Genomic DNA, 72,089 nt, shown 5'->3' with positions numbered 1-72,089 from the left:
CCAAAGTTGTCTCCAGCGTTGTCAGAGAAGCCACTATTTGAGAGCAGAGCTGTTTGATACGTCATGATTTGATTTCTCAGAGTATGGCAAGTTTCAAAGAGAAATACTAAGACAGAAAAGAATGTTGGCAGCCTGGAGCAGAGAAATGTGAAACCTCCTGCTTAATGGGAGAGGAAAGATCGACAGTTACTGTGTCACCACTTGTCAGAAAGAGGAGTGGAGGTATACTGTGGAGCTTGGGTTGTTCTCAAAGTAGTTTTACATGGTACCTTCTGCTAGCTGTCGGAGGAATGCTTGGGGAAAGCCGGAGTTCAATAAAAGATGTAGACTGTTGGCCCAAGCAGCTGATAAAGTGAGGAAACTGAGTTGTGGAGGGGTGTCAGACCAATATTAATTATTTCGGAGCAGCAGTTTTTTACTTTTACAGTAAGTAGAATGGACTCGGCTGAGATTCCATAAGTTTTTTGGGGTTTTAAACTATTTTATCTCATTTATTTGTGATTTCTGGTCAGGAGACTGACCAGCTGAAGGTGAGTGCAAAATGAAGTCAAATAAATAAATCAGACTTCCTCTGAACAGGCAACAGACTCAAAATTAGAATCTTTTAGACAATAAGGACGTTAATTTCAAATGTTTGAAATCGATACCACACAAACTTGATTTAGTACAGTCAGATGGGTGAGAGCACTACTCTATATTTTGGAATAGTCTTTTATGCTTTTGAGCTATAGAAAGTTATCGTGTATGGAGGTTTTTACAAGAAAAAGTTTTGTATAATGGCAACAAAATGCTGTATAATGGTTCAACCAGACTGAGAAGTGAAAGGGCTGATAGAGGTTAGTTAGTTTGTTTGTTCAGCATTAAAAATCTGCAGATTCAATAGGAACGGTTTCAGTGTCAAGTTCACAATAATACCTACTGTAGAACACACTGGAAAGAACGGGTGCGTTTCAGTTCAACAGTGTTCTCCTCTGTCAGGCAACTAACTGGATGTTTCAAATATTTGTTATCTTTTGTGGCCAAAACTTGAAATGTAAATGATCTATTTGGTGTTTGAATGATAGTTTTTATCTACGTTAAAATAATTGAAAGAAAGAAGAAAACACATCAATATAACAGGTGATTTCAAACTTTTTAAAGGCATTGTAGTTATAATTGATAATATTATATTCACAACACGACCACTTAGGTGTGGAATGGATAACAAGTAGCAACAAATCCACGTAATCATTGTTCAACTCTGCAGTTCCTCTCAGTTCTGTGGAGCTTTATAATGTTTTCCAGCTCATTGCGTTGGTTTTGCTTTCCACAACTCAACTGTTTTGGCTCACTCTCACTGCTCTTATTAGTGCCAAACCCACTGTATGCTACCTACCCAGCACCAAATGGCAAGCCAAGCTAGTAGCTCACTGGTCAGTATTGTGAAACATTTAGCAGCTGGAGAACAAAAACAGAGCGAAAGGTGAATGTTGGACTTAAATATGGCCAGAGAGAGGACTGTAAAACCAATGATAATATTGCTGCTCTTCACAAACACATCAGTGTTGTGTTTATAGCTTGCTTCTGCTGGCCCCAAGTGGCCAAAAAAAAAGCTACTGCAGGTTTAAGATAGCGTAGCCTCCCACCAATATTTCAAAGATATGGCTGTTGACAACTGAGGTGATCCTCAGGTATAAAAGTCACAATGGCGCCGGTACAGTTGGCTGATGCCACCATCACCAGAAACCACTCGATCTGCATTTATGTTCACTTTAAACAGCTGTAAAATCACATGCAAGCCATCGTTAATCAACACTTCTTGCGCCAAGCCAATTTTCTACTAGACATGGATGACGGCAGCAAATGTGGTTGCTGGGGCCTGTGTGCTTGTGCGTGAAAAGCCTCCATACAATGGTGAACAATTTCACAGCATGAAGATCTGTTTCAAATTCTAACATTACCTTTGGATCTACTGCTGGGCTTTTGCATCATGTCTAAATGCCCAAAAGTGTCTAAAAGTGTTACTGCCTGCATACCTGCTGAATGACGCCGCTTCTCTTCTGCCTGAATACCAAAGGACATGGCCGAATAAAAGATGGCTTTGCTCTCATTCAGTTCTAGAAGTTTAAAGGTGTCCTGTTCTTGTTAGTGTTAAGACATGGTCATTATATCCAATTTCACAACATGTCAAAAATGGTTAAAAGTAAAGTACTTTGTATTCAGTGATGTGTAATTAAAACAACACTGCCTTGCTCTTCAGAGTGCATGCATCTTCCAGCACTGTGGCATACTGTATTCACTTTTAAGCATGTGGTGATGATGTGACTTGTCTATTGAATGATCCGTTTTCTAATAGCGCGTGTCCTGGCAGAGGGCAAGGTAGTCAAGCAAGAAAAATTTTCGAGTGGTTGGATTTAAGGTTATCCTCATTGAAATGCCTTGAGCTGTTACTCAACTTGTGGCCTTAAGTAATGTTGGGTTGTCAAGCATCGTTCTTTGGTTAAAATGCGTGTGTCCTTCAGGAGAGATGTGTGCAATGAGCTTTTATTTTGTAAATTATTCATAGATGTGAGTAAGGCAAAATATAAAATCGACAATTTGCACAGTCCGAATAGGTTTTCTGCCTATGTACAGTACATGCCATGAATTGTTAAAAGCGACAAAAAGGAATCTGTGTGTCAACATTTCAGTGGCAATTTGACTGCACAGAATTGTTTTTTCCTTGAAAGCCAGGTGGTGAAATAGGATATGCTATTGCTTCTTTTAACAACATGCATTTCTTTGTTTTCTACAAAATACCACAGGAATAAGGCCCCACAATCCATAATCATTTCCTTTCATGTCCTGTAACCTCTCCAAATTACGCCATGGCAACACTGTTTCCATGAAATCCCCAAGGGAGGAAAAAAAAAAAAAAAAAAAAAAAAAAAGGAGCAGAAAAAAGAATAAAAACAGGTTGGATGGAGTGTCAGACTCATGGTTCTTGTCATAATATCATTTTGGATGTATAGTAACTGAATGCATTAGCCACTCATATCACCATGTGCATGTGGTGATTGTTGGTTAATCAGCACACTGGTTGTGGAGAATTAGAGAATTAATTGGAAAATTAATAACCTGGAGAGGGAGGAATGTCTGCTGTATGTCCGTGTCAAAACCCAGGTCTGTCACTTACCCTCAGACTCTTGCAGGAGAACTGAAGGAAGGGCAAACAAAGGCGAACATCGACATCAAACCAAGAGAGTGAAGCACACCAACTTCTGTAAAACAAATAAGTGTTTGCTGGAAAAAACAAAGATGAATGGTTTTATTTTTAATAGCCTCCCACCACATATTCTGCATGCAGCTTGTCCATGTGTACAGTACAGTTTCCCACAAAAAGAAGTTACGTAACGTAAAATCCACTAGATGAATAATAACAACAAAAAAAGGATATGTGGGTCACCCAACACAGAAAGGAAAGAAAGGGGGAGAACTCAAGTGTCCTCCATATTACGTATTCATACACGGACAAGCTAAGGCACAAACACACATGGGTCTCTTGTTGGAAGTTGGATAAGGATAACCACTGGTTTGCATCATTAGTTCAGCCTTGAGCAATAGAGACAGAAGTGTTTTGTGGATTTAGTTAAAGAAAGATGGGCTGAATTAATCTCTGTGAGCCTGCTGAACTTAACAGCTTTGTTTATCCATACTGTGCATATGTTGACATTTAAGGTTCAACCTTGGCCTGGAGAAAAAAATCCTAAATCATCTGTGGTAAGAATACACATTTTATTCAGAACACATTTCACAGTCATTGACTGCAACTCCAGATTGACAACATCTCCCTTGGGTGTTTTCCAAGAAGAGCAGGCTATCGCTCACTTGTATGGACGATGCAAATTCCAACATTTGGACACAACAGTTGTTAAATATCATAGTAAAGTCAGTTGTTATTTTTTTTTGTGTTTATTCTTAATATTACCTCATGGTGTCATCTTTATCAAGACAACCTGAAAATAGAAAAAGGACGGAGGAAGACGAGAAACCTGCTCTGATTAGTGTTATGGGTTAAAGTCTTTCAACCCAGTATTGATTCTTCAAACCCCCACATGACACTATGTATAGAATCTGGATTCTTAGAGTATGGGTGCCTGAGGTTAGGCAAAGGTTATGGCTGATAAACTGTGGTGAAGGTCTGGTTAAACGATCAGTTAAAGTTCGAGAAAGAATGTTTTGAAGGTTAACTGGACACTAGGGCTGGGCGATATGGCTGAAAACTCTATCACGATATAAGTGTTTTATATCAGTCGATATCGATAATTATTGATATTTTTATGACCTATTTAAAATAAGGACCAGGAAAAAAATACATTCAATTGAAACATTTTTATTTTAAATTTAATCTTTCTCTGATTATAATCCCCTCAGCTTTCAAGGCAGAAAGGAAAGGAAATGGCAACACAACCATGGAAAACACTCAAATAATAAATGTAAAAAAAGTGTAAACAGAGAGAAACTTGAGAACTTTTTTTCTGCAGGTTTAGTGCAGAAAGTTCACAAGCTGATTCACCTTCTGGTGAATAAAATGTTTTCAGATATGTGCAGTGTGACAGTACAGTAAGACTGACTGAACTATAAAACCAGCCTAGACATATGAATAACTTTAGTCGCTCTTCTTACTCTAAACATACATGAACTATTCAATTATATTCTTATTGCGAGTGTCTAAAAAAAAAAAAAAAAAGCACATGTAAGAGATGTTTATAACCTGGCTTCTCCTCAGTGCTCAGTGAAGCATGTCTTTAGCTATATGATATGCCGCTGCCTCCGTTATGTCTTCGTGCCTTTTAGATGATTTGTCATCAGGCACTGAAGCAGATACCTCTGCATGGTGGTCAGCTGCTTGTGCGGTGGTGCTGCGGTTGGCGGATGTTGTTGGACATTGGTGAATACGGCTGCGCTCCAAAGCGTGAGCGCGGCTAAGGTGGTTAAATAAGTTTGTGGTGCTACCGGTCTTGGTGGGGACGACAGTCTTGCATAAGTTAAGACCACATTGGTCTGACTACGGTCCGACTTATAAAATCCAAAAAACTGTCATACTGGCAGCAACGTTTTATCAAACGCATTTTTTATTGATATTGATGACGTGTCTATCGCGAGACATATCGCTATCGTTTTATCGCCCAGCCCTGCGGGACACTAACTCTGGTCCAATCTGTTACATGCCAATCAACCACCCTCTAAAACTTTATCTCAGATGTGATATATTATGTCACAATATGCCTGTTGGGAAGCATATGATGTTAAATATTTGGTGAAATCTGCCAGAGGACCATTGATCCCGTCCATCCAACCGCTTTCCAGCACTTACCGAGGACTGTGCTTCTCCCCAGCTACATCCTGTAGGCCCTCCTGGATACCCTGCTGTATTCCTGGGCTGGATGGGATATACAATAAAATCCGTCCAGTCTGTTGTGGGCTTTTTACAGCCTCTCATCCCATTTGGACACTTTGGCACACTCAATCCCTTCAAAGAGAAGGGGGCTGTGATTTCACTCTGAGCCCCTTCATTGTTCAACATTGAAAGAGGAATAATAACACGTCAAATTGTTCAACCGGTTCTTACAAATTTCATGAAGTGACATTTAAACATCTTTTTAAACTTATGCTACTACTCGTAGTTGAACTACTTGATATGCAATATATTAGATACACCTTTCAGTAAAAAAGTACTGGATGTAACAGGCTTCATGGTGGTTTTATTTGAAGTAGTTTTGCAGAGAAATTGTGCTGGATTGCATTACATTATACAGGCTCTAATGGGTTCAAACCACTTTGTAAAATTGTGAAACATGCATGAAATTCTCTTGACATGGTTGGATTGGAAAAAAAATAAAGTTTTTTGACAGTCTGAATTATAGAAAGTGCTAAACATTAGATGTGATAAGGAAAAGTGACAACTGCCTGAACTGGCGGTGGCATTTTCAACAACATAAGTTCGCATAAAACAGTTAACTTTAGGGTATTAAAAAAAAAACTTGGATCAAGACTGGAGCCTTTAAAGTGGTATATTTGGTAAAATCAGATTCAAGGAAATCTGTGGGACTCATGGAAGACACTCACTGATCCACAGTTATGGTTCTAATGCTGATCCTGATGGAAAACAAAAAGGAAAATTGATATTTACTGGTGTGTTAGTGCGCTCCCTCACTGAAATTGATGTGCAGTAAACAAGACTATATGAATGCAGGACTATCTCTACATCATGTTGAAGTTTACTGCATACTGTTCAATGAGAACGCTGGGAGGAGGGCAGCCATGGTGAGACTTCCAGGAACATAAAGGTGTCAGTTTGTGACTGAAATGCACCACGTTCAGACGCTCAGATAACTCTCTCCTCTCCACCAACAACTGATTGGTGATAAAAACCTTTAGGGGCACTTGGGGCTCTCCGCTGGGATAGTTGCAGCTGTATTTCTTTCTGAGTTGACCCCTCAGGCCCACATGTTCAATAATGATTTACTACTTGTACGTTATTTGGATGCCTGTCTTTTTGGTATTTGAGCCTAGAACTGACAATGTTATAATCTGACAGTGATGCTGGAAAAGAATAGAATAATATTGGTTTTTGAAGTTGTGCTTCTATCGTTTGTTTCTATCACTTTCCAGTTATGAAAAACAGCCTCAAACTCTGGCTCAGTTGAGATAGTCATATTTACAAGCTTAATAATACGCTAACACACAAATATGGGTTGAACGGCATAAGATTTGCTCATATGATGTGAGAAAACTGTTGCACTCTCTGGCTCCATGTGCATTTCCCTTTCACAGGGTGATGTTTCACCCCTCAGGCCTTCTTCAGGGTCAACATTCATTGATCATAAGATCAAGGCACCCGTATGTTATATCAGCAAGACGTTAGTAGCACATCTGATGGTGATTAGGTAATCATGTTTCCACCATTAGGGTAAGAAAAAGCATCGACAGACCATCAGCGAATCAACACTTTTAAAGCAGTGGCAGGAGTTACAGCCAATCAAATTGCTTCAAAGTGACAAGAACCACTATGAGACATAAATCTGCATGAACATCATAAAAAACCTTTATCTAAATATCCAATAAGCAGAGCTAGATTGCAGAAATCTATGAAGTGACTGGGGTTTTTTTTGTTTGTTTGTTTGTTTGTTTTTTTTCCAGCAGTGAATCCAATAATGTTCCCTCTTAGAAAGTAAAACATCCAAATTACGTCTTGAGGGGAGCGACACCTTTCCACTTCCGATTTATCTTAGACAGGAAATAGGATGATTAAATTCAACAAAATGTGCTGCTACTGGATAATTCATGTTTTTGCATCTAATAGTACTCCTGTGTTCAGCAGTATGAGTTTTTAGTCTTTCCAACATAAGATTTAGCACAAGGGCGAGTGATGAGATAAATGACTGACCTACATGAGGACATTTGTTTTCCAGGCAGCTATTCACCTGTGTGAGGAGACGACAGCATATGACTGGACTTGTCCTTTATCATGTCAAACTCTGGATGTCATTATGTTCTGATCACCAAAGAAAACCTGTATCTGTGCAGACTTCAGTTGCAAGAGGTGAACAAACAACAGGTCAGTGAAAAGTAATTATCAAAATGGAGACAATTTTAGTTGCAGTCTTAATGGAGCTCTTTAAGCTTCATTTTCAAGGATCAGTGGTGCACAGCTCGCAGCTCAGAGTGCGGTCAAGAGGTGTGTGGTATAACAGCAGCGCAGTTGGAAACAGTGCGGAGGAATACATTATTAGTAGGCGTTGTGGAGGCTAGTATCAGTCATGGCCAATCAAATCTCCTTTTCCCTTCTCTTTAAAAGCAATACTTGTAGCTGCAACAATCTGAGTCCATTTTGGTGGAGAGAATGGTCGAGAGTGGATTCGCCATGAAGACATCTCCCAAGACGAAAACAACAATGGAAGGTGTAAAATCACAATAATTGGTACAAAGAGCACTGCATTTGATTTTGTTGGAAAAGGATAACACAAACAGATGTCTATCATTGGTCCCAAGAGAGTCACTGCCCAATAGGTTGGTTGATCAATCCTATTTTCATATCATTCAACTGTGGTTGCTCAAGATCGCCAACGCACAATCTGATTGACGGGCCGACAGGAGTGGGAGAAGGAAGTGGAAAATATGCCAGGATGGAAGACCTGGGGTCAGGAAATGACAGCATCTCACTTATGGTAAAATCTAAAAACCAGCATACGAATTTGGCCTGTAAGACAGCTGAGATGTGAGCATGGACAGCTGCATACATTCAAATGAGATACACTTGCAGTCTAGACACAGGTTTTGTAAAACATAACAGAATAAAACAGAACATCTATTTGGAGATATTATGGTTTTTACCCCGATGAGCCAAGGGCAAGCCTGAGGATATTACACAGCCTACCTGCGAGCTATGTAAAACTCTGTGTCTGTACTGAGTGTGACCACACCACAGTATCAAAATTCCATTTAATATTTTTGTCTTAAGTATCACGATCCAAATTATATCCATAATATTAACCACTCATAAGGAGCGCAGGGCAAAGTGTTGCTAAGCAGGCACAATGAGAACAGAAATGTAGGCAAAACTGGCTTGTAATTGAGGAATTAAAATTCATTCTTCACTTGTAACGATTAACAGGACTCAACGGGCCAACATGCCACAACACCAGAAACATCTGGAAATGTGCAGGACATTGCAAATTCTAGAGATTATTTTTGTAACATCTTAGATGTGCAACACCATACTGAATCCTGCACACACTCAGGCCATCAATCAGGTACCCTCAAGGTGGAGATGATTAGCTCATGAAATGTGACGTGTACACAGACACCTGGAACAACCTAGCAGCCACAATCAAGGACTGGAATCATTGTGTATGTGGGAAAATACTGCACACCGAACTGACTACACACATGAAGTCACAAGGACGACCGCTCTGCCTGTGAAAACAGCTGCGTAATGTTTTTTTTCTGGCTCTCAAAGGAGTTTGGAAACATAAAAAGAGCCGAAGTGAAAGCTGGGTTCTGTTCCAGTAAGAAAACCTCATGCAAAATGCCATTTACATTTAGAATTACACTAAAATACAGCCTCATTTCATATGTTTGTATAAGGAGGTTTAACTAATGTTGTTTACTCGGTTTTTATGTTTATAGCGGGCTTTAATGAACACCATTCCCCATAAGCCCTTGATGTTCATGGGCCAAAAGGCCACAGCTCAACAGAAGAGACCATGAACGAGTCGTGGTGTTGTGACAAAATAGCACTAAAGATGTTTTCAGATAGCCAAGATTACTTACGTACTGCAAGCGAATGTTGGTGATTTTTACGTATCCAGACGAGTTACAATGACATAAATGTAGTTTTTCTTCATGATCATAACAAAGGTTTGAATATTTTCCAGAATATCTCGATTTTGAAACTTCAAACCTTTATTCGGTTTAACTAAATTATAAACCAAAGGTGTGGGGTTCAAAGGATTTGGGCATTTAGCATGCAGAAAGAGGTCTAATGGAGGACATTACCATGTTGCATTGTGGGAAATGTCACAGTCAGTGGTTTTGAAGCTTGTACCATACAAGGCACAAAATGTCAGGACATCCCAGTCTTTGCTGCTTTGAGTTCTGCCATTCTATTAATATTTCTCTTGTAAGTGCTCCAATTTAATGGAAGTGCATTATCAAATCACTGGAATATGTTTTTCACAGACACCACTTCATGTCCAGGTTTTTGGTTTCTTTCTTTTGGGCTTTGAAAAGTCACATTGGTATACTGTGTGAATACTTGAATTTGAAGATTTGCTGCATCACATGGTGAAGCCATAAATGCTACACTGACTTCACCTTACATCACCAACATCTGACCAAGCAGATGACGCGGGTGCAAATTCCATTAATCCTTGACATGGAAAGCGCTCTGCTGTCATTTGATCGCTGTGGACATAACCCCTCCCGCGTTCCTCCATTTTCACTTTGGTCCAGTTTGTGCAAACCATCCAACTCTTCCTACACACTGTCACAAAAACTCCAGGTGACTTCACTGCTCGGCCTCAGTCTTCTGCTGCAGAGCGGTCACAGAGCTAATTTGTTTGAGTCATTTTCTATCTTCATGACATGTCATGCAGGGTATGTTCATGCTAAATACGGGTGTTAGTACAGTATTCTGGTTTTTGCCCTCATTTTGAAAAGATAATATTCCTTTTAAGTCATTTACATGGTGAATAAAAATGAATATTCCATTAATACTGCCATTTGCATGCAGCGGTGCATACTCTGAATACTCAGCCTCCCTCTTTCATTTGATCAACCACCTTCTTGAAAAGGTTGGTGTGATATTTGCACGTCCAAAAACCTGTTGACATCCAAATCTTCCATAATGTTTAAAAGCAGGGGTGTTCCTCCTTCCAGCCAGAAATGTGGGCTTTTCTTTGTGCATGCGCCTCATGCAAACTGTGAGTGAGTCAACACGCAGAGCTGACTGTAAACAGGGAAGAGGTGTCACAAACTGCTGTAAAAACCCCGAGACGCACACTGTGAATGCGCTGTATGAAAAGAATGCTCTTAAAACCTGAATATTATCGGCACAGCCACATGTCTTAATTGCAAAATGCAACACTGACTGTCGTATTAGCTTTGCGATCCATTTTTCTCTATACTTGTTGCTGTTTGCTCTTCTTGTTCTTCATGTGTGACACAAAACATGCTGCATATGGGAGGTGTAAAAATAAAGATTGATTATGCAAACAGTCACTCAGAATAATTATGTTTCAAGTAACAAATGAGTTATTTCCCCGGTTGAGTGCGGCAATACAGAATCTGGTAAATGCCCATGAGGAGGGAGTGGACTGTGAAATTTTTATGATAGTGGCAATTTAGTCAATAAAAGCAGATGTATCGCCTGCTGAGCACCTCCATAAGTAAGTGTTCACAGACTGAGTGAAGTGTCATCACTTTGGCTGGGACAGGAGCATCCTCAGGGCTTTTCTTGTGAAACCATCATCCAGCACTTCTTCCTACACACCAACTCGCTCCACTCAAATGTCACTGTACATCAGCAGGGATTGTGCCCACCGGTGATGGTGGTTATTTCCATGTCCATGCAACACATTTTGTGAACTGAACACAGCATATTTACACGAAATCTGTTCTTGTAGCCTACAAACACAAACACACTTGATTTGTAACTCAAGTTAATCGTTTGAACACCAGCATTAACGTGGTTAATAAAGCAGCTGTACAGTACAGATACTGCAAAGTGAAAAAGGTAAAGAGTAATTTCAGCTGGCAGCTCACCTTGGAAAAAAAAGAAATATTTCATCCAATGCAACAGAGAAAGATTCACTAACTGGAGAACGTAGCAGCAAGCCACTATAGGGTTCAAAATGAACATATGCAAATGACGATCCGTTATTACTATGGAAGCCCACAGACATCCTAAGAAGATGCTTTTGCTAAAAAGCATGAAAAATACTGCAGTGTCTGTGAATATTTGCATTAAATCAAACTGGCCCAAATTCAACTTTGCTTTTTTCTCAGAGCTCCAGCGCATAATGAAATACTCATCACATAGCTCATGTCGTACGAGTAGATGACTTCTGGATAACCTCTTAGAAAAAGGCAGCGTTTCTCAAGCAGCAAGCAGGAAGAGTGGCCGTAGGACCACGACGGCTACAGGTGCAGTCCCTGTAATAGCTAACATGTGTCCATTAACAATTAACTGCCCAAGTGTCCTTGAGCAAGGACCTGAACCTTTAGTGTACCCTCTCACCCAGTGCTAGCTGGTCTCACTAAGAGCCTCAGCTGCAGTGAATGTGTGAAATGTATGTAAATGAAAGTAAGTCATTATAAGCAGACTTCACTCTCCCATTCTGTGGGTGGAATTACGGAATAATTTCAGAGAAATCTCACGAAGAGATGGCTACAGGTGGTGGCCGATGCCTCATCTCTTTGATGTTGATACTAACACAATTAATGACTACTTGTAATTCCAGCTCCAGGTAAGATGTGCTTGATTCTTGAGTCAAACATAACATGCGAGTAATGTTCAATTATTGTGAATCTCCCTGCTTTGGATTGCAATTTTTCATCCCGATCAGGGAGACTGCTGAGAAATCAACCGGGATGAGGAACCACAGCGCTGTGTGTGCTGAATCAAAGGATGCTGCAAGGTATTGTGTTTTCATGCTCCACAGTTTGTAATCAGAAAGAACGTTTGTGACATTTGCGATATAATAACTCAGCCCTGCGCCATCACCAAACTTCTCAAAACGAATCATTATTAATTTACTGCCGTGCTTTCTACTGAAGCAACAGTTCTGTTAGAGTATTCTACTCCTTCAGTTATTAAACGGGAGAAATTGAGTCACCCGCTGCACTCAACAAGAATCAGAATCCTCTCTGAAAAGGCAAATGTCGCTTTGTAATACTTAACTGCTTTCTGGCAGATGTTAACCAATGCTGCTGTATTTCAGAGAAGGGGAATTATTTGCCCACTCAGTTCTGGCCTTGACAAAACCATTTTTCTGCTGACAGTCAATTTTGTATTTGTTTCAGCAATTCCAACAATACAGCTTTTTCACTGCAAACAGCGCTGTCAGAGATGAAGCCAAGCCTCAAACCACAATGCACAGCTGCACACCTGGCAGCCACGGATTCCTGTGAAGGGATACTGACTGAAACTGTGCTGATTTCTTTACAGTTTGGGTTTTCCGTAAAGTGAATGGTCGTCCTACGGAAGACTGGCATTAGCAAAGAACCCACTTGACTCACTTTATCTACTTTTAATTCAATCAATTTGAATAAAACCTTGCAAATTTGTTATTTTGTTAATTGAAACATGTTGCTGCACCAAGTTCAGAATAAGCGTATATTAAAATATTAAAATCAATAAAGCTCAAGAAGAGAAACATTCAATAAATTGTCTTTTCCACTGTTTTCAATTGAGAAGTCAAGAAGGATGAGCAACTTATCTCATTCTGTTTAATTTATGTTTTACACAAGAACTATTTTGGAATTGTTTGCTGAAAACCACACAAAGAGGAAAATGTCAAAGTCTATTGCAATATGGTTGTAAATGAAAGTATTCAATATATATCTCATTGTTCACTTTCACACAGATGGATTGTGGAAAATACATATTAGTCTGGAGAAAAGCATATAAAAAAGAAATTCAGTTTCTATACCTTAGAAAAGAAGTCAACAGAAAAACTGAAATATATGTAAAACACTAAATCACTGTTCTAATAAATGTTGAATAAATCAAAAGGGGCATTGTTGACTCCCGCTTGGTTCAGACTGCCACACCATTGAGATTTAGATTAGAAGACCTTGGGGTGTCTCACTTTTTGATAGCGACTGGATTCTGTTGTTTGGACAAGAAGAAGCCCCTCTTGAAGACCTTGAGCGTATGTAACCTATTGGAAGTGTTTTTGTCAAGCGCCTGCTCAAATGATGTATAAAGGTGATTTAAATTACCACCTAAAAAGTATGTGGAAGTTGTTGAAATAAGAAGTTAAGGTGAGTTGAGAGGAATGTGAATGCTTAAGGGAACATTTCTGCTGAAAAGGGTGAATTTATGGCACAATTGTCACTGCAAATCGCTGTGATCAGGATGAGATTCTGCATTAGCTTGGAAGAGATCATGGAAATGTTTGTCTAAGTGCACGTTTTGTGTCAAATGCAATGTTTCTTGATCAAATGGGAGGGGCAGAAAGCTGTACCTTCAGCCTTTTGCTAGCTAAAAGCAGCAACAGGAGACGGGATTTGAGTTTTCAGTGCTCAGCCGATGTGGTCTTGTCATTGCCATGCAGAGAGCTATATCAATAACCTATCAGCAGCTGCAGCTGTTATGCTAGCACAGCAAACAGTGGGTAGACATCCGCACTCGAGCGTTCCTTTGGGAAGGCAAAGGAAATCAGAGAACTAATCAGCAGCGGCTAGGACTGTGGAGGTGAAAGCAAGTGCAACAAGCTGGTGACGCTGATGGGAGCTGACACCGAGAATTGGGAGAGGATCAGGAGACACCCTTACTTAAGGAAGCTGTTTCCTCAGCCAGGAAAACTTTGATTTAATGTAATGGAGTCCTCATCAAGAGAGGGAGAAGAAACAATGGGAATTTGGAGATTGCTTGCCTGGAAGGTCTGTGAAATTAAGATGAGAAGATTGGAATTTTTGCTGTTTGGCTCGGAGAGCATGTTTGCATATTTCCTGAAACAGTTGGGTACAATGCTTGTTCTTGTTCTCTGATGTTTGCTCACAGTTGTTTGGGCTCTGTAACAACAGTGTTATTAACGTCCCAGGAGCGTCGATAGCAGGTAAATTAATACTAATTCTATGCAGAGATGTACAAATTAGCCTGTTTTTAGTTTTTTTTTTTTTTCTTTTTTTTCCAGTGGCTTGTTAGTGAGGAACACCACGCATGCACATATGCATGCACACACACTCACAGAGACACACATCCGCATCCATCGCGTATACACATGGGTATAGGTAAACATGACACACCTCTCCTCCCCCAGTCACACATGCAAATACAGCACACAAAAAAAGCACATGCACACATGAACAAATCCAAACACACACCTACTTCTTAATCTCCCAGCACCATAAACACAACGAGGGAGTGAATTATGAACTGTGAGGACTTGGCTTGGTATCAGAGGGAGGCTACCTCGCTGCTTGTTCCGATGTTAATTAGTTTGGCCTGTTTGCATTTTTATTTATCTGCTGCAGCGACTTTGAGCTGATAATCTATTCACACTGATATTGAGAGATAAAACTTAAGCTCAGATGAGGTTGGCCAGTGAAACCGCTGCTTTTCTTAAATTATTCATCGACAGTGCAGCTCTGAGTGGCATCCCATGCATTTCAAAGTCACTTTAACCAACCGTTTATCTGCTCAAGGTACATGTTTGGGACGGCTAGCGGTATCTAATAACGCATCGCTCCTCGTCCCCCTCTGCCTCACCCCTCAGCATCAAACAGTTGCTTGATATATTAGCCCCCACTCCCTCCCCTTCAGTTGAATTAAAATGCTACGTATATCACTCTCAGTAGTTCATACTGTACAGAGACGTATTGATATGCATCCAGAATGGGCACGTAATGAGAAGAGATGACAGAGTGCCTGGACTGCATGTGCACCTGCCGCGTCCTGCCGGCCAAGTCAGCGGGACGAGAGACGAAGATGAAGATGAACAGGGCAAAAAGCAGCCACCCGACCCCCCGCCCCTCGCTGCACGGCTGATTTACAAGTTATGGCCTTTTTCTCCTTCATTCCACTATCATTGAGAGAGAGATTAGATGGGGCCGATTGCTTTAGACATCAAACATCATGCAGTCGATCTGTCATAGCAGCGGCTTTCAGCGCAGCCTCTTGTGTGGAGAGCTTTCTGGATGCATTCACAGGAAGAAAAAAGGAAAACACTCTGTGCCTTCCCAGCGTCCACCCTCTTCTTCAGTCTCTAACCTCCCCTGTTTCTCCATTCCACAGTCAACTGAGGCTCACTGGGATGTAAGGGCACTATTTTCTCCCTTACCCCCCCTCCCCCCCCCCCCCCTCCCTCTCCTTTTTACCCTCCCTTTGCTTTTCTTCCCCCTTTTCTTTCTCCCTTTTCTTTATCGCTAACTTGTGAATGGCAGCCAATCAGGGGCAGAGTCGCCTCAGCTTCAGCCTCGGTGACATCCACCGCCAGAAGTGATGCACTGCTAGAGGAAGAGAGAGGAGGGGATAGAGAGAGGGGGAGGGGGAGGAGGAGGTAGAGACACAGAGAGAGAGAGATGATAGAAAGAAAGTGTAGAGGAGGAAAGGGAGAGAAGCCAGAGAGCAGGGAGGAGAAATGGAGCGAGGGAGGGCAGGGAGAAAGAGAGAAGCATAGAGCGAGGGAGGGAGGCAGGCAGGAGACTCTCTCTCTCTCTCTCTCTCTCCCTCTCCTGCACACACACGCACACACACACACACACACTCCCATACACATTCGCACCAGCTGTGCTGTTGTCAGTCTTGGAATGTAAGCACTGCCGTGAGGAGTCAGATTCTCCGCCGCTAAGCACTGCTCAGGAGTAGGAACACAGTCGCCGCGCACTCAGTGACACAGATGGATGCTAAGCTGTGAAAATCAAAGGTAAGGGCTTTTCCTGATTAATGTTTTAAGGATATATTTATATTTTGTCTGCCTCCAGACTCCAGGGGATGATCTGCTCCTTGCACTGTGACAAAGCCCGACTAATGCAGCAGTGTGGGTATCTCAGGAAAAGTGTTGCAACTTCAAAGAGGTTGATAACAGCTAAATCGAGCGAACCAGCGAATGATTAGATCTGCTGTTCAATATTCTAATTTGAATTTGTCCTTGTTATTTATTTATGGAAAAGGTGTGCTTGGAAATGAAATGAAGGAAAGTGTGCGTGGCGGTGCCAGGGGAGAATCTCGGTAACCTGTTTTTTTCCCCCACTAATTGGAACTTTAAGCTCATTAATGATAAAACAAACCTAAAAATGAGTACAAGGAAGTATTTTTAACATATGTTCACTCCTTTGAAATGTTCTAACAGTCAGCCCATGAGGCAGTTTATCACACCGTGAACAACCCTACCTGTGCAAGTTAAAGGTGGGCACTGCTGTTTGCTCATACTGAGCTTTCATAAAGATGAGCATTAACTTTGCCACTCGATCCAAAGTGTTTCATCCAACTAAGTACTGTGCACCAGTGGCTGCACACACACCTTATGTGCACGTACAGATGCATGCTCCTGTCTATGTGCACGTATGCAAGATACAAATGAATGTCTGTAGGTGTGTGTTGCATCTGCGTTGTGTGTGCACCTGTTCAAGTGGCCATGCCAAGCTCAGTGTGTGTTTCCATGTGTGTAGACCTGTTTGCCTGTCTGCTGTGAGGCAGTTGGGGCAAATCGTACTTGTGATGTGCTCTAGGCAGATTTGATGGAGAGGCACTGTACCATTCATATCTCTGAGAATGCATGGACGTGTTTATCGCCGTGTTCGAGCAGCGCGACGCGAGCAGCCAACAGTGTTGCAGAGTATGTACATGTGCATATCCTCCACGGCACAAACTTAATCCACCCCTCACTCTTCTTCACTCTCTCTAACCGCCTAGTCCTCCGGCTGCTGCCTGACACGGCGACAGCTTTACAGTCACCAAAGCCATATTTGATGGGTATGGCAGCGTGCACCGGGTCATCCATGTAATGGCGTTATTGTTTAGTGAAAATTAGCCACTAACAGGCTCCCTAAATTATTGTCAGATACGAGGTGACCTTTCAGTGTCGAAATGAAAAGAGGTGGGAATGCATTCTCCCACACCAGCACAGAGGCTCTCAGGAGCGTTCACACAGCTGGTTTAGGATTAAGGATTAAGCATGAATATTACTGTATAATGTTAGTGAGGAAAATATTAAACGGGTTGGAGGAACTGTGGATATTTTCCTAAAATTATGAAATTAATATGGAAATTTTATTCTGTTTTAAGTGAGTCAAGTATTTTTAAATTCTTGTGGTATCATTTGCTCATGGTTCAGCTATGCTAACCGGTACACACTTTGCCCCAGATGGCTGCTCAATCTTTAGCAAGACAGATGTTTTAATTGATTAATATTCAATTGTTTAAATGCATACACCCTTCTAGAGGCATCCCAATATAAGATATATTACAATAACGGGGTGGATTTCATGTTATATTTGCACTGTGAACATACCCTTTTCAAGAAAGAAGGCCCTCCCTCCCTTTTGGAGTAGCTTTTCAACAAGGAAGTGTGCACTGTATCACAAAATTGCTTAGAGGATTTCAAAACATGAGTAAAGCTTGCTGAGGTTTGTCAGAGACTGCAGCCAGTGGAGGCAGCCTTGGGAAGGTCTAGGGCTCCACCAAGTGGAGGTTTGTATGGGTGCCGCGTCTTGGTGCATCAACGCCCCTCATGCTGGATTTACACTCTCTATGTGCTGGCCTGTCAATACCAGAGAGCAATCACTGGAGCTGCTCAAACCGCCAATCGCATCACACGAGTTTCCTGCTCCCGCGTCGCACATATGGTGAGTGTTTGTCACAACAAAAATGCCGCATTCGCCAGTCATAAATCATGTGACTGGATGAAGTGTGCAGGTACAAATGAGCACCAAGACTAATCATGACACCGGTTTTATGACCTTGCAACCTCCCGTTGCCCTCTCTGCATCCTCGTCTTTTTCCTCTCCCCATTAATGTCTGTTTATTCACGGCTCTCTCACAACACAGCCACTTGTTGAATTCCTCAACAGTACAACATAGGACTGCAAGTAAAACGGTGTTTGAGAGCCGGCAGTTTTGAAATTTGGATGATGTTTATGCAGTAGGTGGGAGGTTTTGGATGACAGTTGCTTAATTACGGCGTCCCACCACTGAGTAACTCTGCGTTTGTGTACGAATGTGTGTGTGCTTGGTTCAAGAGGTGTGTGTTTCTACAATAATGTGCATTAAACTACAACAAGTCCATAATTATATGATTGATTTTATTAAAATATGACTTCAGTGAGCCTGTTTTATAATTCATTTGTTTCTCCTTTGTAGTAAATGGTAAAATGTGTCATAATCAGGAGGTTCTGGGAGAAAGTACAGTGTTGGATTCAAACCTTACAACAGACTGATGTGTTTAATCACCTCTGTGCCACAGACTGGGGCAATGGACAGAACTGATGGTCAATTTATGGTCTTATATAAGGACATCTATCAATTTACTGTGCATGCAAGACCCCTGGAAAAGGTTTACCAGCCAGAGCCCGGCTGCACATCGTGCCTACAGTATAATTAGTGTCCTACTAAAGTCAGAGAAGCCATAAAAGTGCTTAGTTGCAGTGCTCAGTTTAATGTTTGCAGAGGAGCCTGCATGTTCAATTTTGGAAGGCATGTGCATACAAATTTATACAGACTAATGTGCCAGGCTGTGCTTTTCTAGGAAGCATATCCTGATGAACAGCTAGTTTATATCTGATCAAAGATATTCTTATTCAGCAAAACAAGAATGTATAATTTTGCAGATTACAGAAATGGAGCACAGCAGCGCTCATGCCAGAATGCGTCTTTGCCAAGATTAAGAATAACAGCCCAAGACAACACTTTAAAAGCATATTTAACAATTCTGTCCCTTCACATCTCTGTTTTTAATGCCAAGCCATATAAGCTGTCTACAACTTAATCTAATCATAAACAACTTTTTTTTTTTTTTTTTTTTTAATAAACCCCACTATTTAATAGGCTGAGTAAGTTGAGATAATTCAGCTTGAGTCTATAGGATCTGGCATGGATTCAGCTCGCTCACTCATCCTTTAATGGAGTGTTTGGAAGAATTCTGAAAAGACACACTGGCCTAATGCTTAATAGGCACGCCACATCAAAGATTAATATCCAGAATGCTATTAAAACTCAAGGACAGGCTGGAATGATAATTAGAAAATGCAATCACAAGCATCAGACTAGATTAATTGCAAGGCGGCATTTCCTGATTTCGGGGATGCACGTTTCACACTCATGCCACATTATGCGCATGCACAAGAAAATAACATAAAAACTGTAGCACTGATCAGCAATTTACAACACCATCTATGTTTTATCTCTTTTATAGCAGTACTTGACTGAATGGACATTTCAGTACTTTCTTCATATTTAGGTTTTCTGATTGGTTTGGTTCAGCTTGACCACACTGCTGTGGCTGGTACCAACATTAAGCCTCACCTGCGACGCTTATCCACGCAAAACTTTCATCAACTCAGCCCAAAAGCATTCTGAAGGTTGAGTGTTATTTGGGAATTACTGCTGATTAAACAGATTCAATTAGGTTAAACTGTATGAGTGACTAAGAGTGAGCAGGACGAGCGATGCTTTACGTTGAGATCTAGTTAGCTCGCTTATTTGATTTTCTGTTCAAAGGATTGCATTCATTTATATTCCCTACTTCGCATTAATCGTGGAGCCATAATACTAATTTGTTCATAGTGAATGCCTCCACTGACATCACGGCCCTTATTTAAGAGCTCTGAACAAAAGCAGAGAATTGCTAAACTGGAATGGGCCTTTCCCTGAGGTGCACAGTGAATGCTTGTCAGGGTAGCCTTTATACAAGAGGCCTACTAAATGGGCTCTATTAGAGAGAGAGGCAAGATTTATCAGGATTAACTTCCAAAAGAACATAAATTATACATGCATACCCAAATTACCTATCAGGACGAGTCCTGGTGGGGACAGAGCCTTCAGCAAAGTATCAGAAGAAGACTACCAGTAACACAAAAATGCTTTATCACAGCACATGGCACGATGCCTGATAGATGCCTGCTCTGTGGTGCTGAAGCAGGACATGGAAACAAGCAGCAGAGTGTTTCACAGAGGCGCCTTTGCCTCATCTCAGAAGCTTTCTGACGTGCTTGTATTAGGCTATTTAGACATGCTCACCGGCTGCGACGCACTGTTTGCGCATCATCAGTAAAGCGACCTATAATGAGTGAAGTGCGGCTCACTCCTGGGTAAAGGAGGAGGCACGGCGGGGAGTTGTAGCTGCACTGATTAAACTTCATCTTATGACTTTCACTAAGATGCACTACCATGGTCGCAGTCTTCTGGTGGCACGTTTACTTTGCAGCAGTCTTAATCACTTCTGTAGAAGTTTGTCGAGTGACTCCCTTTTGCATTGGTTTCGCATTTTTTCTTATTATCGGATTATTTACGCTTTGTAAAAGAATATTTCCAAGTAATCAATTTGTATTTTTCATTTTCTTTTTTTTCTGCTTAACATCTCCTTCACTCCCACAGAAGGAATCCCCGGCTGCTGCCCTTGCAGAGCACAAACTGAAAGAGACATCGCATAGAAAAATTAGTTTTTGTGTTCACGAGTGTTGCCCTATTGTAGTCCACATGCTGTCTCAGTGGTTCTTGTACCCTACAAGGATTTAAAGCTTGTTGTAAAAAGAGATACGTAAGTGTCACAAAAGTGCTTCTTGACTGAAGTTTCCTCTTTTCACAGGGATCTGAAGGACATCAAAGAGAGGAATACAATGTCTGTTCTGATGACACTGCCTTCCAGTGTTCATCCTATCACGAGCTTATTACCATAATTCAGAAGTCATCCAGGACATTTCCCAGCTGATTGGATACCATGATAACCAATCAGGTTCTACTCCTCCTGATGCTCTCCATCCTGTGGCCCAGCACTGCCCTGCCTTTCACGCCTGGGAATATTGGGAATCTGTTTGGGATGCCAGACAGCGACGGGAGGATTCTTCAGCGGTCCAAACGTGGATGGATGTGGAATCAATTCTTTCTGCTCGAGGAATACACAGGAAATGACCATCAATATGTCGGCAAGGTAACGTGTCCAAACACACTGTCTGCAGACTAATTATAGAAGGTTTAGCTTGTTGAAGTAGTGTTTGATGTAATTGGCTGAAGACAAATGGGCTGCCAGAAATCTGGCTCTTACAGGCACAGTTAACTGGAGCTATCAGATACACAGCAAGTGCACATGAATCGCTCCCTCTGCCTCCAGTCGTCCACAGTTCTTTTCAACAGCACTGTTTAATCACATTGTTTGTTCAGTGAAAAACGTATCATTATATCTAAAATCAAAGTTCCATTTATTCCTTCTTGTCATCAATGCGATGAGAATACGTCATTGTCAAAAACAACAACGTGTGGCTTTACTTCAGCAGCTAATATGAAGATTTTTTCCATCAGACAGGCCTCGTAATCACTGCTCAAATCTGTCAATAATGCCAAGGGTACATGAGTCATGAGCCAACTGAGCTGTTGGGAAGCCCTTATCAAAACCAGAGCCATAAAAGAAAATAGACTTCAGCTTTTCTTTCCTCCCACGAGGAGGTAAAGGGTCACTGTGACACACGACAGACCAAAAAAACCCTCAAAACTCCTATTTCACAGTAATTGAAATCACTCTGGCACTACATACTTCACAAAGTGTTCACTCAGAGCGTCGGGGGTCTGAAAGCAAAGTCAAGGAGAACTGCTGCAAACCAGCACTGTGTCTGATGGCCAGCAGGGGGCGCTGGCTGCAGCTAGAAGTCAGATTGTCTGAAAGCTTACGAGACAATGACTCTACACTAGCTAGTTTCAAGTCTTCTTCAACACAACACAATGTTCATTTCGTAAATTATGGTCCCGTTTAGAGTGAACAGATGATGAAGCACAGTGTGCTTTAGAGCTTGGCTACCTCATGACTGACGAGTCGCTACCACGACGTGTCCTCAGTCAGATCCCATCAGGATGGAGGCGTGGCTATGCTTATCCTCCCCACCTCCAACCCCCATACAAATATGGCCACTTCAGGCTCTAGAACATCAAAATGGCCACGGCCAAAATGCCAAACTCGAGGCTTCAAAATGGTAGTAAACAAACAAATGTGGGACATCACAGTGGTTGAGTCTTTTGTGTTGAGACTGTGTTACAAACCTGTATTTAAATGTATTTGTCGGTGCTCTTCTTTACTATGTGTAGAAGTTTTACAAAGACAGACAAACAAGGTACAAATTTAATAATGTATAAAAGGTTCATGCCCACAGAAGGACAATTAAAAAGAGACTTGCATGTACTAGAATCAGGTGTTGGAAAAGTGGGTTGAGACCAAATTCAAAAACTACAGCTCTTGCAGACACTTTTCGCCTCAGAATCACTAAAAAGGAGAGTTTTGGGACAATGCTCCTCCTCCCCACCCACCCAGATCAGAGAGGTTCTTGTCAGCTCACCCGTGCTGGCACTGTAACGACAGGTGTGATGGGGAACGCTACAGTTATCAACTCGAGGGAGGAAATGAGGTGACTGTCGACAGCCAATTTTCTCAGAGGAAGCTGGCTTTCATCACACACCTCATTCTCCGGAGTAAACAAGTGTCTTGTGCAAGGTTGAGTAGGGGGATATGACAACTTCCTTTGCAGAAAACCGTCATCCTGATGTGGCAAAGGAAAAGAAGCAGCGAAAATAAATGGAATAGGGAGAGGAGGAGGAGGAAGAAGAAAACATATCAATCACAAAGGCCAATGATATTCACCTTGGTGTGTTATGTGATGAAGCAGCAAAGCAAATGCTAACTATAAATGGGGCCATCCCTTGATATGTCAGCTACTGGTGGGATGCGGCTTTCTTCTCGACTCTGATGCTTTCTGGCGCCCAACTTCTGCGGCATGACAGCATCGCATTCACGAGTTCCCAGCTCTTCCTGTGTCCAATATCTTTCACTATTTAAAGTGTCAGAAAAACAAGAGGCTGTAATAAATTACTGAAGGGGGAAAAATGGGGCAGCCACATGCTGCCACTCTGCTTTACAGAGAAAGCTGCGGTGATCGGGATCACTAATTCCATCAGGTTCACTTTGGAGTTTTAGACGTAGAGAGAGACGATGTTGGCGACACATATACTGGGAAAAAGTTATAGGATGTATAGATAGCAAGAAAACAAGCAGAGCGGCAACAAACAATTAAGTGATTCATTTGCAGCTATTTTGAGCATCGATTAATCATTTTCATTCATCGATTTCAATAATCATCTCCGGGTCCGTGATGCTTCGCTGTTTTTGTTTTTTGTCATATATGATAGTCAAGATATCTTTGAATATCTTAAGGTTTTAGACCATCAGTCGGACACACATTTTCACATTTTCTTCTTTACATTTCATCAAGAGGTTAATAAATGAAGAAAATAATCATTGGTTTCGTCAGTAATGAAAACAATCATTACTTGCAGCTCTAAAAACATGCAATGCGATGGATGGATGCACAGAAAACAAGCAGATAGATGGGTATTAGAGCTGCAATGGCTAGTCTATTAATCAATTAGTCAGTCAATGGAAAATTAATCAACCGTTTTGATAAATGGCTAACCAATTTTCAAGCAAAAATTACAAAACGTGTTGCTTGTGAGTTTGTCTTGTTTACTGTCGGTCAGAAAAAAGCAAGCAATTCAAAGACATCACCTTTGTCTCTGGAGAACATAACGAGCACGTTTCACCATTTTGTAGCATTTTGTAGACAAAACAATTAACCGATCAATCGGCAACATATAATCTCGACCGTTGAGAGCAGCTGTAGTAGATCTGGCAATAGACAGATAGAATGATGGATAGATAAAAAACAAAGAGCCAGATAAATCGAAGCACGGAGAGAAAGACAGACAGACTAATAGATATAAAGACAGAGGCAGAACAACAGATGGAAAGACAGATAAATAGACAGACAGAAATAGAGAAACAGATAAGAGAGGTAGAGGGAGAGAAAAGAGATGTAGAACCAAGACCAAATGCAAAAAGCACTTTCATGCCCAGCACAGAGCCATCAAAGCCTTGATGGTCTTCCTCATAAAGATTATTTAATGGCCTTTGCAGTGCACTGTGAGAGACCTTGTTTATTTCACATTCAATCAAACCTCTCCAATCAGCCCACACACACTCACCAACTGTCACTTGAGGTTGATTTCTTGATTACGGCAATCAAATTTGATGTAAAGAACAGTCACACTCTTGCATTGCTCGCTCCTTGGCTGAAAAGGAAGCAGCAAGCTCACTGGGATTGCAGGAGTGCACTGCTGCAACTGCACTATATAATAAATGCAGCTTATATTGCTTATCAAGGTGTTCAAAAGACACGCTGCTTTGAAGCTGACACGCTGAGTGCTGCTGACTGATACCTCACTGAACGATAAGAAAAAGAACTGCATTAGGAAAAGGAAGGTTTGGAGCACTTCCTTAGCAGCAATTGTCAACGCTGAAAAGAAGCATAGTATATTTTCTGATTGTAAATACACCACGCTGCGGCCGTGCGTGTGTCGAGCGTAACACCCTCAAATCTCATTTTAACTGACTTTCACGGGGCCATTAATGAGTGTGAGCGCTCACTGTGTGCAGCTGTGGTGCCCTACTTCTTAAGCGGGGCTGTGAAGTGTGAACACTTGCAATGCTGAGCAATACAACAGCAAACTTTGGATTTTGGAGCATTTGAGTGGCGTGTTTGAAGTGAGCAAAATCCTATTAAATTCCCGGTACGTTGCATTGTCTTGTGTAGAAAATGTGCCGCCCAGAATTTGAATATTCAAGGTAGCTCACTTTGTTGTGGTAATATTTTGCCAATAAGTACCCTTGAGATTTTGCAAGGTCTTGTTAGTTTAGCACGAATTTTGCAGAACTTGTACGATGATTGAAAAATACAAAGTGCACAAGAGAAAACTGTAAGCCGTAACTTTAACCTGCATAATGTACATTATAGTACAGTGTTCCAGTAGTAACGATTTTTTGCCTATGTCTTAAGAGACAGAGGGAGGAAGAGTAATTATTCTGTATCCGTTCTGTGCTCTATTCTGCTATCTCCTCTTTGCAGCACTGAGCAATGCTTACCAGAGACCTGACAAGAATTGCCAATGATTTTGCTGCTTTACTGACAATTCCTCAGTGTTTGTGCAAGGCGATTTAACTCATCAAGGCTCTCTTCTGTGCTTCTGTTGTACGGCCTTGAAAAGGCTGTGTTTGTGCTGCAAGGCCTTGAAAGGAGAGCCACTAAATCCCTGCAAATATAGTGTGGTAGTGCTAACATTTGATTTTGTTAAGGCTGTGTGAAGACACTTTGTGCAGCACTTTGTCAAGAGTATCAATGCTGTTTTTCCCGGCTCTGCTCGATATAATAGGTTTACACTCCATATTAGATGCAGAGTTTGCTGCACTACAACGTATGCAAACTCACCTCATATGTCCATGCAAATCTATTCAGCTTGGTTTCTGCACTTTAAATCGCTGCACAGCAGGTTTGTGCAGAATTGTTCGAAGCTTCATTCACGACATTCATATTTGAATTCTAAATCAATGTTTGATTTCCTATTTTTTGCATGTCTATTCATGTTGTTTAAACCTGGTATTTCTGCACGTTTGGAGAGAATTAGATTCCAGTAGGATTAATTCCATATGTGTGATCAAATTTCCAATAACTTCAGCATTGTTAAGTGCAAAACACAAAATTTATTAAATGCCTGCATGTTGACAAAACCGATATTCAGTGAAGAGAGTTGGTTTAAAAAAAAGGAGACTTACTCATTTAATCCAATACTCAAACAGAGGATTTTGTCAAAAGATTTTTAATCATTGTTTTTCTTGGTGATGATGTACATTATGACAGTAAACATTCAAAGCGTCACATGAAAACATCACCAGAAGCTTTCATTTAAAAAAAAAAAAAAAAAAAAAAAAAAAACTGCACTGCATACATTAAATTACACTGTTTCTCTGGGATGTCTCTGCAGAAATCAAACCTTGAACCTCTTGGCTGCTGGCACAGTGCCTCGCCAATTTAGATGTGCGAGGCCACTTATTTTTAGATGGCGTGTTATCTCATAATAACACAGTACAGCACTGCTTACTTCTGCAAACCCCCTCCTTAATGGCACTATCACTCAGTGAGAAATCTATATGACCAAGGGGAGAAGATCTGTTTACCCATGTGATTAGGAAGCTGATGCTATGCAGACATCCAATAATTAGCAAAAACGCATGAGGTTAAGGCATCCATGCTCCCACGTCAACTGAGGGAAATATGTAAAATACATACACACGGTTCTGCACAGACTGTAAAATTCATATTATCCTGTAGACGGCTTGGCTGCACAGGGGACGCGCTCCTTTGATGGCTAGCGGTTTGTTGTTTTTGCTTCTCAGGTTCCTTTTTGCAGGATTAACAACCAAGACTGGAAATATGGTAATAATCAGATGAAAAACTCTCAGAGAATACAATCAAAAGATCTGAAAAAATGCTCAGCCTGTGGTCTCACACAGGCTGAAACTGCAGTGGCCTAATTATTACACTGGAAGCATAGAGGTGTGCTGAATGGTAACAATATCAGTAATGAAATATGTTCTTATGTGGCAGAGCAGCTCAGCATCGCCTCGTGAGCATGTCCTCATGTCTCCGACAGTCCATATACCACTACATAGATGATGAATTTCAAAGCAGGGAAAAGGTGACTGTGGCACTACGAGACATTTTTCCAAGGGAGTAAATGTGCATAGCACAGATACAACGCCCATGAATGCAAAGATTCATACAAACACTCTCCTTCATAGTCAATAGCAGGAGCAGCCTTCACATCCACAACACGTCATAAATTCTTGGTTCACTGCTCTGCAGCTCAGGGGAGAATTTATATTCACAAACAATGAATAGATTGTCCCAGAACACAAATATACGTGGAAATTCAAGCTGAGCGATATTCACTCTTTAATAGACTTTGGGTAATGGAGTTCATCTGCGTGAAAACATTTTCAAACGCAAGCCCAAATACTGCACACATCGTTCATTTGAACTCGACAGCGTCTTGTTTCTACATACGTCCTGGTTTTTTAATTCTGCCTGAGAACAGCTAGCACTGTGGCAATGCATTTCTGATTTCCATCCAAAGTTGTACTGTTGACATCACTCTTCCAACTGCGGGAAAAAATAATTAGTTTCCTCACAGCATGCAGACATTAATATTAATAAGTTACTGACGTACATTCTGTGTCCCTAACTACATGTCATTTAAAATGTGAACCCATGAGATAGTGCTCTAAATATATCTGCTGACAGATCCAGTACAGTAATGAGCCTGAATCAAGTGTCTGTCACAGTATGCCGCCATTACTCTTCCAATGCGCTAAGAGCCGCTCCAAGGTGATGGATAGGTCAGAGGTGACTAATTTTAGCAATTGATGCTGTAGGTCAGGTTTTCATCATTTTTCAAAGGCACAATTTGGAAGAAAAATCTAAGGCTAATTTGATCTGAACTAATGGAGTGTGTCACGCTCGACACCGGCGACGTTCTGTTCATCGGATAGATTCCTCAGTGGGTTTACACCATTATGTCAGTGTTCACGAGTGTCACAAAGTTTTTATACTTCCAGACTTTGGTGCAAATGTAGCTGAAGTCCCTCTGGTCAAACAGTATGTACATGAGTGTACTTTATCTATTTACATGGTAACACTTCATATTCTGGTACACAAATTGACCCTTAACTAGTTGATTATTAGCATACATATGAGTAGCATATTGGCTCTTTCTTTACCATTATAAAGCACTTATTAATACCTCATTCTACGTGACCATATTCTACTACTAGGCCTCAGTAACCTCCTGATTACTGCTTATTGATAGTAAGTAAGGAAGTTGTTTTTACTGAATAACCCTAACCTCTAGAATAAGGCAGGCATGCACTGATTTGACTGATTTTTTCAGCCCCGATGCCAATACCTGGGCTCTGTGTATCGGCCCGTAACGAGTACTGATCTGATAGCAGTGTTTAATTAAGAAGCTGTAGGCCCCGCTGTGTGGAAGAGACTGGCAACATCCTGTCATGTGTACTTGTAAAACAAATAAATACATAGATATGAATTTACTGACATGCAATTTATTAAAATAAGGGTAATCGGCTCATTGCCAGCAGTATCAGATGCAACTATTTCAGTCAGTATCGGATCAATATCCAATATCAGTATCAGCACACAACTAGAATAATGCAATAATGCAGCAATAAGTGCTAGAGTAAAAAGTGAACATGCTAATAATATACATGCTATTAAGCAACTAGTTAATGGTGCATATGTGTACCTTAATATCTAAGTGTTACCACTGCATGTTGAGTGCATTAACCTGAGGATGTAAAATACAAATGAGCTCAGTCTTGAGAGTCTATGAGGGCATGTATTGATAAATCTGGCACTTGGATGTTTTAAACATCTGGAACAAAACACAAGGCCGGCCAAGTCAATTCTAATCTCATATCTCAGGGCTTCAAGACATTATGGCAAAAAACAGCTCAAGTGGCCAACCTAAGAGGTGTGTGAGGACTGCAGGGAGGAAAGAGTTGACAAACATTACCTGGCACTGGTGTCTGTAAATATATATATATATATATATAAACAATAAAGAGAGAAAGAGAGAGAATTGGCAACCAGGGCATAAAGCTAAAATTGGATATATGTGGAGAAAGCACATTTCTCTCTGTAATGCCTACAGACAAAAGACCCTTGGGAATAATCCTAAATTGGGAGATCCATGGCCGGGCATTTTTTGATTTCATTCTACTTTATTGCATGTGTGCTGTTGAAATTTTCATCCAGTATGGCAAACAGACGAGATGTGAGCAACGAGGGAGGCAAGGATTTGTTATTGAGTGAAGAGATGCTCAGGGGCGATGATTAGGACTTGTAAATATTCTGGATAACTTTCTGTTCTTTGTTTCTTGGTTTTCAGTAGAATTTAACTTTAAACACTAGTTACACAAAATGGCACGAGTGTGTTGTCTTGTCAGCCTGAAGTGCATGACAGAAGAGTGTGCAATTCCCCTAATTACATCACTCTGTTTGTACAAGTTTGGCTCCACATGTATAAAATATGCCTCTCTTGTTTTCAGCTGCACTCCAACATGGACAAAGGTGACGGCAACGTGAAGTACGTTCTGACCGGAGACGGGGCCGGCACCCTGTTCCTGATTGATGAGAAGTCCGGGGACATTCACGCCACCAAGAGGCTGGACAGGGAGGAGAAGGCTATGTACACGCTGAACGCAAAGGTGTTGGATAGGAACACCAACGCAGAGCTCGAGCCTGACACCGAATTCAACATAAAAATTCACGACATCAACGACAACGCGCCGAAGTTTGCGAAGGAGATCTACTTCGCCAGCGTCCCTGAAATGTCTGAAGTTGGTGAGTTCAGGTTGTGTTTTCTTTTCCAGCCACAATTTTGATAATCTTAGATATTTTTGTTGTCGTCACACTTTATTTAAAAATGACATTATTAATAGAATATGGAAGAAACACTATACAGGAAATGAAGAAAAGCCCAAACGCTGAACGGTGCTGTTCATCTCAGCGGCCCATTGTGACGCCGTACTCAATTCTTCAAAGTCACTTTTTAATTGTGATTGTTGTTTGCTTGGTCAGGCTCATTGGGCATTCATAACAAGTAATGCCATTTGCCAATTTTAATAGGCAATAGAAATATTGAAAGTTTAGATTGTCACAGTCTTTCCAATTAAAGATTTGCTTCATTGCACTCCACTTCATTCCATTCAAGTAATATAAATAAACCAATTGGCATGAATATAAACAAAGCTTATGAAAATAATGCATGCAACTTGAAATCAATCCTCAATTACGCAACCGCAAATTAATACACGGGAGCAATCAAGGGTAAATCAAAACCCAATTGTCTATTGGTGACAAATAACAATGGCCTAATTGGAATTCATAATGCACTGTTCTTAGATGTCTCAGCTGCATGGATACTGGCAAAAGGTGGGTCGGGGTCACAGTACTCGTCTCTGGCCTAATAAACTGCCTTATATGTTCAGACTGAACACACTGGTTAATCAAGCCAGCCAGCCATGAAAAATCAGCAGCTCCTTTTTATGCTATCAGTGCTTGGACTAAGTGGGACAGATGTTCAAGGGTTCATTAGTATGCACGGAGACAGTCAGACCCAAACAGGACACGGCAGAGGTCTCCTGAATGCCAAGGACAGTATTTGCAATGTGGTGATATTGAAACGCTCGGGTGGATTATGCAGGACTTAATATGGAAGTGACTCAATGACAGGATATCTAAGAGGAAGCCTAAGCTTACATATCTATTCATTTTACTATTTTTATTTATTTAGAGCACAAACAGCACATATTCAAGCACCTATTGCTTGATTGCGGAGGCTTGTGCGTAATGTGTGTACAGGGTGCCTGTGCTTGGATTTTTAGTGATGTGCTGGTGACACTGTTTCAGATTGCCAAATAACACGTTCAGCACAGGTTGCTGCATCGACTCTCCTCTGGAAATGTGAAAGGCACTGTCCACAAGCACATGCAAATATAATATCCATGAACATATGCAGACAAACACAGTGTCCATGAGCACATCCAGATAAGTGCAGTGTCCATAAGCACAGTAATTGTATTCCAGCTCCTCAGTCGAAGCCCGTCAGTATGAACCTTATGTTGTTACAGCACTCGCTCTGACAACAGAGGTCAGAAAAAAGAAAAAAAAAATGCATCCGTAATATGACCTTGCTGAGCTAAAGGCAGCTCTGGTTGAATGATTTTGAAAACTGATTCAGCTACACCTCGTGTTTTGTTTTACAGAGACTGCGTAGGCACATATTTCCCAGCTTCCCCTGATACATAACCGAAGGATAGAGAAACCTTTACTCTCAAGTCTTGATGACGTAGAAACTTTCAGTCTCACTGATATTTAAGAGATCTATCAACTAGGACACCGGAGTTAATCAAGGCAATAATTCTCGCTGAGATGCCAGAAGAGACCCAGCTACAGCCTGCATGCATATCACTTTAGATTCACAGCCAAGCCGGCTGCAGCAGCTAGCTGCAAGTTTCTTTAAAAAGGGCAGAAATGAGTGCTAATGCTATGGTCCTGACTGACTGCTAATTTTCTTTTCTCCAGAGCTCTGTTGTGTGAAATCAAAATCTGAGATTAGTCAGTATGACTCATTGCATTGCTGAAAAGTCCCTTTCCAGTCCATGGAAAGAAAATAAAAATAAGTGAAGTGTTTTGCTTGATTGTGTCTAGACTATGTGTTGCATCAGTCGTTTGGGATTAAACATGATTTTGCATGTTCTTTTTGCAGGTACATCTGTTGTCACTGTAACTGCCACCGATGCTGATGATCAAACGTATGGAAACAGTGCCAAGCTTGTATATAGCATCCTACAGGGACAACCCTATTTCTCTGTGGATTCGGAAAATGGTAAGCCAAACCCAGCAGGATTCCTAATGTCAGGCAAGTCTGTAAACAGATCTCTTGCAGCGCTCAGGGTTTTATCTGCTTGTCAGTGCTGTTCTTCGTATAACACTAAAGATTTTACTGTAAATTACCTTCAACAACACATCAGTGATAGGAAATTTTGAATTCTGTAAAACTGGTTTGTTTTTATTTGGCTGTATCTCTCAGCTGATATGAAGATCTGGAATGGGTTGCACTGCTGTTTGTAAATCCTTCATCAGTTTGTGCTTAATATCCTTCATAAGTTCGATAAGTTCGTGGTAACTTCTAGCAGGTTTCACACTAATGAGCTCCTAAATTGGGTTGCACCAATCAAACATGAGTCATTCCGATGTTTTTTTTGTTTGTTTGTTTGTTTTTTTCACTTTTTACATTCAATAATATTTCAACTGACAAGCACTAACAAGCATCAGTGAGCAATTTGCTCTTACAGGTAAGTTATTGTTACACGTTTCAGATCAACTGATGTCATTTGTGCAGTGTAAAGTGAGGCTGTTAAAACTTAGTCCTAGTCTACCCAGTGGACATTTGTGGACCAAATCTGCCATGACATTCCTCCCTCATTAGGTTAATTGATGACTCTAAATTGCCCCTAGGTGTGAGTGTGAGTGTGAATGGTTGTTTGTCCTTGCATGTCCCTGCAATCAGCTGGCGACCGGTTCAGGGTGTACCCCGCCTCTCGCCCATTGTAGCTGGGATAGGCTCCAGCCCCCCGCAACCCCGAAAGGGATAGGCGGTATAGATAATGATTGGATATCATCATGTTTACAGCCGCATAAATCAGCTGTTTGAGGTATATTAGTACAGCCAAACTGTGGATTAAGAACATTTTGATCTTAAAAGTTGGATCAGCCATTCTTGAGTAAAAATTTGATGTCGCCACACTCCATCCTTTAACTAATTTTCAATGGCCTTGCAGATAGCACAGTATACTGTCTAATGTGGCAGTAATGATTGTGGTTTCTGACATTTAAAGGTGAAAACCTGGAGAATGAGCACATGATGAGATCAAATTATTAAGTCTTGTGAAGGAAAATAAATCATCGCTTGACTTCAAGTTCAATAAGAGCATCTCCAACAGAGGGAAGTTTGAGAAAGGGCAAATGAAAACCACAGCCATGAATTTCAAAGGAATTCAAGTTCCTGAAGTGACCTAAAAGCCAGACGACAGAGGACTTTCCCAGGTCAAAACACTGGGTATAAGTGAGGACGCTTCACCTGCAGTTTAAGTTACTGACCAGTCATCCTGCTCTGAGGACCATCAGCCAACGTCAGACACCCAGCCCTCCAGCCACTGTGTCAGACAGCCAGTCGAGCAGCCTGTCAATCAGCCTGCGGGTCTGGAATGCAGCCATCCAGTCAGATGAAGAGCCAAGATGCCAGCTCACAACAAAATACTTCCATGGGTCAGCAGGCTGACACAAGCACCTCCACAGACCCCTCTCCTCGCAAACCAGAAGCTGTTCTCTCAGTCCGTCTTAAAATCAACCTCAATTCATGAAGCTACAAAAGATACTGAAGCCTCTTGTGTGGACATTTGACTGAAACTGGAGCACAAATTACAAAGAGTGCTGCCACATGAATCAAATGCAAAACGTAGAATTTATAAAAACTACATTGTTCCAATTTTGTAGAAATGTGAAGACAAATGATTTGACTGACTACATTCTTTTGGTGTTTATTTTAGATGACATTTTTGAAACTTTGTTCTTGTTCTTCTGTCTAATTTATTACATCTTTGAACAAAATGTGTGTTTATGACATACGCTTCAATCATTGCTTCATCTGCATTCATGCTACAGACGTCTCTGGTCTTTCAGTGGCTTGCTCCTCAAAGAGAACTTTCTCATCACCCCCCCCACCCCCCTTTTAAAGAACGTGACTGCTCAGCTGCAAATAATAGGCTTTTAATGAGGAAACATTAAAGATGACATTTGTTTCATAAAAGTGGTGAAAAAAGTGTGCATTTCTATGGTAAACCACACATCCACAAAAAAAAATAACACTACTATTACATGAACATTTTTTAAATCATTTTTAAACCAAGGTCCTTTTTTTTTTTTTTTTTTTTTTAATAATTGCTTTGAACTCACTTATTTCAGGACTTTGACAGCAACTGGCAGGCAAGTTCCTCAATTTATCTCTGATACTGTCTTTTGTTTTTCTACGCAAAGGTCTATTTCACCATCATGTCTTTCATATTTTTATCTGCCCTTTAGGAATCAAATTCGGCCATTACAGACAGTATATAGGGCTATTTTCTCTTTTTTGTTTGAATAAATCATGAAAAGTACATATTATTGTCACAGCAATCCCTTTCTGACATAAACAAACGAGCACTACCAACTACTCTTCTGCACTCGTAGTTACCCTTTCAACAAGTGATGCCAGTATGGCAAACCCTCAACGGCATTTCTGACAGTCTTCCCTCTTCAAAATCAACCCAGAGACTGGACGGGTGCAGAATGAAGCTGTTTCACAGTTTGTTATGTGGAGACTGTGATCGCGAAGAAGCTGAGCATCAACAGTGTCTTCCCACATCTGGGAATCCAGCCACTTCACTAAAGTTGTGTCTGACAGGGTGTTGCCTGGATCCTGACGGTAGTTTGACGTAGTTACTGACGTGTCTTCGTAGTGCCTTAATGTGTGCCTCAGAGTACATTCTGCATCGAGACAGTGGCAAAATAAAGTGTAATCCTAATTATCTGCCCGCGTATCAACAATGGGCATAGAAAGATCGAGTGGGAGTAGCCTGTCCCATATTACCTGCTGATGGCAAATGTGTCCTTTTCCATTTAGTTCGTCAAGTTGCTTGCATGTTTTTAATGTCAGAGATCTTAAAATCTTAATTATTGACAACTAAGCCTGGTTAGAAGTAGTTTGCATGGTGCGACCCTCTTATTTCATAACACTCAAATGTCTTCTTTGTACTTATATAAGAAACCATTTATCAATGAACCATCTGCGTTGCCTTGGACTCATAAAAGCTTTCTAAGCCATTATTCAGATTCTTTATGTGTAACATGTCTTTAAATAGACTGAAGTAATATCTGACATTTAAGGAGGTGTACTTATTTGTTGCTTTCCCAAGAAGCAGATGTGATGATCAGCATCGGTTTAATCTCTGGACGTTCAGTACAGAGTACAAAGCTTTGTGACACTGTTAGCTGGAAGCAGAGACAAACAGATAGCCACTGCAACAACTTCAAACTGTCTTATTTACATATTGGATGTGTTTACTTGACATGAAAAAACGAGAAAGGGCAATGTGGTTTAACGGCTGAGGCAGTGGATCTGTCCAACATTGAACAGCTGGCTCCGTTTACATGTAGAACCCCAGAAATCTGGTCTTGGACTGGCCCTTGGATGTATCAGCAACTAGTTACTGAGCTAACAAGATAAGCAAATACAATATTTCTGAAATATAACCAAAACCACATGCAGGATGTCAAACTCCTGCACTTTGTGCACCCACACACACCACCACCTGCTATGACTTGCCTGCAGTCCATAATGCAGCACCTCTGACACTCGAAACATTCCCAGGGAACATAAGCCAGGTGGCAATTACATTTCCCCTCAAAACATAATTCGCAAAACGAAATTAGCAGTAAATAAATGCATTTTTTTAGGAACCATGATTGAGCACAGAGATGGAACTGATCTTAATCTTATCTCACTTTCAGTAAATCAGATAACTTCCCAGAATTAAGTTTTCCTTTAAATTGGCAAAAGTGGCATAAACAATGTTGTTTTTCAGGCACCATCAAGACAGCCCTGCCTGGCATGGACCGAGAAGTGAAGGAAAACTACCAGGTCGTGATCCAGGCTAAAGACATGGCCGGACAGATGGGCGGGCTCTCAGGAACCACGACGGTCAGCATCACCCTCTCCGACGTCAACGACAGTCCGCCACGCTTTGCGAACCGTAAGAGGGCATTTCTCCCTGAAACATGAGTGAACTTCAGTCCCGAATCTCTGAGGGAAGGATGAATGTGTTCTCATGAATCTGTGTAAATCCCTGTCCTGTGCAGATTCCTTTCGAGTGACCGCCGTGGAGTCGACAGAGATCGGAGGTGCCATCGGCCGAATCAAGGCTGATGATCCAGATGTTGGGCGCAATGCTGAGATGGAGTACAGCATCGTCGGTGGCCATGACATGTTCAACATTATCACTGACCAAACCACACAGGAGGGAGTCATCATAATCAAAAAGGTAGCTTATTTTAATGCATGAGCTTCACAGTGCTCTTTCATGTGCTTTACTGAACCATGCCTGTAGCCTCCAACCAGCATCAAACACAGCCGCCGTTAGCAGTCGAGTAACCATTACTTGATTGATAATGGCTGTGCAATCAGACAAAACACTTCACGAGACGAGTGACATGTTTTCATACAGCTGAAATGAACCACCTCCCTGTGTTCAAGAAAAGTGCTTATTTAAACTTATTTTTACACCTGCATGAAAAATAAGACACAATGCAAAAGAGTAAATATGCTCCTCTTTGAATGACACCCCTGATAATGCCCAGACTTCACAAATCTGCCATCATTATTTCTCTAATCCTTTCACCTGTAGGAGTTTCTCTTGATTCATTAAGTTTTAGTGAATGTTTTAATTTAAACAGAAATGTGAGCTGCTGCTTTTTTATCTCGACTTAATACGCACATTTAACTTCAATGGAAAGGCAGAATGGCACAGTTTCAGCTTAGAAACAGCCCTCTGATAACATTTATAAGAAAGACATGTGACAGAATTTATTTTTGAACTGGTGTAGGATCAGATACCCTAAGCCTGTGAAATGAATAATATAAAGCAGTCTTTTGCTAGAAACTCTTTTTAGTTTTCCCCCAGGATCTCCCAGATCAGTATTCCGCACTTGGATTTGTAAGCTAGAATTTAGAGTATGAATAAGATAAAGGCAGACAAATGAAATGCACTGAATTGCCTATCAAAATCCTGGGGGCGGACTGTTTTTATGGAAAAGTCTACAGCTTGACTTCTGATGCTCTTTCATCTCCAGGCACTGGATTACGAAAGTAAGAGGGACTATGAGTTCAGAGTGGAGGTGAAAAACACATACTTAGACGCAAGGTTCATCCACGGTTTGCAATTCAAAGACTATGCCACGGTCAAGGTGACAGTGGAGGATGTGGACGAGCCTCCCGTTTTCACCAGGAACCCTTACATCATCGAGGTGCACGAGGACACGGCTGCTGGCAGCTTCGTCGGCGTGGTGTCGGCCAGGGACCCCGACGCTGACAACAAGCCAGTCAAGTATGCCACAAGACACAGCGAGAGGTGTTTCAACCTTAGACAGGGCCAGGCTGTCAGAGCCAAACGCCAAGTCCCATCCCAACCCTCTCACAACAAACCCGTCCTCTTTGGGATTGAAGTACTCACATTTTAGTAAACTTATAAATGACTCAGTGGCCTGTCGAGTTAAGATTTCCTCATCAGCCAGTTGGTTGCTTTATTGTAATTTTAAAACTCACTGTGTCAGCTTTAATTGTGCAACGATAAAATCAATAAGAAAACAAGCAACACATGGTCAACCACAAAGTGTCCTCTCATCAGTTTTTTTTTTATTTTAGCGAGAGGATGGAAATGTTCCCACTTGGCTAAATCTAATCCATCAGCCTAGCCATGTGTCAGTCCGGAGGGGAGGGGGGTTGAAAAGGATATTATTCATGGTTCCCTCCTGGTCATTTCCCTGTGGAAGATGGAGGCGGCCCTGTGAAGTGAATACAGACACTGTTTATTTCCCAGAATTATGTAAGCCCTCTGTGGCGCCGCACGAAGTCAGAGTGAAAGAGCCTAATTTGCTGTATCGATTCACGCGGCTCGGTGCCACCGTTCCACGCATATGGCGCCTGCTCACCACTAACACACAGATACGCCACTCTCAGCACATGCCACATGCCGCACTGTGTTGCATATTCAAATTTCAGCTGAATATGAGAGTCGACTATGACAAACGAGCAGGCGCGAGGACAGATGTATCATGTTCTGACAATGGAGAGCGCGGAATATATTTCCTTTTGGAAACGAGTGATGTGTTGTGTAAAACATATTTGTCGAGCAGAGAAGTACTTCAGCGTGTTTGTGTTATGAAGACAGATCTGTGCAAGTAGAAAGGATCATAACTGCACTTCACTTAAAGAGAAATATTTCAGCGTTAGCTTTGCAGAGACGTACAGGTGTTCACAGTTAAAAGAGTGTGACTTTTATTTGCATTAACACTGACCTGTTTATGCCATTCTTTCAGATACTCCATCGATCGGCATACAGATCTGGAGAGGCTGTTCAACATCGACTCTGTTAACGGCACCATCACGACACTGAAAGCTCTGGACAGAGAAATGTCCAAATGGCACAACATCTCTGTGGTGGCCACTGAAATCAGTAAGTGTCTCAACTTCTTCAGACAATTCGAATGTTGTACTTTGCTGACTACTGTCATGGTCTTTTTTTTTTTTTTTTTTTTTTAAATTTACGTTATTTCTTGATCTCTTTATTTCAGATAACCCACGTCAGACAACTCGAGTGCCTGTGTTCATCAAGGTGTTAGATGTCAACGACAACGCCCCCGAGTTTGCGATGTCCTATGACACATTTGTCTGCGAGAACGTTAAAGCCGGACAGGTGCTTAAATTTCACAGTCTTATGTATGAAATATTGAAAGAAGGATGTGTTATTCACATTGCAATGATGCAGCCATGCATCTGCAAAGTGAAGTTGCACACGGCTTCCTCCATGTGCACGGTGCATACTGACAGATCTGTGTTGAGGGACAGCCAGCCACGTGTTTACCGTTTTGGTTTCGAGAGACAGCAAATCCGTTAATTATCTCAACACTCCTCACTAATTGCAGATTAGTCTGCTATGCGTCTGATTGGCCTCGGTTTATGCTCAGTGAATGTTATTATTATTATTTTTCTTTCTTTTTTTTTTTTACAACAGTGAATCTCCAGGGTGCGGTCTTGATTTGCAAGGCAGGAAACTATGAGCATAAAAATGTGTAAGATTTGAATGTAACCAGAAAGAGTTGATGAAAGTGCTTGCTTTTAGATTAGATGTGTTTAGACTTCCTCATGCAGAAGCTTTTCATGTGTTTTCTCAAACTTTGTTCTGCTCTTCGCAGCTGATTCAGACGATAAGTGCTGTTGACACAGATGAGCCCCTCGTTGGACACAAGTTTGTCTTCAGCATAAGTGCCACCAACCCCAACTTCACTATCGTGGACAGGGAAGGTAGGATCATCTTTTTTTTACGAGAAACACCTCCACATCTCCAACAACTCCATATGTACTTCATCATAAAACTTGAAAGCTGTAAGTCTTAAGATTTCAGTCTTGGCTGATTTGAGTTTGATTATGTAAATTAGAGCTGATTATATACAATACACTTGACAGAAAAAACAAATGTCCATTGTGTAATTGCAGTCTTTTGATTGACTTCTTGAAAAGTTTTTAATGCCAAGAGTTGTTTGTCATACTTGCATTTGCAGAAGAGGCATTGTGAAAGTCAGCCGTCGGGCTGTCATCCCACATCTATCCTGCATTGTCTTCCAGACAGACTTTGGTTTCTCTGTCACACAATGAAAATATCTGTAGTTGAAAACAGTGGTAATGCTCACATTGTTTTTTCTGAGGGAGAGGGAAATGCGGCAGTAGCTCAGTGAGCTTGCAGTAACAATTTGGACAAATCTGTGTGTTTTCTTGCTATTTAGTACATGTGCTTCAGTAAATATTCACCAAAGCTCTTCAAGTACTGGGCTGTATTGCAGTAGACAGGATGAAAAGACTGCAGCGGAGACTGGAAACTAGAAATCCCACTCTAAGTGGAATTTTAACAACCAGACTTTGGACTTTAATTAGTTTTGCAAGAAACTGTGGCCATGCGTAACCGCCACGCTTTTGTCCTTTCAGAAGGAGGACTACTATATGATTACTAATTAAGCTGTGTTTGAATTTATTTTTGAAGACTATAGTGTTGGAGCAAATAGCACAGGTTGTTAATGATATGCTTAATTGTTTGTTTCAATTACTATTTAGACATCTTTACCCAAGATGCCAGTAATTCTAAAGGGCCCTACAAAGTTATTACCTGCAGTCTGTCCCAGGAAACAAAGAAAAAGGAAATGAAGATTGCAATTCTTTCCTCAAAGATCATTTAGCTAAGTAAAACATCTCCTCGCTTTGCATCTTCCCACAGATAACACTGCCAACATCCTGACACGGAGGGGCGGTTTCAGCCGGCGCGAGATGAGCATGTACTTCCTGCCTGTCGTGATCTCGGACAATGACTACCCCATTCAGAGCAGCACCAGCACGCTGATCGTGCGCGTGTGCGCTTGCGACAGCCGTGGAAACATGCAGTCGTGTAACCCCGAGGTCCTGCCCTTCTCCGATGGCCTCACAACTGGAGCTCTGGTGGCCATACTGCTCTGTGTCATTATTCTCCTCAGTAAGTGCCCTCGAGTGCGAGCATCTTATTTGTTTTATATTAAAAGTTCAAGGTAATCCTGAGGTCAAAGAGTAGCTGACCAAAAGATTTTGCTTCTTGTGATGTTTCTTTCTTTGTTCAGCTATGTTTGCAGTTTCTGCTTCAAGTAACTAATTCATCCTATTCAAGTAAATTTCATTTATACCACCCATAATCAAAAATTACAACTGGCCTTGCATAGCTTTGAAATCTATTCAATACACTTAGATTCTCAAACCGTCCTTCATTACTGCTGCTATGCTTAAGCTTTCCATTCTAGCAAAACTTACAGTGTACTTTACAGTGAAAATAGCACATTTTGAAATTTGAAGTTATTTTTGCTTTACAGTGTCACACAGAAGCTAACAAAAGCAGGCATGTCGTTTCACCCACAGATGGCTCAGTGGTCGGTGCTGTCGCCTCACAGCCAGAGGGTTCTGGGTTTGAGTCCAAACTGGTGCAGGGTCTTTCTGTGTGGACGCATGCATGTTGTGCAGACACTGGCTTCGAGCTGGAGTTTGTCCCAGTGGCTGCCCACGGCTCAGGAATGGGTTTAACTTCACTGTGTTGTACTGAGCATGAGTGAAGAATATTCTCTGCTGCTGTATTTAGCTGGCTGAAGCAGCGAGTTGGTTGAAAACTCCATCTCAAAATCTTAAACATCCACTCGACAGCTGAGGCTGAAAGAAAAAAGTCATGCAAACATGGAGCAGCCTTGTTCTTGTATGATCAGGTAGCTCAAGTGCATTATAACAGGATTAAGTTTTCATAGTTCATAGTGTGGACACACAAAAATATGCTAAATTAGCTCTCCAGGCAGGTCCTCCTTTTACATGCTCCATGCTGCAGCCAATTCAGGGTGTTAAAGCCAATAACAAGGCCCAGAGTGAGTTGCTTTACTCAAGTGTGTACTGCTGAGTTCCCACATGAAGGGAAAAAATCTAGTGAATATTTCACTTATAATAAGGGTCTAACACTACAAACAGGACATGACTTGAGAGCCTGGACTCCCAACTCTTGCCCGAAGTATCTCAATACATTAAAACCATTGCTGTGACACATTAACAATGGCTGTATTAGAAATAATGCACAGAAATGATTCAGTGTACTTGTACTCAGTGTAATGGCTGTGCAGTACATGCTTAATAAAAATAAAAAAAAAACACCTAATAAACTGAAGCCAAAGCACACGAATGTCTCTGTAATGCTAGCTCTCGATATTTGATGCTTCATACCTAAAGAGCACAATAGTAGACTCATAGGAGGACTCCAACTACTGGTAAAGGTTAATAAAAGATGGTCATTGTCATGGAAAAAGAGGACAGACACTTGAACTTTACACATTTCTTTGTCCTCTCCAAGAACTATAAACATGTCATGTTACAGAAATCACAATGGCTTCATAGAGAGGACATTATTCTGATGATCACAAGCAGCTACTTGTCAAGAAAGCACAACAATGAGCCATTTAAGGCATTTAAACAAACCACGGATGCTGCCTGCTCTACTGCTGTCAGCCCAGCAGTATCAAGGACACTGCAGAAATCTGTCAACAATGATACGACCTGCTGCAAAATATCTTTTAACATGTAAGCGATAATTAGTCATTAAAGCAAGCTCGGCCAAAGACGGGTTACTTTGCATATTGTGTCACAAATAGCCCCGACTGTGGTTCTAAGCTCCATTCATTAGCAAACAAACCCACTTAAAAAACAGTCTGTGTAGAATAGGTCGCGTGTTACATTCCTCACATCCCAGAGCACCACTTCAGCCCTCCTCGTGGTCTAATGCAGTATGTAAAAGCACAGAGGGCGCAACGGCAACGGCGCCTATCGTTTTATGCAGCAAAAAGCAGAAATGTGTAGTGCTTATGGCCGAGGGCACCTGCTGTATCTAAGTAATGGGTTTCAACTGTCATTGAACCTCACCTTGCTTGGCCAATCATAGTGAGGACTCAGACATTTTGAACGTAGAATGAGGGCAACACGATTAAAAAAATATTCAATAAAAGCGTGCTCATGAATGCCTGCATGAGCTTCCTACCCTTCCCATGTGTTGAATTTGAACCCCCCCTTCCTCCTGTCATGATCCCTTGTTTTCAAGTTTGGTGTGCTATTTGATCTGCACCCTGACTGAACTAGCGATACAAGCAAATTAGCATTGACCAGCTTTCCTTCCATCTGCTTGTTTTAACTCCAAATTTCAAATTGTGGGTCTGGTGGTGGGCAGATCTCTCACACAGAGTGCACTGAAGGTTAAACTCCATGCTCTCCTCTTGAGCAAAATATCATGACATCTGCTCATTATCTGACGCTTTTCGCGCTTGAACCCCCTTGACAGACTGTCTCATTCACCTCTGCTTGACTCCGACAGGCAGGCGCTGAGCTGGAACGGCTCGCCCTATCTGGTCTTGCTCATTGCAGCCCTCTGCGCTGTCTAAAAACATGGCACTGGTCAGTCACAAATGTTCCTAAAGAACCTTTATAAACAGCCACCTCCACCCCCATCCAACCCATGTTGAAGGCATTGTAATTAACACCCAGGTGGGAGGCAAGTAGACAACTACAGTGCCTGCTGATAGGACAAAAAGGGAAAGGAAGGAGGAGGACAGCAGCACAGGTGAAGCAGGATTTGTGCTCATCCTAAATGAGAGATTGCTTCCTCTTCTTCCTGAAGAATTATGGGTTTATTTAAAACTTGCTACCACACAGTGCCACTCTCTGGAAACATGCTCACTCTGCAATCTCTCATTGTCTTTTGCTGCTGAAAAAGAAAGAAGATGAGATATGAGGCTGTGTGCAAGGATTCTCCAACTACTGCGCATTTTATACAGTGAATGTGCCGTTCAAGGGAAAAAGAAAGAAAAAGCTTTTTCACTGAATCTTTAATAATAGGAGGTGAATGCCGGAGGCAGTGTTGGGGATTTATCACTGGTAGCAAATGTGTCTCCCCTCTGCGCTTTCGCTCCCCTGCGCTCTTTAATGCATGACACATGTTAGGAGGCACACATCTTATGCTGAGCTTTCCCTCTCTGTATCTCCCACTGTTTTTGTGTAGTGATCGTGGTGCTGTTTGCTGCCCTGAGGAGACAGAGGAAGAAGGAGCCTCTGATCATCTCCAAAGAGGATGTCAGAGACAACGTTGTCAGCTACAACGATGAAGGGGGCGGAGAGGAGGACACTCAGGCCTTTGATATCGGCACGCTGCGCAACCCAGAGGTGATGGATGCTAACAAGCTACGCAGGGACATCATACCCGAAATGCTGTTTCCCTTTCGGAGGACATCACCTATAAAGGATAACACGGATGTCAGAGACTTCATTAACGGGAGGCTTCAAGAGAACGATTCGGATCCCACAGCGCCCCCCTATGACTCCCTGGCCACGTATGCTTATGAGGGCAGTGGGTCGCTGGCAGAATCCCTCAGTTCGCTGGAGTCCGCTGCCACTGAGGGGGACCATGATTATGATTACCTCAGCAACTGGGGACCACAGTTCAAAAAGCTGGCAGAGATGTACATAGGGAAGAGCCCTGACAGAGAGACCTAGACAGAGCCATGAAAGTCTCTCTTTTTTTCCGAGCCCATTTTTTTCTGTCTGTTTATCTAGCTAGCTAGCCAGACAGAGATTTGTCTAGTTAGTTAGCTAGTCAGCTAGTTGACTGTCTGTCTACCTATCTATCAAGCTATCTATCTGTTTATCTGTCTAGTTTGCTAGCTAGCTTGCTAGTTAACTAGTAGTCTATTTGATTCTCATTCACACGAGTGCACACACGCTCAAACATGTGTTCAGACAAGAAATCCTGCAATCCTCTTGCGGGTGCTGAAGTGGAAATTAAGACTTGAACTGAGTTGAGTTTTCTCATTAATGGAGATACAGTATAATTCTGTTTTTGGTCATAATCAGTAAAGATGCCTTTGAATTTTAGGATTTTTTGTGAACAATGGTGTGGACAATGTGTTTTGTAATTGACCTGAGAGATAGTAGTATTGTATACTATCAATGTTTAATGGCACTCGACTGGGTTTGGGTGGGGTAGGGAAGGAGTCAAGTGGTTTTTCCAGCCACCTCCATTAAATACTGTAAATGTACAAAGTGTTTTTAATGATGGACATCCTATATACTATTTGCTATCTTTGTTTGACAAGCAATGTTCATGTGAGTGGTTGGTGCAGTTTATTTGTCAAACTGTGAATTCATTTCATCATATAGGTGTAATATGTAATGGAAAGTGTATGTTGTAGGAAAACTGTCATACACTGGATTCACGCTGTTTGAATGCTGAGTCATTTTGTTTTATATTTATATTTTTATACTTATTTTCTTAATAAAATGGTGAAAAAAAAGAAGAAGCAGCAGCAGCAGCTATATTTCCAGTCCATTGCCTGCTTTGGTGGTTACTGAAAGGGTATTTCTGTAGTGTTACAGGTTTGTTAAGGACACGCCGAAGGACAGAAAATATTTGAATTTGAAATTTGATGGTTTGCATGTTGCAACAGGGAGGGATAAAGCATCTGTAGAGACACAGAAAAACGAAGAGGAAAAGGCAAAGAAAATGAGCAAAAAGTCAAGAGGTGCCTGACAAATGAATATCACACAGAGGTGGAGAGAAGGGAGTGATTCATGTGATGCTGCAGTGCTTTATGTGCGTTTGGGTAGCTGTACTATACATGCAGAGTCAGATCATTCTAATCTGTATTTCTGAAGACGTTTAAGGCCCAGGACATGTTGCATTGTCCTCTACATCTCATCTTGACTTTAGATGTCAGAAAGGATTTGGAAGTTATCACATCCTGTTAATTTATGTTCATATGAACATCCCAACATTTGGAATCGGGGTTATATTTGCTTTGGTTTTTGGTTTTGTTTTGGGTTTAGAGAGGAGATTATGTTTTCTTCTTTAAAGACTGATTTTAGAAGGGGTGCTTATTTAGTGTTTGTTAAACCTGTCTAAACAAACAATACCTGAAGAGCAGCAGCACTGTTGAGACACTGTGCTGATTTGTGTAATTTGCACAGGGAAATTATATTTCCCAACTTAAAGTATCAAACTCCATGTGGTTAATTACACACTCATCTTCAAATGGTCTGTTATTCAACGGTATACTTGCTGATTAGTGGACAGCTGTGGAGACGACAGTACCTCGAATCAATGCCCTTCTCACGTTGCTTCACTTGATTTCAAATCTCAGCAGCTGCCAGCTCACTGTTGCAGAGCTTCACATGTAGCTGCTGTCCCGCTTTTTGATGTATGCTTCCTGAAGTACTTCAAACATGTGTACCATCCCCAGAGGGATTATCTGAAAAGTTGTCCTGTTGTTAAGTGTCCTCGTGTCCACTCAGTACGTATTTGGCATAATGATGCGTTATGATAGCTATTACTGAAAACAGAACAGCACAAAGGACTTCTGAGCTCTCTTCACAAGAGCACAAACAGCGGTTGTACAGTATGGCTGAATAAAGAGGAACTACTACACAGGCTCAATCCATTTAAAACACTGCTAACAAGACAGCTTCTCTCTTGCACACACTGTACAAATAACAATTCACTGTACAAATAACAATTCACAGAATTAAGAGGTGGTAATGTAAGCCTATGTAACAGCCAATCACATGATCAGCCATCACAGACAGCATTTGACCGAACACAGTTGGAAATTTTGCGGCCTTTGTGAGCATTTGTGTTGCGCTGGACTGCAATACATGGATAGATGTTTCAACTGCTTTGTCCAGGCTTATTATAATCCCCTCTGACAATAATTCAATCCAACATCCACCAAGGACTAAAGAAAAAGTTTAATCAATATCTCTCTGGCACAGTGTTTACAAATAACATAATTCAACAAAGAATTTTCTTTTTTGCAGGGCTGAATTTCATTAGATCGTACAGGTATAGAAACTTAGCATTGGAAAAAAAAACATTATTGTAGCATATTAAATGTGTTGCCAGGCGAGCTGCAACACAAGGGAGAGGTGGTCGTGCTTATTTCTGTGGTTGTGATTATTCGAGAAGTGAAGCTGGAAGGAAAAGCTGCACATAATTCTACAAAACCTCTCGAGTGTCTTCAGTTCAAGGCCTGTCCACACTGCAGCACATAACAGATTTTCTACGTCACTAGACTGCTTCCTGCCGCCAGCCAAAGCTTACAGACTCACAGACCATACAACACATGAGAAATGTCCTATACTGATCATCTTTCAGCCACTAATGATGATGTAATTTTACCAGAATATGTCAACATGTCATTGGATAGATGTCTAGTAGTACAGTAGGTTGCCAGCCTTCTTGATCTTGGGATCTTGACAGGTTAAGGCATCCTCTAGCTTCTTCAACCCTTACAAAACACTGATACACACAAGAATATTAGATTAAAAACAAGAATATAAAAAAAAGAATAAAAACAAAGCAGTGAAGTGATAATCAGGCCACCAGAACTACAACAGAGAAGTTATGCAACTTCATGTATGGAGCAAATGTACGTGACTATTGTGCTTATTTTAACCCAAACCATAATCTTTTCCTAACTCTAACCAAATAGTTTCTGTTGGCTAGACCAAAGCAAACCACGTTCTCAGCAAGCCATATTTTGAAAGTCCAACAGGATGTTGCATATTTATCATGACTAACTTGACCACAGTGCATTGCATGTGCAATGTTGGATTAACAATTGCAACAGTGTAAGTATTGCAAATGTAAGGTGATTAGAAAGTTAGAGAACGGTGCACAAATAATCAATCAATCAAAGCTATTAAATGCAAATTGAAGATAAATATTTAAACAAATACAATACTGGGAGGAGCTGAACGGCCATCAGGACCGAGGGACAAAAGACATCCTCAGTCTGTCTGTGGACCAGGACTGTGGCACAGCTAGTGAGTGAATGACCCTGATAAAGGATGTTTTGGAAGTCCTGTGTTGTAAAATTGGCTGAATAAAGAGCACACACTCCCAGTAAGTCACTAAATGTTGCCAAGATGTTTCTCATTTTAGTTTTTTCAGTACATTTGGTCTATTGTTGAGCACCCCGTTGGCTACTGAGATAGCGACATGTAAACCCTCTATAAATGTATAATTAAATCTTGTGTCAGGGGTTTGCTCATGTTGTTTGGTTGATGTAGCACATGCGCATTCACTGAAATCCCCAGCCACACAAATTAGTTGTACAGCAAATCAAAGGAAATGTTCTGGATTTGACCTGCTATGCAGGGACACACGCTCAGTGAAAAGTGATTATTATTCCATCATTTCATTAATGGTGTATTCCCATTATGTTTCATGTCTTGCCACTATTTTCACCACAGTGACCTGTGGTGAGCCTGGAACACAGAGAGAGGGCTTCTGTTCTCGCCTGGTCTCTGCTGGCTTTCTAAGCAGAAAGAGAGAATTTTCTCTGCTCGCCTCAGTCACATGCGGCTGTATGATTAGAGCTTAAGTAGAACATATCCCGTTTGATGTAAGAAAGGCATTTGCATGTCACATGGAATAATACATAACAGATTTAATCCTCATGGTAAACCAACTTTGGAGCTGTATTGGGTTAAGTGATGTCCATAAAAGAAGAACTGCTGATATTTTCCATCTGATGGACAAGCTGCAGGGTGCAGGCTAACAGGGTGCCTTCTTCTGGTTCTTTTTTTGTTTTGTTTTACTTTGTTTAGTGACAAAAGCATGTGACAGAAAATGCTTTTTCTTACGCTAAGAGGTTACATCCATGTGAGGCAGCTGAGCTCCAAATTGCAAAAGCTCTGTTCCATATGGTTTGTGCACAGCTGCTCGACGATTACCACAGAAATACTAGAAACAGCAGGTTAACGCCATAACTTCAAGACTGTTTCAGGATGTTTTTATGCCCCCTGCCAGGCTCATGAGAAAAAGGCCTCATGTCAACATTCATAATGCATCATGTTTCACATGGGTCTATTGTGGCTGGAAAAGACTAAACGATGCAAAGTACTGCAATCAATAATGCAGGTGAGATATTGGTATGCAGACAAGATGTGACAGCACTTCTGGGCCACCTGAGGCTTTCTTTCCTTGTCCTGTGCCTGGACTATTTAAAACAGTCCTTTCAAGCACAACATTTCCCCATAACCAGTTACAAGCAGATGCCCAAGATACCCGGTTTCTAATGTGCCCTCCATATCAGATTAATGTGGCTGAAATGTAACTGAAAGGGCGTTATTTTTAACACATATTGATTACATAACTGTCCATTTGGGTACTTGTAAAGTCTCAGCTACCCAGCGTGAGTGCAGAATTGATTTTTCCATTAAGAAACTGAAACCCCCATGTGCCAATATAGGCCGACTGTTGCAAAATAAAATCTGCTTTAAAATAAACCAGAGAGCATTGTATTTAAAAGTACTAATGGAAACCTACATCTACAGTATAGACATCTATATGTGTACACATATGCACTGATGTTGCTTTGACCACATAGTAGAATATTAGCAAGCTCTGTTCCTCTCACATTTTCGTTTGTTTTAGCTTAGCTTAGCTTGTAACCATGCTACCTCAGGTCCGACTTTGGTGTGTCTGGTTTAGTCATGGCCTGGCAGTTTTAGCCAGGTTGTAAACCTTAGGACAGATTGTCACACGTTTGTGAGCCAGACAAGTCACAGCATGGCCAGGTGAGGGCCAGTGAGGAGAACAGAAGACTGTGAAGCTTAGCTGAATCCTGGGGACTTGGCATGTGGTGACACCGGCTTTGTCTCGTACTCCTATGATGACACTTGTGCTTCTCATAGAATGAACAATTTGCAAAGCATGAGGAAACAAACACAACCCATGATAACCAGTGACTACCTTGCTGCTAGATGGCTCTGAACTAGCACACAATCAAGCTAAGCTCAGAATTCAGGCTGAGATGGCCTCTTGTGCATTTTCGGATCAGTTTCGTTCAGAGGACGGCCATGTCAGTCTCTGACATTACAACTGATGAAAACCACATTTCTAATACTCCTGATAAGAGAAAAAGAAGCGGAAAGGTACTAAAGTCATTGCAGAACAGTCAAAAAAGTAATCGTAAGAAAAATGATATCAGTGGTTTCAAACTCCAAACTCAAAGCTAGTGCCAAGGTGTCTACTTATTTCAAAATTCAAAACTCTTTGGGCTGTATCTTATTTTTAATTTGAATCTACTAGCAAATCAGTAAGTATTAACTCATGATTACAGAACAGAGGACTGAAACTGCCAAAACCCAAATAGATCAATAAATAAATTACTCACTAAATTAGTATGGCAGTAATTGCACCAAAAACATTCAAAATTTATGTAGGCATTCATTTGTTACATTTAACAAATTGACAGTTGTCTTAATTTGCTGCTGCATTTCTTTGTATTAATTCCCTTTTGCATTGTCCTTATGTTCTTATTTACATTCCTTTATGCATTTCATCTTCATTAAGCTAATGATGGGATGACTGTGTGTCACGGGGTTGCCCATTGGTTGATTGATATCAGAGTGTACAGATGGACTATAGAAAAAAAGTCTTAATATTTTGCTGAAGACAGACTGATTAAAAAAATGGATGTCAATAATTTAAACACAATTTAAAAGCAGAATCCTCGATTTCTCTTAACCTCATATGATCAGAACCTTACGTGGAATTTCATAACAAAAATCCTGCTCCCGCCTTTTTTCTTTTTCTTTTTTTTTTCTTTTTCTTTTTTGCAGCGGCTGCAATCTTGGAGCCACTCTTCCAGGTTTCAAGCGATTTCAATGCTCTACTGGCGAGTAGTTATGGACGTGGGTTGAACATTAAAAAACACAAGGCAGCTTTTTTCCCTTAGGAAAAGAAAATTACTTCTGAGCACAAAGGGAATGCATCAGTGGCATGGCATACTGCCTAGTTTGTTATAATTACAAGCAAAAGCAGTTCTGAATAGGCATCTTAATGACCAAACAAATTGTTGCATATTTCAAACCCATCTGGATAATTTTCTTAGGGGATATGTAATTGCTGTTCAGAAATGGTGAATGCTATCTTTGTTGTGGTGAGCGTATGCACACATAAACACATTCACAGCACCTAAGATGATGCGTAATGCCACTTCCTTTGCTGCCAGTGGAATGGTTTTCTGTCAGGTTTCTCATAATGCAGGTGCACATGCGCCTGCCTTCTGCTCGTCTGTCAGTTAGGCCTGTGATAGTCTATCCGAGCTCAGCTGGAGAGCTGATTTTACTTGTGCGTGGTAACATACTTTGACAGAAGACGATGCAATTTTCAGATTGAAAGACAAGCATCAACAGAGAATCTGTCACAAAGTGAATGTCCAACACGGTCACACAGGTTGGATTGTGCAGCTTTGGAGACGGCCTAATTCCAACAAGTTGTGCCAATGTGCTTTAAGAACACAGCTCCTTACTACTGCGATGGTACATTTCTTTAATTAGTCTTTGGCTCCATCTCCTGGAAGCATAAATCCATAACATGCAGATGCTGCAATACTGCCATTATTTGTCATCATTCTAACAGACTGTCATTTGTAATTAAATGACGGTTTCTGGATAATGAAAGACTGGACAAATGAAATGTCTGGATGGCAACTTTGTTAGATTCAGCTTGACTGAAAACAGAACTACAGACTTGATATACAGCGGTTATATCTGCTGGAATCATTAGATAGTCAAGAAAAAATGAGAAATAATAAGGTATTCATTGAATTGGACAGTTAATGAGTAAATTGTACAGTATTAAAGTCTGTTTCACACCTATAGTGCCGAACATAACACTGTGCTGTACATGGGCTTTTTTGTTTGATATCTTTGGATGGCCATCAACAGAGGGCAGCAGAGATCTGTGAGCAGGTCGTGGGCAGCTGTACCAAACCTTTGCTGCTCCACAGACTCTGGTGTACTAACCTACAGCACCTCCAAGATATAAATTATTTTTTATAGATTGCAGTTTTCATCGAGCTTTCACACCCCCAAAACTTTATAACACAGGAGTGAAATTATCACTGAAAGTGCCTGTCGAGTGGTTCATAGACACACACCAGTAAAAGACAATGACTGAGAGAAGGAAAAAAAAATGTGGACAAAGGTTTGTCCACATCACTAATGTCGGTCCAACCGTAAATATATATTTAATTGCAATCAGTTGGTGAGAAAGCAAATTTGCTAACAGTGCCATATTCTTCAAGCATGTGACTATAATTGAAAAGGTGAAAACATGACTGAGACTTCAAGCTTCTTCAGTGCCAGTTACTTTGTATGAGCAGTATCAAACGGTTGTTAAAGCACTGGATTAAACATGAATACACAGATCACATCTGACAGTAAAATGTTTGTTTTACTGTATATATATATATTGCAATTCTTTACTATCAGGCTGCCCAAATTCGCTGCTGAATATTCTCCAGTTGCTCCAGAACGCTGCAGCACGTGTTCTGACAAAAACCAGGAAGCGAGATCATATTTCTCCAATACTCGCCACTTTGCACTGGCTCCCTGTAAAGTTTAGAATAGAGTTTAAAATTCTCCTCCTTACTTACAAAGCCATAAGTGGCCAGGCACCTTCTTATCTTAAAGAGCTCATAGTACCTTATTGCCCTACTCGAACACTGCGTTCCCAGAATGCAGGTCTACTTATGGTTCCTAAAGTCTCAAAAAGCAAAACAGGAGTCAGAGCATTTAGCTATCAAGCTCCTCTCCTGTGGAACCATCTTCCAGTCTTTGTCCGGGAGGCAGACACTGTCTCTACATTTAAGAGTAGGCTTAAAACTTTCCTTTTTGATAAAGCTTATAGTTAGGGCTGGCTCAGGCTTGTCCTGGACCAGCCCCTAGTTATGCTGCTATAGGATTAGACTGTTGGGGGACATCCAAAGATACACCGAGCTCCTCCGTCCTTCTGTCCCTCTCCATCCGCACGCTCTCATGTCCTACCACGGCGTGTTACTAACTTAGCTCCTTCCCCGGAGTCTCTGTGCTTTGTCGTCTTGCAGGTTCCCATGGACAGTGGCTGAATCTGGATTGTGGATTTCAGCTGCGTCTCCTGCCTTGGCCCTGCCTGACATCCACTGCAACTGCTACTGCTGTTATTACATCCACTGTCACTGTTACTGTGACTGCATGTCTGTCTCTCTGTCTCTGTCTCTGTCTCTCTCTCTCTCTCTCTCTCTCTGACTGCTTTTCTTTCTGTCTGTCTGTCTGTCTGTCTGTCTGTCTGTCTGTCTGTCTGTCTGTCTGTCTGTCTGTCTGTCTGTCTGTCTGTCTGTCCGTCCGTCTCACTCTCCCTCTCTTGCTCTTCCTCTCTCACCCAACCGGTCGAGGCAGATGGCCGCCCACCCAGAGTCTGGTTCTGCTCGAGGTTTCTGCCTGTTAAAAGGAAGTTTTTCCTCGCCACTGTCGCCAAGTGCTTGCTCATGGGGGAATTGTTGGTTTCTTTGTAGATAAAAGAGCTTGGTCTGTACCAGCTCTATATGGAAAGTGTCCTGAGACAACTTCTGTTGTGATTTGGCGCTATACAAATAGAATAGAATAGAATAGAATAGAATAGAATAGAATAGAATAGAATTGAATAGAATTGAATAGAATTGAATAGAATTGAATTGAATTGAATTGAATTGAATTGAATTGAATTGAATTGAATTGAATTGAATAGAATTGAATTGAATTGAATTGAATTGAATTGAATTGAATTGAATTGAATTGAATAGAATAGAATAGAATAGAATACGAACGGTTTAGGTCCAGAAGACACCCATCATTTCTCATCTCTCTGTGTAGAAGAACACTGAAAAGCTGCAATTAAAATGTACATTACTTATCCAGTCTGGATAGGCAGTGGGTTATGACTACGTTTAATGAGAGAGGGGTCACTGGTCGAGATGAACCCACAGAAAATAATCACTCAACTCTGCAGCTCCTCTTGGCTCGACAGAGCGCTTTAGCTTCTTTCAGCTAATTGTTTTGGTCTTACAACCAGGTGACTTCAGGGAACTTTAGAAGTGCTGGTAGGCAGATTTTGTCACTTTGGGCTAGAACCAGGCTAACTGTTTCTTCCTATTTTCACTCTTAATGCTAATATAAGTTAACTGTCTCCTGGCTGCAGTCATATTGATACTGCATTGTCACCTTCAGGAACGTGGCACATACGTGTTGATTGATTTAGTGCATTTTAGAATCAGCTTATTCATAAGCTCTCAATATGTCTCATCATCAGTTGTGTAACTGGCAGTGATCTAACAGATACCTCCATAAATTCACACCCCATTAAAGGAAACGCTTCAGTTACCAAACACAGATAAAGCATTGCCCGTACAGCATAAGGTGCTGAAATGACTGCCACAGTTCAGGATGCCTTTTCATTAGATGACTTACACGAGTTGCATCATTCAGCAAGGTGTTACGCAGATGAAATCCTGCCAAATCCATACACCCTTCGTACGGATGATTACATTTCCTGACTTGTCCTTGCTCTCACCCTGCTTACAATGAAAGTAAACAAGGTACATAAGTGTCTATAAAATAATGTGCATGAAATCTTTATGACGTGTCAACTTTCACCTGATCTTGCTGAATCTGCCTACAAACCAATCCTACTGTTCGATATTTAACCTCTTAATCATTAAATTACCCAAAATCACATGTGGAATCCTTTCATCCATCCCAATCCCAAATCCTCAAAACTTCATAATGTGACAACATCATGAAAAATATAGTGGCTCTGCATAAAACACAGTATATTAGGAATGGCCATTGGCTTTTTCTACATGTATTTTGCAGTGCCAGCATTTGACAGATTACAAAATGTTCATACCACCCCCTTTAGATAATCTCTGTGACTGCAGCCTCTGGCTTTTGTATATGGAGTGTGTTCCAGAGGTCAGCTCTGATCTCATCTTCTATTTTCTACGTTCGTTAAGCTCCATTCTGCTAAGCGTGTCCAAATAGGGTAATTCTGTGTTCAATTAAGCAGGGCCGACACAGGACATTCAACACAATGTCAATGAGATGCCACTAAGAGTGAGCTATCAATTTGATAGACAGTCAGAGAGGTGGATAATAAGCTGTTGTATGTCCCCTGATTCTGCACCACCCAAGGCCATCCCTACAATTGAATTACACCCGTGCCTTGGTAAGTCACAGCTGATAGGGCCTCATGCATTGCAAAAAGCCACCTTGCAGCCGCTGACTGACTGTGCTGTATAATTGTGCGGTTGTCTGCAGCTATCATGGCACTGTCCTACTACCAGCCACGGCCATGAAGCCAGTATAAAGACACCCAGCAGGCCACACAAAGCACTGCAGTTGTCCTTAGGCTGGTGGCCAGTGAGAGAGGAGGAGAGAGAGAGAGAGAGTGTGAGAGAGAGAGTGAGAAAGAAAGAGATGTAAAGTAGGGAATTAGGGGGATGGGGTGACTCTGCTATGCACAGCAAGCCAAATATCCCTGGGCCACAAGCCAAGTGGCCAGTCACAGGGATGGCGTGCCAAGAGAATGCCATCCGGCCAGGTTGCACAGCCAGATAAAAAGCTCCGCGGGTTGCCTGTAGCTCAACAGACATCCCATAATACAAAAGCCTCTTCTCCTCTCACTAACTAGTGCCTTTCCAGTGCAGTTCGCAGTGACACACATATGAAACACTGAAATGAAAACCTAACAAAAAACAGAACATTCCTACGAGCTTGAGCAACATAATGTCCTGGAACGTACGTTTGCATACAACTAAATAATTTTCAAAATGACGTCATGGTGACAAACGTGAGCGCTGCCTGGATTGTTCAGAGGTGTTTCTTTGAGTGAATGAAACACTGCATTCATGTACTGCACAGGGATGTGGGTCAGGGTGGATGGCCGGCATAAAAAGTGCACCAGAGTCTAGGGTTCATGTCCAGAGTCCTATCTGAGGAAAGTTAGGCAACAAAAGTACTTTGGGTAAGATTTTGGTTAAATGTTCATGAAAAATACATCTCAAGTCACTGCTGACATTTTTTTTTTTTTTTTTTTGTACTAAAAGAGACCATGATTTGTCACTGCAGCAACCCAGTGCTGTGAGTGCCCAAACATAACCATAAAAAAGTTGAAAAATGCACTCACTGGATAGTGTATTTCAAGATTGCCTATTTTGGCAGAGAACAAATCAAATGCAACGTCGGTGAACATTTCACTTCATAAATTACTTTTATAGAAAACGCAATTTGGTCGGCACACAATGCATTTGCTGTTGCAACATAGTTGTATTTAAATGGCATTTCTGGGAAACAGGGCTGTCTGGAGATAACTCTGTCCAGGTGTGAAAATGGTTTGAATTTATCCCAAGGTTGGCAAAAACAGAAACAAGACTCAGAGCTTTGTTTAGACACAAAGCCCGGAGCCGATGTGCTGACATTTCTGTTGTTGGGCTTCGCGCCTTAGCCTCTGAAAAAAAAAAGTTCCTTGAGGTGATCAGTATCTACCTACTGTATCTCAAAAGAGTAGAGAGATGTATAAACTACTTTGGAAAAAGTTTCAGTAGTGCTCTAGGTTCATGATACCGTAGGCTGATGAATGCAGACAACAACAACAATGGTTAGCATGCTCTTTCTCCTCTTCCAGTGAGATTAAAGTAACTCTCATCCAGCTGCAACTAACAATTGCAGCAACTACTATAATTAGGAAGAAGAAAAGTTTTGTTGTTGTTGTTGTTGTTGTTTTTGTTTTGTTTTGTTTTGTAACAACTGTAACAAAGGTTTCCACTAAAGTAAACATATTTCCAACCAGTTCTGCAATGCAAAGATATGGGCTTCACTGAAACCAATGATAGATTTTATAGCAAGACTCACTGAGTGAAATGGTCACTCTTTACGTGGTATTAGCAACGTGAAACTATGTAAAAAAAAAAAAAAAAAAATATGAGCAGACTTTAGACAAGTCCCACATACACCTTGGTTAGGGTGCTATTACATCCTGTTAAATGCTGTTAGGTAAAGTTATGTTTCATTACAGAAGAAGCAACGAGGTAGCACGTTACACAGTTAAATTAATAAACAACATAAAATAAATCTTAATATTTCAAGATTTGAAGAACACGCACAATATGAGGACAATAGCGGTTGTGTTGCTTACAACTGCCAGCTTCCAACATACATGAAACAATTAGGAAGAGCAGGCTGCTTCCCTGATATCTTTTACGAAAGCCAATAATGTGTGTTTTAAGTACCCGATTGAAAAATCACCAGCAGTCAATTAATGTGACAAAACCTTTCCATGTGTCCTAAGTACTCTCTTTCTTGACTGAGGCAGTGTTAACATTTTGTCAAGGACTTTACCAACTAATCTAATTGGTGTTACATTTCGTAAAAATGCTGCATATCATCATTTCTAATAACCCATTTCAGCATGCTGAAATTGCTGTTATTGTGAAGTTTTGAATTAATGTTAAATAATTAATTAAATGCATCTACCTTGTATTATTCTTACATTGCATGTTAGTGAATGGCCCATAAACCCACTGCAACGCTATGCCCACAGCTCTGACCTCCAAGGTTTGCAAGAATAAGAAAGAATTTTAAAAAATATTGAAAGGTAATCAGCTTGTCTTCACTCTAAAAAGTGGATTTGGTGCCTTGCTGTTACAGCGTCAAAATGGCAAACATGTTTAATCCTTTAGCACCACTGATTTAAAAAGGTGGCCTTTAGCCAGGATATTTAGTCAGACCATTTACACGAGTGCACTTTCTTTTTTTTGTGTTCTCAGAGTGAGAAAAAGGTGGCAGATGAGTGCCAGGATGATGTCAGAAAAGCAGCCTGAGGATTGCAGGAGAGCAGCAGGAGGGTGTAATGACAAAATTGGGAATGACAGAGAAGTGACAAAAGCGAGACAGCGGGGTGCAAGAATTGGGAAAAGACCAGAGGAAGCCACCTTTTCTTGGAAGTACAAAACCATCATTTGTTGCTCACGAGAGGTCTCATGAAAAGTCACAGTGCATGCAGGCAAAGTGAGAACAATACACTCTCAGAGTATTGTGCGAAGGAGATATGATGGGAAGCAGGTGAAAGCCGATTCCTAGAAAGTAGGCAGATGGGTGTTTGCATCTGCCTGATTTGGTAGCTTCGGTGACGGGAGTTTTTGATTTATTTGTATTTCCTCAAAGACTACTTTTTCAGTCCATCATTATTAAGAGAGAGAATTACAAAACCTCTACAACTAAACCAGATGTGCAGTAAATAATTCTGACACTTGTACCTGCAGTTTATTTCAAACAAGACAGATTAGTTTGGGTTGTAGGCGGAAGGAAACAAACCACAAGTTCTGAGATGGGAAAACATAAGTCCTTCATGCTGGCTCTGATATCTGAATCATCAAAACAGTAACTACTAATATCCAGTGATAGAGTTAAAATTTCATGCTGCCTTCACTTGGCGTTCAGCTGCCACCTCTTGCGTGACAGTCTGTCCAACAGTTTCAAAATGGCCCACGAACTGCTGAATCTACTATTCGCAAGAAGATGCATGTTAATTTCAAATGCTCAGTGTCATCCAATTAGTGCAAAAGCTGTGGGAGCCTGATGGGTGGATTCAATCGTCTAACCCTGGCAGTAGAAGAATTTCCCAAATTGGGATCAATAAAGTAAAGGCTCAGTAGTAAGATAGTTTATTATTTCATCTATATGTGTACTGAAGTCAATATCCAGTTTCAGTGAAATGCCCCAGATCCTTGTATAAGATTGTTATTTAAAATTTCAAGCAAGGCTATTAACATTTTTTGATTGCTGGGACTGGCAGCTATTTTCTCCCAGGGCTTACAGGCACCGAGCTCTGTAACGAGAGATGGTTTGTGGACCATTAATCTGGCTTTGCATGTACCCCCATGAGCCATGAGCAAAGCAGCTCTTTGCCACCGTGACTGGCCAGGGATCATTTGTGCAGAGGAGTGAAATCTCATTGATCCAGGTAACAATTATCTCTTGAAGGCATCTCAAAAAACTTTGGAGCTCTTTGAATTAAAAAGAAAAGATTCTTATTCCTTTTCTAATTGAAAAATATTGAATAAATACCCCAGCATTTATTATTATTATTATTATTTTATGTGACAAGTCAGGCTAAGACAAAAATAGGAGCTTGCGTTAAACTGGTGCTGCTGTTCACAGCTTTAAACTGACACATGGGTAAAATCTGTCCAGATAATCGATATATTTGATTTCTGATGGTGTTTGTGATAGCCATGATGGGAGAAGTCCTTCGCACAATCTGCCCCAAACATAACAAGGTTCTTGTTGTTGCTTACTTGTTTCACTTACTTGCTGTCATTCTTTGTATGTTGCATATAGGAAGTGTCCAGTCCTTTTACAGTAAGTGTGGTAGGCTGTATTTGGCACAACATGAGCAGATTTCACCTTCCAAAGATATGTGTATGCATGTGACCTCCAGAGGTCCAACAAAGGGCAGAGATGATAAAGGACACTTGTCTGTTGTTTCACTGGAAGCTCTCCTGCCAATGACGGGTGCCAGCTTGGCTAGGCCTTGTCAATACAACTCATATGTTTCATATTTATAACCCCCTCTCCTTTTTACCCTAAGAGCCTGCACTGCATTATTTATGCTGTCAAGACGATATATTGAATTTTGCTCTGACATTTCAATAAGATCGTCTGTCCAACTTCAAAGGTCCATGGCATCAGATCATAACATCTAATCAGGATGGTCAAACTTACATGTTTTAATTTCAGATAGGCAGTAAGAATTTACACTTCAATGTTCCTCCTTTCTGACATTGAAGGACTGACAGGTTCTTTCATGAGATGTCTTTGCAGTGGTTTCCACGTGTCCAAAAACAGTATCGGCTCATTGTCCTTTGTCATGTTTAACATTAAGGGTCCATGAATTTTTAATCACCAACATGGTAACAGTTGGGATTCTGTATTGGCCAAGTGCTATCTTTAGCACTCAGCTCAGTCAGAGCAGTGGAAAGGTTGGAGGGAAGTAATATGACCTTAATGTGTCAGACCCAAAGACCTCGCCTGGCTCAGCGCCTGTCAATATTACATCTGGATCAGCACTTTTGAAACAGCACAGAGGCTCCCCACCTGAATCTCTGAGGCAGGAGGTGGAGAGTTGTCCTCGTTTACGGTTTACAAGCACTCGGCTGTGTTGGCCCCTGATGTGAGGCTGCTTTCATGCGTCTCTTTCAAGAGTAGTATGTATGTTTCAGCTTGGACACGATAAGGTGTTAATATAAGATTTATTCAAAACGGGTTATAAGAGATGGTGTAGCAAATAAGTCAGCTGACGCAGCTTGGCACATGCTATACATCAAGTCTCAGTTATCTCTAACCACACGGACTTGCTTGTTACATATTAAACTGCAGGTACAATGTTAAGACCTGTTCTTTGGCACATATTTAAGGAGTGACCTTGGTTAAGTTTCAGGCATGTTCATTTAATGCATATGTTATCTTATAAAATAATCAGAAGATGAGCAATATGGTCACCTTTATATTCATGGAGATGAGATGTATGAAGCCAGACCAGTGTATTCATTTCAAGTGACACACGTGGACAGATTATGAATGCTAATGGTCTTGTAGTCGTGGTCCCAGTAATGGACTGTGTCTTCTTCTGCTCCTTTCAGTCTAACAAGATCTTGTTTTTAGCAAGTACAAAGTGCCACAGATGGCAATCTAACAATATTTATGTACACATAAAATGTTTGAAGATTTATGCGGTGCCTAGAACAATGTTGCTCGTGATGAACCTAAAGGATAAGGGCGTGTTTGGTTTGGGGTTTTAATGCTCCTTCAACAACTGAACTGATAATTGTTGATTTCTCAACTGTAGCTTAAAAAAACTGAATGAAAATAAACATGATTGTCTTCTGACAGATTCAGTGAGATCCTAACATGGGAATTTAAAATTCCCACAAATAATCTAAAATATATTAAATACATCACATACGTTTAGAAATGATGTTGACTTGTCGTTGTTTGCCTTCCAGTTGGGAATATTTTGCTGTATTTGACAATAAAAGCCTCCACTTAGCAGATTTAGCTCATTTGACAACAGCAGTGTGTGTTACAGGCCATTCAGAATCCAATATTGTGCCTGTTGCCTCAGGGGAGGTTAATTTAATAAATATATGTTTACTTATTTATTTGCAAAACAAATGAAAACAGAATATGGGACCTCCAGTCTATACTGATGAAGACCTGTATACTGCATTCAACACTGCACCTCACCACCATGTATGTTTACCAAGAGGGTTTATTAATATTTAAGTACAGGTGCTGCAGGAATGGAACAATGAGTCTGAGGCAAAGACGCCTTCAGCAGCGACACCTCCACACACACGCACGCACGCACGCACGCACGCACGCACGCACGCACGCACGCACGCACGCACACACACACACACAGTCTTAAAACAAATAACATCTGCTTATGTTCACACCACCTTCACTGCAGCTGTGTTGATTCCCTATAATCCCCAAAGAATATAAACCCACACTGCTAATGCGCCCACAACTGTCAGAACTGTTTCATCAACACAAAAAGCATTTGTTTATACTCAGCCCATCCTTTTTTGTTACAAATGTGTGCAACGTGGCAACAAGTTACGCGTTTTTAAAGACACTTGCCATGCTGTGAAAATTACCCAAAGCAGTGGTAGTTTTTGCTCAACAGTATGCTTAAATTTACAATGGAAAGCATTTTTGATATTGGTCAGATTTTTTTATGTAACATAAAAAATGTGGGCTTCATTTTTTAATCCAATTTCAAACTCTAAATATCTTTAAAAACCTGTACCTCAGATGTGCACCTGTTATGTAAACCATTACACTGAAACCACAGGCCTGCTTGTATTTTATGTACACCCTGAAAGGTAAAACTGCAGGTCAAGCGTGACAGCATACATGTGGTGGACACACAGGAAGTAAATACTATACGCTTGTTATCGGTCTGCATCAGGTTTGGTTCAATCTGGGTTCATTTACCTGAGCCACCAGGGTTAGTCGACTCTGACCTCCATTTCTACAATCTCAAAACGTTTGGATTCTGCTGCCACCACCGTCTGGTCAAAATAGCCGTCTTTGGAATTCACAGCCATCCATGTTCAACACTGAAATAATTTAATGTGGGTGTATCCCAGCAGAGCTAATCTCTGATAAACTCACCTTTTCCACACCGCCCTGTTAAGTGTGAAATATTCCGGGCATCAGATATGATATCCTATTCTGGCTTTCTGCAACCTCAGAATACCATGAGGCCATGTTTAAAAAGTGAGGTGGAAAATATCACTGTGCGATGCGATTCCCACCGCTGATTGCACCTCGCTGAGCATTCACCTCGTATTTGTGATGCACTTCCTTGCCTCAACAAGCACTGAGATCCCAGAGCACTCTGTAAATTGGACAATCAGTAATGGTATTTGATGGCATTAAGAGTGGAGATGAAAGGAAGGACACTTCAGTTATCAACAGGATAATGGGACCGCTGCCTTGCACTTTGTGCCCAACGAAATGGGATTCAGTTAATTATCCTTGCCATTAATTAGGCCATCGTATCAAGGTGAAAGAGGTTGCTCTTCATTGACTACAGACCGTACTATATTAAATTATTGGCCTCGAGAAATGCTTTTTTCTTTTCTTTTCTTTTTATTTGTTATTGCATTTAAATAGGTATGCCCTTTAAAAGCATGGTGACCGATTCCCACAAGAGTAAAAACACAATTTTTTTCCACTCCACACTATGTATGTATACATTGATCTGTATGTATGTAAAATGCATCACAGTTTGCTCAGTGTTATGATCCTGATGATAATAATCCAAACCCAATTTTTCATATAATTCATTGTCTGCATTTTTTTTTTACAGCAATAGCCATTTCAAGACAGACAGTTATGTTGTCATTAAGGTCTGATAATGCCTTTCTGAATGCACACGCACTGGTCTGTCCGAAAGGAGTATTTTATATTGTTATGTGCATATACACGCCCAAGGGACAATAAATGGAAATTAGTCATGTGCTGTATCTGGTGCCAAACATTTACTATACACTATGCCTGTTTTAAATAAACAAATTAAAATGAAATGTATGTATGTGCAGGAGTATATGTACATTGTTACTAGTAATGCCATCCCCACATGGGATTCAAATTACCTCCACAGGAGACTTACAGGGGAAAAGTACATGCAGTTCGCTTAAGGTTACTATCTGTAATTTTATCTCACTGACAGAAGTTCCTCCTGTTTACTAACTGTGCTCATTTCCCATCCAGATACATGACTTTCTCCTCTGTTGCATTACTGTCAGAGCAGCTGCTCTGTTTGTGGTCGATAGATCGGTCAAGTCTGCAATCTGTCATAATAAAACCCACTTGCCATTGTCACCAACCACAGGTGTTGCCAGATCACTCAGGAGTGAAAGCTACAGCATTATAACTTTAAGGTACTGGAGAGTGTTTGTGTGCTAATCTTTCCCCTCAGTTGGTCCCATCTATACATGTGTGTAACCTCTTCATTAGCTGTTTACCTCAAAACAGCATCTGTTATCATGATGAGGTGGAATGACCCATTAACAGCATGTTTCCAGTCTCATCTGCTGCACTTTCAACTTTTTTCTTTATAGATGCAACACGTTGTCCCTATTTTCCTCTTGGGAGCCAAAATCAGGTCACCCAACTTATGACACCAAAAAACACCAAAATGCCATTTAAACAACATCTTTTGAGGAGGGGTCCATGTGGAACAGGGTGTAAATATACAGGGTGCTGCAGACGTGTCATTTCAGTCTGCAGCAAGCCGTCTGAATTTCCACTTAAGTGTATAAAATATAAGACGCAGTCGAAAGCACTTGTGTACACAGGCCTACGAGAGGCCTCTGGACATACTGTATGTCATATAGCTAATGTCTGATAATGCGTAAAGTGGATCAGGTAATTACAGTTATTCCTTCCAGATTGTTCAAGTGCATTAGCTAAAGGTGAAGAAAAAAAAAAAAACCTTAAAGAAAATGATACGCTTTCTTGTCAGTTCCACACCAACACGGGCTACACCAAAGCTGAGTGTTAAATTTGAGTTGAGTGAATTTGCAGCATAATGCGTCTCATGCTCCAAATTGAAATGTGCATATTTCCCTTGTTAAGTCTCATAGAATTGTACAATGTGAGATAATGTTCTTCTGGGAGTGCCCATGTGATGGACAGACATGGCAATTAGAATAATGAAAGGCTCTTGGAGGACTTCGATTCCTCCGTTCTGAATCCACTGACGTGCAGATACGTGGTCCCGAGTGGGCCGCCAAACATGGGAGAATAATTCATTTTTATTATCAGTGACCAAAAGGGGGTACTAAAGGTGTGTGCTTCAAAGCCTCCCTTTATGTCTTTATTTTATGAGCTAACACCACTGGCACACTAGCATACAGCTTAATGAAGAAAAATGCCAATGAAACGAAAGATGAAGTACTGAAGTAAACTTTAGTTTAATTGCAGAATAATGCAATGCAATATGAATTATTTGGCAAGTTCCAACTTAGAAGAATTACATCGCAGTTGCTTCAAACTGTTTTGAATTTAACAGCTCTAGAAGTATGCTAATTCAAACTTAAATCTGCCCCAAGAAACAGCATAGATTGTTTTTTCCTAATCTGTTCTGCAACAAGCCATTCTGCAAACCCCAGAACACATTATATCTTAATTTGGTGGCACGACAGAATCATATTATTACCGAAAAAGATGGGAACGGCTGCAGGCAAACGAAAGGGAGACAGATTTAAGATTTCCCACTGTATGTCAATTTTATAATCTCTTATGCTTGCTGAAAAGATAGCTCACAGGCCATAACATATGTCATCCATGATTGCATTGGTGTAAACCTACAGTGCTTACGGCCTTCAGTAATGTTATGATAATGAAAATGGCACATCTGAATTACCACAATAGTGTTTATTGTGTTGCATGGTCCTTGTAATCAAATCAAAAAGCATGCCTTAGATATAGTATAGACTTGTACCTATAAACTATGACTCCCACATTACAGAGAACCAAAAAATGAAAGGGTCAAAGCATTTTTGGGCTGGCTATGAGCCAAACTGTTAAAAATGTCACAGTAGAGTGAATTAAGTCTCTCACTGGGTGAAGGAAAACAGATGTGCATTCATCCAAATATAAAACTGTAATTGTACAGAACAATCACATCTATGCAAACAACCCACCAGTGTGTTTGTGTCATTGTGATGCATGAATCAAGATTGCGGAAGTAATGACAGCATGTATTTCAGAATGCTGGCTATTGAATAAACATGGGATCAGCTTTCAGAAAATGGAGATCTCTGAAAGTGTGAAAGTAAGCTGTTAGTGACGCTCACCTTCAGCTCATACTGTGCAAACAAATGACCATTTGTTTAAGCTTACACCGTAACAAATGCCCACATTAAGTGGCACACAACTGAATAACACTCAGATACACAATACTTATAATCAGCTGCCAACAGCAGAAGCAAACATAAAGGAATGGAGGACGCTCTTTCCCACAATTACTGATTTAATGTTCAAATTAAACCATGAACTCAACCTTTTCTAACTTTCACAACTGACAGCAAGAAATGAGCATTCACTGTTTGAAACACAGGCATTACCATTCCTCATGATAATAATTAATTAGCCATTTATTTGAAGGTGATCTCAGCACTCTGGCTCCCAAGTTATCAGCGGCCTTAATTTGTTCTATGGAGAATGCTGTTATGCTCAGCTACGTGATCTGATAGTCAATATTATCCAATCAACCACAAACATAACTTGTTGTAACAATACTAATCTCGGAACCCGCTGGCTATCGGTTGATGATGATTTGAGCTCCAGGGGCAACGTTTAGGTGCTGTGGATATCCGAATAACAGACAGCAGGCCAAGACTTCATCTTCAGTGCGCCAGTCATTGTTTAGGGTCCGATTCGCAGTTTGGCCAACGCGTTGCGCCTCTTTTACGCTCCACACGGACCGTTTACCTGCATGCAGTGACATTTGTGACATGGCTCAGGATGTACAGCGGCTCCTCCTCTGTCCACAGGCTTGGTGGTCCTCATGTCTTCTTGTCCACATGTCAAAGTTTCCTTCAGCATTTATACAGACACTTCCTTTTCAACATATTTTACATACTTTCAGAAACCACACAATTCAGCTGTCTTGGCGTTTGTAGAGATTAAATATTAAAGGACATGGATCAGGAACACAAAATGTGATCCAGACATCCATAATTCATGCAACACTTATACCAACACTAATACTGTATCATGTCAATACACAAGCGTGAGGGAGAACTCTTGTTTGGTATTTTGTATGCTCAGACATCATCTCTTAAGTGCATGCTGGATGTCCGCTCGTATCATTTTGATGGTCATAATTTGCAATAATCATGACAATGATGACAAAATTGCACTATCTGAGATGACACTTGTTTATAACCACTGAGAGTTTTGCTGAAGGGCACCCAGACAGCATGTGAAGGCAGTCTCTGAGCGTCTGTATAAAGACTTAAACCTGTGACCTTTCCATTTTAGAACAGTCTCTCTAATTATTAAACCTTCCAACTGCACCGAGCCATCTGGCATGGGTCACTGTGTCTGACTGTTCTCATGGCCCAAACTTCTGCAGCTGCAGACTGCTCACATGCTTTCACATTATCTTCTGGGTCTGAATATATCCTTGGGGCAACACACCAGTTTTGTTTTTTCTGTGTTTATTTTTTACTGGTGCGGGTCAGCCAGTTCTAGCATGGTTATATTAGTGCTGCTCTTGTCAAAAGCGATGAAATGTGGAATACATTTACAACAGCTGACCCTTCTGTCAGTTCAGCTGCTACATTTATTCCACTAAATAGTGGCGAATGAATGCACCGTACCACATTTCCTCTCTTCCCTGGTACTATTTCAGTATCTCTGCAAGAACTGTGTGGAGACAGGGTGAAATAACTGAACGTGTCCTTGTTGTTCTGTACACTGTGCTGTCTTTCACTCATTCTTTGTGTACCTGAGCAACATCTGCCACTGTGTACAAAACAAACGTCACATTTGACACCTTCATTGCTCCACCATACCCCCACTGTGTAAAATCTTTTTGCTCTCTCCCAGGAGCAGGTCTTATAGCCACAACATAAGGCGTCTGCCAACACCTGACATCACGGTTTCTTGAGTGGTTGAACTTGATGATCTTTGACATAAACCAGAAGAAGCTATAGGTTACTGTAAAATCTGTGAGAACAGTCCTACACAGAGGGAGAATTAGACAATGGGAACATTTCACAAATGAATCCTTCACAGTCTTGTCTGTCCGTCGATCCATCCATCCCACCGCAGCCTTGAAAGTGTATTTGTGAGCATGTGTGGTCAAGTGTGTCTTTATGTGTGATGAATCATACTCCCAGCGTGTAAGGCCATTGTTTAGAAAAACCTGAAATGTGTTCACCCCGACTGAACAACAAAGCTGATTCAGAAAGAAACAGCACGTGTTCAATCAAACTTTTTTGTTCTCAAATCTGCAACAAGCTATTCTGAATCACAACGCAATGAAGGATGGCAGGGCGGGATGTGAAGTGGGGCAGCTAAGTGTGTGGATAAACACACTTAGCTTTCTTTACATTTGTTAAATACATCTCAACAATTTAGATAAGCTCCTTTTGGTATTTGTAAAAAAAAAAAAAAATACCCAAATATGTGTTGCCATGACTCATCTCATTTTTGGGATTTTAATGATGTTTGATTCACCAAAATATTTTGGTTACAGAGGCTTCTGTTTTTTTGAGAACCACTAATAGTTGGATTGGGATTTGGACTTTCAGTATCTGGTTGTTAGGCTCTTTAGAATTTCTTTCACCTCGCTGTTGATTGGCTGAACAGATAAAATAAAAATGAAATATTATTTGGTCACGGATAAACATTGTTTTAATAACAAAGCCTGCATGTTTGTTAACTTATCAGGTCTTTGAGAAGATACAGTATCATTTGCATAAATATTTACCCGGCGCGTTGATGAGGACTTTATTAGCTCACTGTGTGCAAGTGAAGACGCAGGACGTGTGCTTCAGAACCAGTAAACGGCAGTGAAAACAGATTTTTCATGAAGTGTTGGAGAACGACGGCTCTGCGCCTTCAGTCAAGAAGCAGCCGTCTGCAGCAGTTCACCTTTCTGCTGGTGAAAATGATAAGTTACGCTTTCTGGTTATTTATATCAAAGGTCATGAGCATGCTTGTTTCTAGAAGACAAATGTGCATGTTCCTTGCCCAGCAGCCAACTGAATGAAAAACCAGTACATTCATACATCTACCTCTGATGGACGGCGGCAGGAAGCAGCTTCCTGTTTGTTTCCTCCCCTGCCTGGTGCATTTTTTACTATTCCCACAATAAATAATGTGAGAAAATAAAGTTAGTTGGGTGTACACACCGCTGCACTTAGCATAGTGTGGTGTATAAAGCAGACTACCACAGCATACAAGCTTGACTGACAGGCGCCAAAAGGCCTGTGGAGGTCATCCAATAAACCCAAACTTTTGTCTTTTCTTTCCATTGGTCTCTATATGTTGCATCAACTTTGTCTCGCTTGTCCTCCTGTGCCATTGATTATGGAGGACATTTGAGGGAAGGGCATCTTTAATTGTACACAAAATAAAGCTCCCTTGACTGCTTTTTCCCCCTAGCCCGTTGTTGGATGGGAAGGGATTAATTAAGTACATCTACAACAGGCAGAGTTGACTGTGCGAGCAGTTAGTCATTATCTGTGATGGGTCTGGAGACCCAGGAGGGGAAAGGGTTGCATCGCTGTGCTGCTGACAAAATGTTGCCAACTTTCTATTAAGGATCACTGAATGTTAGTTCCATGTTAAAGTTCCCCTTATTGTTTTACAAGCTGCCTTTCATTAAAAAGCTTTTAAAAAGTTAACAGTGACTTTGATGCGATGACTTTGCCGTCAGTGTGCTGCTGTGCGCATGTATGAATGGAAAGGAGTTTTGTTTGGGGAAGCTGTGTGTCTAATCCACACAATACCCAAAAACTAGGTGAGGTTTAAACTCTGAAGTAAAATGCATCTAATTAAAGTTAGAGTTTAATCATTCCTTGATTGTTTATATTGCTCTAATAAGTCAAATGTGCAAAACTTGAGCATGCAGTTCAAACATGTTTGTCCCATGAATTGACTGAACATATATAGTATTAATATGTTCTTCTAAAATAACCGTTATTCAACAGGTACATGCAGGTTTGCAGTCCTGATTTAACACCTTTTCTTTTAATCTTCTTTTAATCATTGGATAACTCCGGTGGCAATGTCTTGTGCATTGCATTAATTATTTGGGAGCAGAATAACACAGAAGCCAGTCACTGCTCTGCCATATTAATCAGATGAATGTTTTTATTAATGTGAAAATAAATCAATGTTTTACAACATCTGCCAAAGAATCATGAATAACACAAATGCATCATTAGGCTCGATCTATTCAGAAAGTTGAGAAAGAGCATTTCTGTCATAGTGAAACAGTTTGACAAGACTGTGTTTTGAAAGGATTATTAGCAACTGACAAGCTACTGTTAGGTCCATTCTGACTGGATTCTTTCATAAACCTCATTCATCCGGGCAGGGGTAGCTCAGAAGAGCCACAGTGGTCCACAATGGTAAATAACTGGTTATTCTGAACTTGGTTTGGATCCACAAGTCTATGGCCAGTCTGCAGAAATCTTACCTGGAGCACACATTACAGCTGTCCATTTACCTGGTGGACTCTTGGTCTACTGCAGGCTTTTCAGCTCTTTCTCTCTTACATGTGCAGGTTTCCTATTATTATTATTGCATGTCGGGAAAAGGTTCCCTTAATAAATAGATAATAAAACACTTTTCTTCTATATTCCTGAATACACACAGAGGTGATGAAATTCAACAGATATGCCTAAATACTGAGAGATCCACTTACAAGGTGTCACTTAAAGGCCCTTATTGGTCAACCAACAAATGTACAATAAGATTATTAAATATTTATTCATTTTTTTCACACCTAGGGGGACTGGAGTCATGTTTCCAGCCAGTATCCTCTATATGTTTAGCCCTAGTTTGCTCTCCACACACTCCTGAGAAAAATGTCTGCATTGCTTTTTTCTCGTTTGATGCTGTGTAGGTAGCATTCATATTAAAACGCATTATTGATTAGTGGAGATTTATGGCAAATCTTAGCTGAACATTTGTTAAATTCCAGACATAACAACAAAAACTGCAGTCTTACTGTTTCAAGTGTCAATGTGACCTCCAATAACTCCATTAATTAGAGTGATTATGATATCATAACACTATTCATCATCATATGGCCTATGGCCTCTGTTTATCTCTCATTTTAATCATACACAGGTTGTAAGCTTCCTCTGTCCTTTGATATGTTAATGTCATGTCACGACAGTCTGCTGTAATAAAACAGACAAAAACCAGACACCACAGCTGAGTGCTGGTGTTAACGTCTGCCCTGCATGATTCAGAACAAATCGTTGTATTCCAGCGGCTTTGATTCTCTAGGTGCCTGTCAATCTGCATTTCCTCCCAAATATTTCATTCCTCTCGTGGTGCCAGAATGATACGGCCTTGAAACTGTTACCCCCCCAGTCAAAGCGCATGCAGTAATTCAAATCTCTGCATAAACTAATGCTGTTTGACAAGCTATATGATAAGATTAACTTTATTTCATTTTCCTACTTTTTCCCTCTTTTTAATCTCAGAACATTACGCCTGTGGCAATATCACAATATTTCACCTTGAGAGAGGCATTCTAAAAAAGACAAAAATGAAAATCCACAAGATGGACGATTTTGGCCCGCAAAGCACCTCAAAGTCACATACCTTAACATGAAAAAATGAGGATGGTACCCTATCAGAGGAGAATGACTTATTGCTGCGAGGCAGCCTATGGACAATCTGTCCTGTGGTATAATATGTGTGTAAATGATAATGTTAAAGGTTATTGTCATGCTTCGCTAGTGACTGAAAATACATTGCCTCTCTGGAAGCTGGCTGATCATTAACTCAAGGTGTCAGGAGACACACATTTGCTCAGTGGCATTCTCCAAAGCCAAAAAGGTATGTAATGCTTTTCCTCCAGAGAAAGGCACAAAAAAGATGCTCTACTTGTCTGATGTATATCAGTGCTGAATATCTCAGAACAAACCGCTGAATATCTGAAGATTTTGCTTTAACCTTGAGAAGACACTGTTTTCTCTTGTCGTTTCTTTAAAAACTTCCAACTTCCAGTAACACTCGTTCTTCACCACAGGGTTCAGCATAATGTTTAACAATATGCACGCCCGCAACTCAATTTCCTATTGGAAAAAATCTAATTAGATAATAGTTTTTCAACTCCACTTATATGCTGTATGCAAACATTGATTTTAAACCGTAATGGGGACACTAATTGACATTCAAACGCAGACACAGACAAGAATGTATTTGCCAAAATCAAAAGCAATAAGCGAAAGGAACCAGGGACTTGTAATTACTCAACACAATGGAGCTTTGAGCTTGACCTCACAGGGGTGATGAATGGACCAAGTTCTATCCATGACATACATGCAGAGAGTCATCAGTGTTTGTGGGCAACTGCACGGTATGGGGTAATTAATCATGCAACATGGACCTTGATTTGAATTAACAGTAAAACACATGTTCTTGCCTGTCTTTAGGGAGAGGACTGGTCTGAGAGCAACTGTCTCAGCCTTTGCAATATTTATGATCTGCCCACTGCAGCTTTTCAGCTGTAATCTGCTATACTTGACAGAGAGCTGTTGACACAGTTATGACATGAAAATCCCTAAGACCTTCCAGTTTCCACTGTTTCCAGATAAATAAATCAATGAGTAACACAAACATCAGCACAACACTGTCACTGACAGTGACGTTTCACTAGTAACAAGTGAGAGACAGACTCACAACAGACTGTACAATTAAAAAAATAACATTGTGATTTGGTCTGCAACCAAGTTCATAATTCATGATTTCTATGAAGGTCAGGGCAGCTGCATCACACAGTAATCAATAATCAACAATTCTCCAGTATTTCTTCCATTGAGGCAAAAACATTCTCCCAAAGTCAACATCGAAGCAGCTTCATTTCTGTTACCAACAACATAGTTAATTTCCACTTCAAGTAAATGTGGCGTAAAATTACACTTGTGCCCTTGTCTAATGCGACTAACGGTAACTTTACGGCACGATGCCGGCTGTGCATGACAGCGTCATCATCAATGTAAACACACATAGTCTGTCACAGGCAGTGGTTCTAGCACAGCTTCCCCACAATGTTAAAACTAAACTGCAGCGGCGTGCAGATCACTGGCAAAGCTCAAGGGGTTTGGCATGACTCTGCATTTTAAGCTGAGTCATTTTGGACGTAATAAAAAAAAATGTATTGCTATAATTATGAAGGAAAACAGGTTGAAAGCGATTACTAATTAGTGTCATATAATATAGGAATGAATGTTTGTTTTGAGATGGCCTGTGCAGCTGCTCTGATGGCACATGATCCATCGCCCAACAAAACCCTTTGTGCAAAAAGATATGGGCCTGTTTAACACATTGATTTATCACAGCGGAGCTCAGTCGACGGTGCACTTTTCAAAGAGAACTACATTGCGGCAGGTCAACTCATCACATCTATATAATCATTCATGTCATAGTATTCCGGCACAGACGGTGAGTATTCCTGGAAGCGCTGGGATGCCTCCCAGCCGCGTCGTAGGTTAAGTTACCGAGCCAGGGGGATAATTGTATCAAGAATGAAGGTGTTTCACATAGCTACGATGACACCTGTCTCAAATACAGGCAGCTCGGCAGCTGGAGGAACAGAAGGCCTTGATATGAAGAAAAAGTAGATGCTCCT

General features: G+C 40.9%; 1 protein-coding gene across 1 annotated transcript; it reads left to right on the top strand.

The window, feature by feature from the left end:
* The first annotated feature begins 15,867 nt into the window (after positions 1–15,867).
* On the top strand, positions 15,868–44,619 carry cdh10a (cadherin 10, type 2a (T2-cadherin)). Its single transcript, XM_070986048.1, has 12 exons — positions 15,868–16,115; positions 20,994–21,335; positions 29,403–29,697; positions 31,625–31,744; positions 35,541–35,708; positions 35,815–35,996; positions 36,805–37,058; positions 38,050–38,186; positions 38,305–38,426; positions 38,926–39,034; positions 39,999–40,250; positions 43,326–44,619. Exons 2-12 carry the CDS (start codon positions 21,126–21,128, stop codon positions 43,814–43,816), a joined length of 2,340 nt encoding a protein of 779 aa, XP_070842149.1. The 5' UTR covers positions 15,868–16,115; positions 20,994–21,125; the 3' UTR covers positions 43,817–44,619.
* Positions 44,620–72,089: the final 27,470 nt, after the last annotated feature.

This window comes from Chaetodon trifascialis, chromosome 18 (assembly GCF_039877785.1).
Source record: "Chaetodon trifascialis isolate fChaTrf1 chromosome 18, fChaTrf1.hap1, whole genome shotgun sequence".
In the NCBI taxonomy this organism is placed as follows: domain Eukaryota; kingdom Metazoa; phylum Chordata; class Actinopteri; order Chaetodontiformes; family Chaetodontidae; genus Chaetodon; species Chaetodon trifascialis.
This window is presented reverse-complemented; position numbering and strand designations above follow the sequence as displayed.

What these genes read in the sequence shown, in the direction of transcription:
- cdh10a (XM_070986048.1), top strand. Translation starts at nt 21,126, where the DNA reads ATGATAACCAATCAGGTTCTACTCCTCCTGATGCTCTCCATCCTGTGG. An exon ending in ACCATCAATATGTCGGCAAG is followed by an intron (nt 21,336 to 29,402) that starts GTAACGTGTCCA and finishes TCTTGTTTTCAG; the next exon opens with CTGCACTCCAACATGGACAA. An exon ending in CTCTGTGGATTCGGAAAATG is followed by an intron (nt 31,745 to 35,540) that starts GTAAGCCAAACC and finishes GTTGTTTTTCAG; the next exon opens with GCACCATCAAGACAGCCCTG.